General features: G+C 41.2%; 2 protein-coding genes and 1 long non-coding RNA gene across 11 annotated transcripts; 2 read left to right on the top strand and 1 right to left on the bottom strand.

Moving 5' to 3' along the window:
• Nucleotides 1-27298: 27298 nt before the first annotated feature.
• Nucleotides 27299-29870, top strand: ADO (2-aminoethanethiol dioxygenase). The gene has a single exon (XM_079136406.1). The coding sequence runs from the start codon at nucleotides 27659-27661 to the stop codon at nucleotides 28469-28471; it is 813 nt and encodes a 270-aa protein (XP_078992532.1). The 5' UTR covers nucleotides 27299-27658; the 3' UTR covers nucleotides 28472-29870.
• A 4180-nt stretch (nucleotides 29871-34050) lies between these two features.
• Nucleotides 34051-48304, bottom strand: EGR2 (early growth response 2). Of its 9 annotated transcripts, none has more exons than XM_079136393.1 (4): nucleotides 48172-48295; nucleotides 40592-40697; nucleotides 37900-38008; nucleotides 34051-36518 (listed from the first exon to the last, which is right to left on the bottom strand). In XM_079136393.1, the coding sequence occupies exons 2-4, from the start codon at nucleotides 40688-40690 to the stop codon at nucleotides 35263-35265; spliced, it is 1464 nt and encodes a 487-aa protein (XP_078992519.1). In that variant the 5' UTR covers nucleotides 40691-40697; nucleotides 48172-48295; the 3' UTR covers nucleotides 34051-35262. The 9 variants fall into 9 exon arrangements, with proteins under 9 accessions (XP_078992519.1, XP_078992517.1, XP_078992518.1 ...); XM_079136391.1 differs by lacking the exon at nucleotides 48172-48295 and adding an exon at nucleotides 41455-43381; XM_079136392.1 differs by lacking the exon at nucleotides 48172-48295 and adding an exon at nucleotides 41465-43381.
• Nucleotides 41054-65705, top strand: LOC306659100. Its single transcript, XR_013763205.1, has 2 exons — nucleotides 41054-41188; nucleotides 65451-65705. It is a non-coding gene; the product is annotated as an uncharacterized lncRNA (long non-coding RNA).
• Nucleotides 65706-72089: the final 6384 nt, after the last annotated feature.

The raw sequence follows: 72089 nt of genomic DNA, 5'->3' as shown, positions 1-72089 counted from the left end.
TTTTTTGACCATTCATATTCTTCTGTGAAGAGTCTGTTCAGTTCCTTAGCCCATTTATTGATTGGGTTATTTATTTTTTTGGTGTTTTTTGAGTTCTTTATATATCCTGGAGATTAGTGCTCTCTATCTGATGTGTGTGTGGTAAAGATTTTCTCCCAGTCTGTAGGTTCTCTCTTCATGTTATTGTTTCCTTTGCTAAGAAAAAGCCTTTTAGGTTTAATCCATCCCATTTATTGATTCTTGATTTTATTTCTTGCACTTTGGAAGTCTTGTTAAGGAAGTCTGCTCCTAAGCCAACATGATGAAGATTTGGGCCTACTTTTTCTTCTATTTGGTGCAGTGTCTCTGGTCGAATTCCTAGGTTCTTCACATACGTTGCATTGAGTTTTGTGTAGGGTGAGAGATAGAGGCTTAATTTTAGATTTCAACATATGGATTTCTAGTTTTCCCAACACCATTTGTTGAAGAGGCTATTTTTTCTCCAATCTATGTTTTTTGTGCCTTTGTCTAGTATGATAACTGTATATGGGTTTGTCTCCGTCTCTTCTATTCTGTACCATTGATCTACATGTCTATTTTGATGCTGATACCATGCCATTTTTGTTACTATAGCTCTGTAGTATAGTTTAAGGTCTGGTATTGTCATGTGTCCTGTTTCACTCTTCTTGCTAAGGATTGCTTTGGCTATTCTGGGTCTCTTATTTTTTCCAAATGAATTTCATGATAGATTTTTCTATTTCTATGAAGAATGACATTGGGATTTTAATAGGAATTGCATTAAATATATACAACACTTTTGGTGTTATATGGCCATTTTGACAATATTAATTCTTCCTATCCAAGAGCATGAGAGATCTTTCAATCTTCTAAGGTCTTCAATTTCTTTCTTTACTGTTCTGTAGTTTTCATTGTAGGGAACTTTCACCTCTTTTATTAGATTGATCCCCAAGTATTTTACTTTTTTGAGGTATTGTGAATGGGGTAGTTTTCCTAATTTCTCTTTCAGAGGATTCATCACTGATGTATAGTAATGCATTTGATTTGATTTATAGTTAAAAATGAAAAAAGAGCCAAGCATGGTGGTACAAGCCTGTAATCCCAGCAGCTTGGGAGGCTGAGGCAGAGGATCATGAGTACAATGCCAGCCTCAGCAGTTTATGGAGGCCCTAAGCAACTCAGTGAGACCCTATCTCTAAATAAAAATTTTAAAAAGACTGAGGATATAGCTCAGTGGTTAAGTGCTCCTGAGTTCTATCCCTAGTACAGAGAGAGAGAAAGAGAGAGAGAGATTCTTGTAGTCATCTCCATATAGGTGGAGGAGAAAAAGCTGAAGAGTGTCTGCATCTACTCAATGCCATTACCATTCAGTCCAAGTGTGTGGTATGATGATGAAGGGGAATAGCTGGCTTAGGTGTGCACACCTTAAGTATTAACCAGCTGGGAGACAGACCCAAGAGGCAGGCTGCTGAGCTTAAAGACTGAGAAAGCAAAGTTCTGTATTAAAGGAACTGGCATGAGAGATGGAGGAAGTAGGAGGATGTTAGCACTAAGTATCTGGATTCATACCCTGGGCGCTGAACTTTAAAATTCAGGCGAGGGGAAAGAGTCAGGTCTACCTACATTAACCCTCCAAGAGCCCATGGCTTCCTCTTTACTGCCTAGCCCTACATTTGGAGGGTATAAATTGAGTCTAACAAACAACAAATTTGTCTGTCTGGGCCATCTTTGGTTCCTACTGGGCTATAGCAACAAGAAGGGATGGAAGGTTCTTGAGACCAATCCCCTGAGATGGTAAACAGCAGAAAAATAACACCAAGAGAAGATGAATAGGAGAAAAGGTATGTGTTGAGCATACACTAAAAAAATTGTGCCCAAATCTATTCAACTTACCAAGGCTTTTCCTGCTGTAGAGGCTCCACCAGGAATATGCTGTCCAGATCCTGGCATAGTTACCACCTTGTTTTTCAGGTTCAGCTCAAATGCTACATTCACAGAGAGGATCTCTCTGATGTTCCAGACTAAAGGAGCCACCCAGTTACTATCGTGTCACTCTTACTTTCATCCCTGTACTCAGGATTTTTTGTAGTTACCTTGCTCCTTTGTTTCCTTCTACTGTCTGGCCCCTTTCTTCAAGAATGTAAATTCCTTGCAAACAAGAATCCTGTGTGAGTACCGTACCTCTTACCCATAGGTGTATCACATACCTAATACATGGAATGAGTGTTTAACACATATTTTGTTGAATGAATGAATAACCAAATCAATGATGGGAAATTCTCAATTTAAAGCTAACAGATTTTCTTGGTTTTTAATTGATTTTTTTAAGCAGATTTTCTTGTGGAGAGAATTTCATTCCCCAGTAATAGCAGGTGACTAAAACATGTGAATGGGAAAGCCAATGTCATTGAGATTCTCTAAGCAAGTTAAAACACTTTCTCCCTAGGCACATACTATTATTAGATAATGCTATTGTGTCATGAAATAAAACTGTTTCCTACCTCTTACAACCAATACAGTATTACCTTATCTTTCTTCTGCCCCCCAGAAGCTGTACACAAAGACTGTCTTTAATTTCAAAACTAATTTTTTAAAAGTCTCCTAGGCACATATCTACTGTGAGCATCTTTCCCACCCACCTCCACAGTGTAAAGTCATTTCTCTTGATAACCCACAAAGAGCTAAACAGAGTTCCAAATCCTACATCCTGAAGCACCAGAAGAGTGGAGCAGTATAAATCTATTATCCCCACAAACAGCATTTCTTGCTAGACCAATTCAATTTTAGCATGCTAAAACAGTTACCTGCTAAAATGTGAAAATTCCACCAGTAAGAAATAGCAGATATTTTTCTTTGCAGACAAATATGCAGCATGAAGTGTATTGTGTGAATTAAATAATTAGAAGGCAGATACCAAAGGACCAAGATGAAAATAGGCATATCCACTAACCCTCCTACATGCTACAGTCTGAATGGGATGCAGCTAAATGGAAAATCCCACTAGTCCTATTTATTTAAGCCAAAGATTCTATTTTAACTTCAGACTGAGTAAATTGCACTATTATCTAAAGTCCATTTTGTACACGTAAAACTCTAGGGATTTGCTGCATGTCCCTGGCTTTCAGCTACAGTGTATAGCTGTGGGCTTCAGGGGGGCAACAGAACACACACCTGGGGTGGGAGAGATCGCATACTGCTGACTGATTAGGGGATAATGAGGAGCACTCCTGTGAGAAAGTTCTGGTAACATCCCCACAAGATTGCAGAAAATTCCATGAAGTAAATCAGATTCAGTGCTTCTGTGGGTACACAAACACATGTGCAGTCAGAGACCTGGATAGTCCTCTTGTCACCTGGTAGGAAGACAGGTGAGTCTTTACTTTTTTGTAGGTGGGATAGGGATGGATAGTGGGGATTGAACCTGGGGTGCGATTGAACCTGGGGTGCTTAACCACTGAGCCATATTCCCAGTCCTTTTTATTAATATATATTTTAGTTGTTAGTGAATCTTTTATTTATTTATATGTGGTTCTGAGTAGCGAACCCATGGCTTCACACATGCCAGGTAAGCGCTCTACCACTGAGCCACAACCCCAGCCCCTCCTAATATTTTATTTAGAGTCAGGGTCTGGCTAAGTTGCTTAGGGCCTCACTAAATTACTGAGGCTGGTTTTGAACTGGCAATCCTGCTGCTTCAGCCTCTGGAGTTGCTGGATTACAGGTGTGCACTACCATGCCTGGCATGAGCCTTTACTTCTCACCTCATTTACATAACTTCGCTCCTTCTTGTGTGTAGACTTGGATCAAGCTGCACATTCTCAAAAAACTTTTTCTCACACATCTTGCCTAGTGGACTTGGATGTATCTGTGAACTCAGGTCTTTTTTAATATGGACACATCACCTGCTCTTTTCTCAGTCTAGTCTCTGTATATCCTGCCTCAAGGTAGATTATCATCTCCTCATTAGCAGGGATGTGTCTCCTATTTTTTCTCCACAGAATTTAGTACAATACTTCCATAAAACGTTCAGTAAGAGCTCAGGAATGACTTAGTCAATTATATACTCTAGGATTCATTACTGAAAAATAGGGGGTCCTTACTTGAGAATTGGAGTTTGGGGAACACTGAAATGTGTTAGAAGGAAGAAACAGTTTAAACTCATTAAAGAGACAAGAGGTGATAAATATTTGTCCCAAATGCCATTCCAGGGTGGTGTCTTCCCAAACCACACCCAGCTCTGATGATGTGTGGTAAATAAAACCTGAGTTTCCAAAGTCTTGTGGTAATTACGGTGTTCATTTCCATGATGATACTTTTTGGCACTTCACCTAATTCTCCTTTAAGGGCAGAATAAGGATTAATTAGATAATTCCCTCTAATTGCAAAGTCTCTCAGAATTCAAAGCTGTCATGGCTGTACTCAGTTCTCCCATCCACTGCTGGTCATCCTAGGAACAGCCTCCCCAGATCATATGAGAGGGACTCAAAAGAGGGCCTGGCTTCCCTGTGGCACCCCAAAACCAAAGGTACCAGCAGAAGATGTGAGACAGAGGCAGTCTCCTCCCAGAACCCTTTCCCTGCATCCAGTAAGACTCATCTCTTAGTCAGTGACACACAGAGGCAAGAATGCACTCTTTGTACACAGTTGGTGTCTGCAGACAGGGTCAGAGATGCTTCCAAGATGTGCTCTTTACCAGAGGAAGTGAAGTGCCATCAGCAATCCAGAACGCTCATATGGGCTTATTTCTCTGATAGTTCATTTTAATGCCTCATACCTGATGCTCAGGAATCTAAAATAAGAGTTTATCTTCCTACTTTTTTTTTTTTTTTTTTTTTTTTTTTTTCAATGCTGGTTTTCCAACCAAGGCCTCATGCATTCTAGGCAAGCACTCTGCAACTAGAGAATATCCCCAGCACCTCCTCTTTTTTTCTTTTTTTTTTTTTTTTAATTAGAAAGAGAAAAGAAAAGAAGAAAGCAATTCAGAATCCATTCTTCTTATCACATAAGTAAAGCACACAGGAAAGTCAGATTTCCTTTCCTCCTCTGCAGTGCTATTCTTATTTCTCCAGAACTTTCTCCAATTATCATATCTTCTAGATGCATATTCCAGAATGCATACTGGAAAAAGGACAAAAGAATTAAGTCCCATGTTCACTAATGTGTTAAGATACTCAATGGTACCATCCTGGGTTTTGTTTAAAATGCATTATATCATTAGGAAATGTGTTAAGTCAACACATGAATTTGGTATTCAAGGGTCTCTCACTCCCCACTTTCTACCCTGTCCCCAGTGGTGAGGAAATAGCCCAGGTGGCACCACCTTGAGTTCCCACACTCGGACTGAACTCTGGGGTTTCTGCTACTTTACATATTCTTCAAGTCCCAGTAAGAAACAGGAGTGGGCTTAAGGAAAACAAAGAAACTCAATATTTGAAAGCAGAACTCGATTATTTCCATAGATCCCTTTATTTTAAGATGAAAAAAAGGCTGAAACAAATTACTAAAAGTTGAAAACTGGACTGGGGTTTTGGTTCAGTGGTAGAGTGCTTGCCTAGCATATGTGAGGCACTGGGTTCAAGTGTCAGCACCACATATAAATAAATAAATATCTATCAACATATAAAAATTTATTTAAAAGAAGTTGAAAACTCATGGCCATCAGTATTGCTATATTATTGTTACTATTAACAATAAATACTATATTTATGTGACAGCTTACAGGAAAATGTGAGTTAAGAAAGATAAAAACAAAGTGCTAGGTTGGGAAAATTATGGAAAAAGGGACAACTGTGAAATGTATTAGGTATAATTTTATGACAATTCTTACATAATATGTGTAAGCCAGAACTATGAAAGAGGAACTATTTAGTCCAGTTTAAGATAAGGAACCTAAAAAAAAAAAAAAAAAGTTAATACAAAGTGTTAAACTACATACCTGAAAGTAAAGACAATAAAAAAAAGAATATTTCATTTCATTTCCATATTCAGTTGAACTTTTGAAAATAGGCTGGATTAACCATTAGAAAATATAAGATCAGTAACTGGTTAAGGAGTACATAACTTTATATATTTAGTGAAATGTTTACAAAATTCAGGTTCTGCACAGACCCTTGCAAAGAAAATGTCTGCTGTCTAAAACCAACCAGGATCTGTGGTATATTTTGGCCTCTCATTTTAGGAAGAAATCAGGAAATGAACAGGCAGGTGACACCGATGATAAAAAGAAAAATAAACAGAGTTTGGTCATAGCCTAAGTACTATGACACAGTAAAGTCCAGAAGAAAAGTCAATCAGATTAAAAAACAAGCATGGGAACTGAAATCTTATAGACTATATGGAAGGTCAGTGTAGGGAGCTACTATTTATAAAAATGACCAGGAGTCAGCTTTAGCATGCCCACCATCAGATCTCCATGTCCCTCTTTCTATATTTTAGAAAGTTCCTTTTAATGGACATTAATTTAATCATTAGGAAGTTGTGTTTTGTTTTAATCATCAGCCTGAACATCTACTTATATGAGAGGTTGTGGATTCCACAAGGAGGGAAACTCCTCATGGTATATATTGTGTGGTGCTAGAAGGACGAGGCGGCCATTGTCTAGGTCTGAAATTTCTAGTCACTAATTGTTAGACAACAACTGAGGAGAAGTAGGTCCCATAACTCTCAGACCTCCTCTGTTAACATGGATGATAAGTTTACATATCAGGTAATCTAGACAATCAATACTTCTCTAGACTTTTAGGCTTCTTTTACCCTAACTTTTCAAAAGTAATTCAGGACACCAAGTGTGGAGTGATAGTACATCTAAAGAATAACTACTATGCCGTCTACATAGTGTTCATTATCTTTTGAGCATTTTTAGGTTGACAGCACAACTGAGAAGAAGGTACAGAGATTTCCCATATCCTTCCCCTGCCACAGGCACAACTTTCCCCGTCAATATTCCCCCCACAAGAATGGTACATTTTTTTTTAACAACTTATGAGTCTACACTGACACATTATCACACAGAGTCCATACTTGACACTAGGGTTCACTCTTGGTGTTGTACGTCTATTGATTTGGACAAATACATAAGGCATGTGCCCACTGCCCTAAGAATTCTCTGGGTTCCACCTACTCATCCCTCTCACTCCCCTAAAGCATGGCAGCCATTCATCTTTTTACTGTTTTCATAGTTTGCTTTTTCCAGAATATCATTAGAGTTGGACACATAGAATATACAGTCTTTTCAGACTGAATTTTTTCACTTAGTACTATGCAATTTCCTTCAAATCTTTTGAGTCTTGATAGCATTTTGTTAAGTGTTGAAAAATATTCCTTGGTCTGGATAGACTATGGTTTATTTATTCACCTTTAAAGAATATCTCAATTGCCTCTTCACTACTTTTTGTTGTTTTGAGACAAGGTCTTGCTCTGTTGCCCAGGCTGGTCTCCAACTTCTGGAGGATCCTCTAGCTTCAGCCTCCCAGGTAGCTGGGATTATAGGTACACACCACCACACCCAGCATCTTTGTTACTTTTTTTCTCCAAAGAATAGGATGTACAGATACAAGACTAAGCAGAAAAACAAACACTTCAATGTGGCAAGAGCAACCTTAATGGGTTAACCCATTAAAGCTAGTCCCTCTAGTGTCTTCCCCCTCCCTATTGTCACTCCTTTTCTCACAAGGAATACTTGCTTCCCATTCACTCACCAGTTCCTCTTCCCACCAAACATTTTTCCTGGGTCCTGTTTTTGAATGTCTTTTAATTAGACATTAGAATCAGACATTAATTACAAAGTTAGGTATATGTTAATAATATATTAGTTTTTTAACTGAAAACTAAGGTTTGATTTTTAGATTAGAAAAATGGTTCTCTCAGACATATCTGCATTTTAATAGAAGGAAAAAATTTCACAGAGTGGAAAATTTTAGCACTATTGCAGGCCATTTGGAAAGGCCAATCAGAATTTGAGAGCAGGAACATTTTTCTAGTACCTCAGAAATCACTAGAAACTGGAGTTCACCAAGGTTCTGATTGTATTACCTCTATTAAGACTTATTAAAGACTATCTAGACTTCCAAATTCAACACACTTCAATTTTTATGTTGTAATGCTTTTAAAGGAAAAAATTTCCAAGGTCTTATTTTATATCATTGATTTTTAACCAGGGGAGATTTTCCTCCCCAGTCTCGGGACACTGCAACAAAAAGAGATATTTTTGTTTAAATAAGTATCTCCAGGGGAAGTTGGTGCTACTGTTACCTAGTAGATAAAAGTCAAGAGTGTTTTTAAACATCCTACAATGCACAAGACATACACACCCCAACAAAGAATTAGCCACCTCAAAATGGCAATAGTGGCACAGTTGAGACACCTTGCCCAATTGCTATAAAGCTGATATTTGCTTGGTATAAACATCAATGCCAGTGAAATTACTGTGCCCATCTTAAGAGTAAAAATGACCATAATTTGGAAAAGTTTTCACTATTTTCTTAACATTTATTTGTTATCTTATCTTGATTCTGAATTATTTAAATTATTTTTCAAAACAGTCAATTGAGTAAAATGAAGAAGCTTTTTATAGTTCATGTAAGCTTTTCTATTTTGGAAATGGAAGTTATGATTAAAATTGGCATTTCTGAAACTCTAATTGCTAGTTATTGCATTGCTGGTGGAAACAAAGTGAAGAAAAATATTTCCAAGACCAGCCAGATGGGAAGTCTCAAGATAAGAATTATAAGCCAATGCTCATCTTCCAATCAGAAGAAAAACTGTTTATACATTTTAAATTCTGCCTAAATAGTAAGCAATATATTTCTTTAACTCCTAAACTGCTATTAAGTGACTAATTTTCTAACATTCTATGGAATGTTTAATCTTCCAAACTCTACTAGTTTATTAATAAGTAGAACAGTTTGTATAAGAACAGTCTGTGTATGAAGGACTTTATAAATTCTAGTGGCATCAGACTGGTTTCTAATACTGCTTGTGGTATCTCTTTGTCAGTGTATAAACTGCCTATAGAAACTCAAAATGTCCATTTTTCAGAACCCATATTTCTGAAATATGATGAAGTGTTTCAATTCACACCCCTAGAACCAGAGCAACATAAATGCCTTCATGACATCAGTACTTACGAAGCCTTAGGAATGTGACCCATACTTCTTTGGCAACTCCTCTGTATTTCCACTTCTGAAAGCTCTCTCTTCTGCCTTTATCACTCCCTCTCTTTTTCCCTTTCTCCTCTGCCATTCTTCCAGGAAACACTAGACTAATGGGAAAGACTTATAGTGGAATCATGTGAGGAAGAGCAATTATGGATTCTTCTGTCATCCATAAGATTGAAAATTGTTCCCACACAGAAAACACTGGTTTTCACTTACTGAAACCCTGAAGTTTTCCAAACACAAGAATCTTCAAGCCATAAAGAAAGGCTCTTGCTTTGAGAGTCTTGCTTTTGGTAAACTTGTAGAACTGTTTTCTTTTATTCAACTCTGCTGAAAGCTACTGAGAAAGAACTGCAAATTGAGTTACATCCCTTGCTAGTTGCTTGGGTTTGACAAATAAAGCAATCATCAAAATCATGGAGTGTGCACTGCTTCTAAAAGCCCTATTTGTTTGACATAATATAGCAGCAGGATGGCTAGGCAAATAAATGGCATTACTTAACATAATCACTTAATGTTGTGCAACCAACATCAGGTCTCATTGCTTTATCGCTACCAAAGAGTTTGATGACAATAAAGTTGATTGTTAGTGTGAAGATATAAATTGTCCAGTAGTTAAGAGTTGTTAATGACAGCAAAGGAACACAAAAGAGGAAAAATAGGAGTTAGCAGTCCAAATTCATTGCTAATTGCCTGTGCATTCATTATAGGCTGACCAGGGCTAATTATCTAATTAAATGAAAGCTCTGCTGCCTTAGAGGAATTTCTAGGCACGGTGATGTTGGTTGTCAATTACCTCAGCATGTCCTGTTGAAATGTGTACTTAACTCAAGACATGTTTTGCTTTTCCCAATAGCAATACATGGCACTCTTATTGCATGATAATTTATGCTAAGAAGGAAAAGTTTTTCCTTTAAAAATTACACTATGAAAACTAAGAATAATGGCAGACATTCTAAACAAGAACTCCTGCTCATTTTACTCAATGATCTATATTCAAGAAAAGTCAATATAATCTACTTTAAGTAAAAAGGAAAAACACAGACACAAAAGAGAAATCAAATATCATTGTATGCATGTTACTGAGTGTTCTTTTCATGTGTTGTTTTTAAAAATACATTTAAAAGTGTCTTTTATGATGCCCTGCAGTAGTTCACAGTACAAAATTATATTACTTAATTTCACATAATTACAATTTTTTAAATTCATACTTTCTTAAGAAGATGGAAAGAAAGTGGTAAATCATTCAGACTAAATTATTCACTTTATAAATAAGGGAACTGAGTTTCCAAGAAGTGAAATGACTTGCCCAAAGTCACATAACTCCTTGTAGGAACAGGAGTAGCACTGGTGTCCTGTCAGGTCATTATTCTTCCCTGTTCATTCCTGTTCTTCCCCTTTCAAATTGTACAGTCACTTCTCACACATTCTCTAAAATGATATAACAGATCATTTGTTTTTGCTTATTTCTTCCATAAAATGGCTTAGAAGCATTTCACCTCTTCAAGCTACTTATTTCAAGTTAGTCAAATGCATTAGGATATATTTTAAGATAAATTCTCAAGGCAGCAAATTTTTTAAAAGGGTTTTTTTTTTTTTTTTTTTTGCCTTGTCCAACTAAAGAGGAAAAGATGATAAATTTGTAGTGGATTTTATTAATCAGAGAATTCAAAGAATTAAGTTGCATCTTACTAACTTGCTTTTAAGGAATTTGATCCTTATTCCTTATCCATGACCATAAAGCAATATTTACTAAATATCTGTTGGGAAGGGCATCTCCCAAAAAAGTATAATTTCATCCTCAAGAGTTTATTCTAATTTCCCTTCACTTCCCTTGCTCGAGCCCGGAATATGGTGTTGGTTCCCTATGAGACCACAGAACTCTGGAATCCTAGCCTGCCCCTTTCACAGTCATTTTTCAGGCAGGCACCAGCAATGAACACACAGTTCTTTTCTGGCAACTTAAGGAAGATTTTCCCTTTCACTGCCTCTTGAAGCTGAACATCAACTGTTTCACCACTTGTGTTTAAAATTCATTAATTAAAATAAATATAAAGTAAAAAAAAAATCTCTTTCAGCCAGGAGGAAAAGGACAGATGGGAAAGCGGAGGAGGTGGAGATAGCTGATGTCTTCTTGAGAGGGAAAAAAAAGGGAAAGAAAACAAGCATGATTGGGGTGGGGGGAGTTAATTAAGAGAGATAAAGTGTATTTGAATGTAATTTACAGTTCATGACTATTTTGGGTGTCATAATAATCATTGCTTAAAGGACAAAGAAAAACCTCTCCAATATCAAATCGGTGGAGGGGGTGTTATAGTCTTAATTCTACTCTAACAATGTAATACCTGGCCTTTGGCAATGCTTCAGGCTGGGCATAACAAAACCTTCTCCTCCTGAAAACTCAAGAATGCCACACACACACACACACACACACACACACACACACACACACACCTCTCTCCCTCTCTCCCCTTCTATCTCTCTTCCCACTCATGCTCCCTCTGCAAATTCTCCTAATTTTTATTTCCTTTCTCCCTTGTCTTTCATTGCCTGAAATATGACCCTGGCAAGGAAGAGGATTAAGGAAAAAATAAACAAAAAAACAAGAATCAGCTTAAGTCTATCTCCATCGCAACCTTAATGCAGTGGTTTATAGAATTACCATTAGAAAATGATGTCTATTATGTATGTCACACAATACAACCTCTGTGATGTATTAGGCATTTAGTTATAATGTCTACACTTAAAGTCTGACCTAATACTAGAAATCTCCAAGTTTAGCATATTCAACTAAATAGCCATATACCACAGTGATGTGAATTCTGACAACCACATAGGTTAAATTAGAGTAGAGAGGCAGAGATATTTTATAAGATTTTAGTGGAAATAGACTGGGTAAGGGGGTTAAGGTGTAATAACTTTAGATGAGTAAGATGAAAGAAAATAGACATGTTTTGTCTGAATCATTTTTTTTTCCAAATACTTTTTTTTATTTAATAATGTATTTTTTTATTGTAAACAAATGGGATACATATTGATTCTCTGTTTGTACATGGCATAAAGGCATACCATTTGTGTAATCATAAATTTACATACAGAAATGTTGTTTGATTGTTATTTTTCCCTTCCCCCACCCCTCCCACCCCTCTTTTCCCTCTATACAGTCCTTCCTTCCTCCATACTTGCCCCCCTCCCTAACCCTAACTCTAACCCTAAGACCAACCCTCCCCTCCCCCCATTATATGTCATCATCCACTTATTAGCGATATCACTCGTCCTTTGGCTTTTTGAGATTGGCTTATCTCACTTAGCATGATATTCTCCAATTTCTTCCATATGCCTGCAAATGCCATAATTTTATCATTCTTTATGGCTCAGTAATATTCCGTTGTATATATATACCACAGTTTCTTTATCCATTCATCAATTGAAGGACATCTAGGTTGGTTCCACAGTCTGGCTATTGTGAATTGAGCAGCTATGAACATTGATGTGGCTGGATCTCTGTAGTATGCTGATTTTAAGTCCTTTGGGTATAGGCCAAGGAGTGGGATAGCTGGGTCAAATGGTGGTTCCGTTCCAAGTTTTCGAAGGAATCTCCACACTGCTTTCCAGAGTGGTTGCACTAATTTGCATCCCCACCAGCAATGTATGAGTGTACCTTTCTCCCCACATCCTCGCCAACACCTGTTGTTGCTTGTATTCTTGATAATCGCCATTCTAATTGGGGTGAAATGGAATCTTAGGGTGGTTTTGATTTGCATTTCTCTTATTACTAGAGATGGTGAACATTTTTCCATATGTTTGTTGATTGCTTGTAGATCTTCTTCTGTGAAGTGTCTATTCATTTCCTTAGCCCATTTGTTGACTGGATTATTTGTATTCTTAGAGTAGAGTTTTTTGAGTTCTTTATATATTCTGGAGATTAGCGCTCTATCTGAAGTATGATTGGCAAAGATATTCTCCCACTCTGTAGGCTCTTTCTTCGCATTGCTGATAGTTTCCTTTGCTGAGAGAAAGCTTTTTAGTTTGAATCTATCCCAGTTATTGATTCTTGTTTTTATTTCTTGTGCTATGGGAGTCCTGTAAAGGAAGTCTGGTCCTAAGCCAACATGTTGAAGATCTGGACCTACTTTTTCTTCTATAATCTGCAGGGTCTCTGGTCTGATTCCGAGGTCCTTAATCCATTTTGAGTTTAGTTTCGTGCATGGTGAGAGATATGGATTTACTTTCATTCTGTTACATGTGGATTTCCAATTCTCCCAGCACCATTTGTTGAAGAGGCTATCTTTTCTCCATTGCATATTTTTGGCACCTTTGTCTAGTATGAGAAACTTGTATTTATTTGGGTTTGTGTCCGTGTCCTCTATTCTGTACCATTGATCTACCTTTCTATTTTGGTACCAATACCATGCCGTTTTTGTTACTATTGCTTTGTAGTAGAGTTGAAGATCTGGTATTGCAATACCCCGTTTCACTCTTCCTGCCAAGGATTGCTTTAGCTATTCTGGGTTTCTTATTCTTCCAGATGAATTTCATAATTGCTTGCTCTATTTCTGTAAGGTACGTCGTTGGGATTTTAATTGGAATTGCATTGAATTTGTATAGCACGTTAGGTAGTATGGCCATTTTGACAATATTAATTCTGCCTATCCAAGAACATGGAAGATCTTTCCATCTTCTAAGGTGTTCTTTAATTTCTTTCTTTAGTGTTCTGTAGTTCTCATTGTAGAGGTCTTTCACCTCTTTTGTGAGATTGATTCCCAAGTATTTTATTTTTTTCGAGGCTATTGTGAATGGGATAGTTTTCCTAATTTCTCTTTCTGAAGATTCATCACTTATGTATAAAAATGCATTGGATTTATGAGCATTGATCTTGTAACCTGCTACTTTACTGAACTCACTTATGAGTTCTAAGAGTTTTCTGGTGGAATTTCCAGGTTCCTCTAAATATATAATCATGTCATCAGCGAACAGGGATAGTTTGAGTTCTTCTTTTCCAATTCCTATCCCTTTAATTTCTTTGGTTTGTCTAAATGCTCTGGCTAGAGTCTCAAAAACGATGTTGAATAGAAGTGGTGAAAGAGGGCATCCCTGCCTTGTTCCAGTTTTTACGGGGAATGCTTTCAGTTTTTCACCATTTAGAATGATATTAGCCATGGGCTTAGCATAGATGGCCTTTACAATGTTAAGGAATGTTCCCACTATCCCTATTTTTTCTAGTGTTTTGAGCATGAAGGGGTGCTGTATTTTATCAAATGCTTTTTCTGCATCTATTGAAATAATCATGTGGTTCTTGACTTTAAGTCTATTGATATGGTGAATGACATTTATTGATTTCCGGATGTTGAACCAACCTTGCATCCCTGGGATGAAACTCACTTGATCATGGTGCACTATCTTTTTAATATGTTTTTGTATGCGATTTGCTAAAATTTTGTTCAGAATTTTTGCGTCGATGTTCATTAAGGATATTGGTCTGAAATTTTCTTTCCTTGATGAGTCTCTGTCTGGTTTAGGTATCAGTGTGATATTGGCTTCATAGAATGAGTTTGGGAGGGTTCCCTCCTCTTCTACTTTATGGAATACTTTAAGAAGTATTGGAATGAGCTCTTCTTTAAAGGTTTTGTAGAACTCGGCTGAGAACCCATCTGGTCCTGGACTTTTCTTTGTTGGTAGGCTTTTGATGACTTCTTCTATTTCAGTACTTGAAATTGGTCTATTTAAATTGTGTATGTCCTCCTCGTTCAATTTAGGCAATTCGTATGTCTCTAGAAACCTGTTGATGTCTTCGAAATTTTCTATTTTGTTGGAGTATAGATTTTCAAAATAGCTTCTAATTATGTTTTGTATTTCAATCCTGTCTGTTGTGATATTTCCTTGTTCATTACGAATTTTAGTGATTTGGATTTTCTCTCGTCTTCTCTTTGTTAGTGTGGCTAAAGGTTTATCAATTTTGTTTATTTTTTTGAAGAACCAACTATTTATTTTGTCAATTTTTTGTATTGTTTCTTTTGTTTCAATTTCATTGATTTCAGCTCTGAGTTTAACTATTTCCTGTCTTCTACTACTTTTGGTGCTGGTCTGTTCTTCTTTTTCTAGGGCTTTGAGCTGTAGTGTTAGGTCGTTTATTTGTTGAGTTTTACTTCTTTTATTAAATGTGCTCCATGAAATAAACTTCCCTCTAAGTACTGCTTTCACAGTGTCCCAGAGATTTTGATATGATGTTTCTTTGTTCTCATTTACCTCTAAGAATTTTTTAATTTCCTTCCTAATATCTTCTGTTATCCATTCATCATATAATAGCATATTGTTTAATCTCCAGATGTTGGAATAGTTTCTGTGTTTTACTCTTTCATTTATTTCTAACTTCAATCCATTATGATCTGATAAAATACAAGGCAGTGTCCCTATCTTCTTGTATTTGCTAACATTAGCTTTGTGGCATAATATATGGTCTATTTTAGAGAAGGATCCATGTGCTGCTGAGAAGAAAGTGTATTCGCTCGTTTGGATGGTATATTCTATAAATGTCCATTAAGTCTAAATTATTGATAGTGTTATTGAGATCTATGATTTCTTTGTTCAATTTTTGTCTGGAAGATCTGTCCAGTGGTGAGAGAGGCGTGTTAAAATCACCTAGGATTATTGTGTTATGGTCTATTTGGTTTCTGAAATTGAGAAGCATTTGTTTGACATGTTTGACATGAGTCCATGTGCATGGTATGTTTTCTCCCATCCTTTCACCTTTAGTCTATGGGTATCTTTTTCTATGAGGTGAGTCTCTTGTAGGCAACATATTGTTGGATCCTTCTTTTTAATCCAATCTGCCAGTCTATGTCTTTTGATTGATGAATTCAGGCCATTAACATTCAGGGTTATTATTGAGATATGATTTGGTTTCCCGGTCATATGGTTCATTTTTAAATTTTATTTATTTACTTATTTGACACAATTTGGTTCCTCCTTTATTTGACAATTCCTTTAGGATAATTCCTCCCTTTGCTGATTTGCTTCTTTGTTTTTCATCTCTTCCTCAGGGAATATTTTGCTGAGAATGTTCTGTAATGCTAGCTTCCTTTTTGTAAATTCTTTTAGCTTTTGTTTATCTTGGAAATATTTTATTTCATCGTCAAATTTGAAGGTAAGTTTTGCTGGGTATAAGATTCTTGGTTGGCATCCATTTTCTTTCAGGGCTTGAAAAATGTTGTTCCAGGCCCTTCTAGCTTTTAGGGTCTGGATTGAAAAATCTGCTGATATCCGTATTGGTTTCCCCCTGAATGTAATTTGGTTCTTTTCTCTCACAGCCTTTAAAATTCTGTCTTTATTTTGTCTGTTAGGTATTTTCATCATAATGTGCCTTGGTGTGGGTCTGTTGTAATTTTGTGTATTTGGAGTCCTATAAACCTCTTGAACTTGATTTTCCATTTCATTCTTCAGATTTGGGAAATTTTCTGATATTATTTCATTGAATAGATTGTTCATTCCTTTGGTTTGTTTCTCTAGGCCTTCCTCAATCCCAATAATTCTTAAATTTGGCCTTTTCATGATATCCCATAGTTCTTGTAGATTCTGTTCATGATTTCTTACCATCTTCTCTGTTTGTTCAACTTTGTTTTCAAGGTTAAATGTTTTGTCTTCAATGTCTGAGGTTCTGTCTTCCAGGTGTTCTATCCTACTGGATATGCTTTCTATGGAGTTCTTAATTTGGTTTATTGTTTCCTTCATTTCAAGGATTTGTTTGGTTTTTTTTCAATATCTCTAACTCTTTATTGAAATGATCTTTTGCTTCCTGTATTTGCTCTTTTAACTGTCGATTGGTGCGATCATTCAATGCCTGCATTTGCTCTTTCATCTCATCATTCAGTGCGTGCATTTGCTCTTTCATCTCATCGTTTGCTTCTCTGATCATTTTAATTATGTACATTCTGAACTCCTTTTCTGTCATTTCTTCTGCCATGCTGTCACTGGGTTTTATTGATGTAACATCTAGATTTGTTTGCAGCATTTTCTTTCCTTGTTTTCTCATATTATTCAGGTATCAGTGGACCGCTGAGATATTGCAGATTTCCTCTATTGACTTACAATGTCCTTGAAGATTTCTATATATATCGCCTCTTAGCCTTCAGTAGGCTGAAGTCTTGGAGGAAGTTGATAATGTGGTGCGCCACAAAGAAGCTGCCTCTCTAGGAGTGGTGGCCTTCAGGTGGGGTATATTCCCTGCTAGTGGGCAGAGGTGCCTCCACTTGTTGACCAATGGTCGTCTAAAGGGGAACTAGGCTGCAGGCTGAGGCAAGGCCTGTTTGGGCCTGTGTCTCTGGTTTTACCGTGCTTGTGGGGAAACCTCACCCGGTAGGGAAGACTCACCCGATGGGGAGGTCTCGCAGGTCAGTTCCCCTCCTAGAGGTTCCCCTCAATTTACAGCTACCACCTGGGCTGGGCTGCCTTCCTCTGTAAAGTTCCCAGGGGCCCGGCCCTACCTCCTGGGCCTGGGAGCCTCACCCTTCACAGATGAATCTCCTTAGGCTGCCCCTCCTCAGAGAATCTGCCCGCAGGCCTGGAACCTTTGCTCCGCCCTAAGCGTGTCTCTGTGCGGCTCTTCCACCAAGAAGCCTCCTACATCCTGGGACCCTATTCTGCACCTAATCGCCTGGCTATGCGGCCCCTCCTCTGAGCAGCTACCTGGGGCCCCGAACAATCGCTCTGAGTCCCAGAGACCCGCCACACGCCTTTTACTCCAGACAGCCGCCCAGTATTCCAGTGCGATCACCAGGAGTCCGAGCAACTCACTGTGTGCCTCCTCCTCCCACCAACCGCCCAAAGCCCTGGGCAATCACTCCGAGTCCAAGTGACCCTCCCTGTTCCTCCTCCTCCTCCAGGTAACCCCCCGGGTGTTCAGGAGCGGTCGCTCTGAGTGGCTCTGAATCCACGTGACCCTCTGCACGCCTCCTCTGGGCAGCCACCTGGACCTCTGGTGTGGCCACTCGAGACCAAGCAACCCACCACGCTCCTCCTCCAGGCAGCCCCCCTGTGTTCAGGAGCGGTCGCTTTAAGTCCAAACAACTCACCACTCGCCTTCTCCTCTGAACAGCCGCCTGGAGCTCCAATGCAGTCACTGCGAGTCCAAACACCCCGCCGGCTCTCCTCCTCCTCCTCCTACTCCTCCGGGCAGGCCCCGGTGTTCAGAAGTGGTCTGAGTCCAAACAGCTCGCCGTGCCGCTTCTCCTCTGGCAACCACCTGTAGCTCTGGTGCAGTCACTTCGAATCCAAGTGGCCGCGCTCCTCCTCCTCCTACTCCTCTGGGCAGGCCCCAGTGTTCAGAAGTGGTCTGAGTCCAAACAGCTCACCACGCCGCTTCTCCTCTGGCAACCGCCTGTAGCTCTGATGTAGTCACTCCGAATCCAAGCAGCCACACTCCTCCTCCTCCTCCTCCTCCTCCTCAGGGCAGGAGTGTTCAGAAGTGGTCACTCTTGAGTCCAAACAGCTCTCCTCGCCGCTCCTCTCCTGGGCAGCCGCCGGAGCCCCAGTGGTTGCTCCGAGTCCCAGCGCTGTGCTGAGCGGCCTCCTCTCCAATGCTCCCAGTTGTCCGAGTTCACTGCTCCAGCGGGGGAAGGGGCGTCTCACCGGCAGCTCTACTTCACAAAGTTCCCTGCGTTCCGGGACTACCGCCCCATCCAGGATGCCTCCCCAACGCCTCCCCAATGGGAGAGACTCACCCGGCTGCTTTGAGTTGGCGCCCAAGTCTCTCAATATCTCCTCTTTTGACTCCTGAGTCCTGGAGCAACATGAAATGCAGCCACCCTCTAGGCCGTCATCTTGAAACCACCTGAATCATTCTTATAACTGTTTCTGTCCTCCATGTTGGGCTAATGAGATGCTGGAAGGAATCTTCCAACTCATCTGTCACAACCATAAAGAAACTGGCGTCTAATAAGTTCAGTGATTTGCTCAAATAATAGTGGCAAAATCAGGACTCCAGTTTTTCTGACTTTGCAGTTATTTACTTTTCTTCCAATTTGATATTCAACATGATATGGGATGAGAAATACATGTTAACATTTTTTAAAATCTCAAAGTCATAATATGAACCCCAAATATTTCAAATATAACTAAGTGAATTAATCTAAAAACAGGAAATTTTTTTTGTCATTTTGCCATGTTGTATAATCATAGAAAAGGCATAAGAGTAAGGTGGCAAAGACTACTAAGAAAAAAACTTTTGAAACCCACTTTATATTTTATTTTTTTGGTACCTGCGATTGAACCCAGGGACACTTAACCACTGAGTCACATCCCCAGGCCTTCAGAGCTGAAATCAATGAAATTGATAAAAGAAACAATTAAAAAAATTGACAAAACAAAAACTTGGTTCTTTGAGAAAGTAAATAAAATAGAGGAACCCTTAGCCACACTAACAAAGAGAAGAAGAGAGAAGACTCAAATTACTAAAATTCGTGATGAAAAAGGAAATATCATGACAGACACCACTGAGATACAGAATATAATGAGAAGCTACTTTGAAAATCTGTATTCCAACAAAATAGAAATTACGGAAGACATTGACAAATTTCTACAGACATATACTCCTCCCAAACTGAACCAGGAGGACATACACAATTTAAACAGATCAATATCAAGCAATGAAATAGAAGAAGCCATTAAAAATCTACCATCCAAGAAAAGCCCAGGACCAGATGGATTCTCAGCCGAGTTCTACAAGACCTTCAAAGAAGAACTCATTCCAATACTTCTCAAAGTATTCCAGGAAATAGAAAAGGAGGGTACCCTACCAAACTCATTCCATGAAGCTAATATCACCCTCATACCCAAACCAGGAAAAGACACATCAAAGAAAGAAAATTTTAGACCAATATCCTTGATGAATATAGATGCAAAGATCCTAACAAAATATTGGCCGTATCCAAAAACATATTAAGGAAATTGTGCACCACGATCAAGTGGGGTTCATCCCTGGAATGCAAGGATGGTTCAACATTCGTAAATCAATAAACATAATCCATCATATCAATAGACTTAAGGATAAGAATCATATGGTTATTTCAATTGATGCAGAAAAAGCGTTCGACAAATTACAACACCGCTTCATGCTCAAAACACTAGAAAAAATAGGGATAGTAGGAACATATCTGAACATTGTAAAGGCTATTTATGCTAAGCCCATGGCCAACATCATTCTTAATGGAGAAAAACTGAAACCATTCCCTTTAAAAACGGGAACAAGACAGGGATGACATCTTTCACCACTTCTATTCAACATTGTCCTCGAAACTCTAGCCAGAGCAATTAGGCAGACTAAAGAAATTAAAGGCCTCCAGAAAACTTCTAGACCTCATCAATGAATTCAGCAAAATAGCAGGCTATAAAATCAACACGCATAAATCTAAAGCATTTTTATATGCAAGCGACGAAACAGCTGAAAGGGAAATGAGGAAAACAACTCCATTTGCAATAGCCTTAAAAAAAATAAAATACTTGGGCATCCATCTAACCAAAGAGGTAAAAGATCTCTATGATGAAAACTACAAAACATTGAAGAAAGAAATTAAGAAAGACCTTAGAAGATGGAAAGATCTTCCATGTTCTTGGATAGGAAGAATTAATATTGTCAAAATGGCCATACTACCAAAAGTGCTATAACAGATTCAATGCAATTCCAATTAAAATCCCAATGATGTACCTTACAGAAATAGAGCAAGCAGTCATGAAATTCATCTGGAAGAATAAGAAACCCAGAATAGCTAAAACAATCCTTAGCACGAAGAATGAAACAGGAGGTATTGCAGTAACAGAACTTCAACTATACTACAAAGCAATAGTAACAAAAACAGCATGGTATTGGCACCAAAATAGACAGATCAATGGTACAGAATAGAGGACACGGACACAAACCCAAATAAATACAAGTTTCTCATACTAGACAAAGATGCCAAAAATATGCAATGGAGAAAAGATAGCCTCTTCAACAAATGGTGCTGGGAAAACTGGAAATCCATATGCAACAGAATGAAACTAAACCCCTATCTCTCACCCTGCACAAAACTCAACTCACAATGGATCAAGGACCTTGAAATCAGACCAGAGACCCTGCATCTTATAGGAGAAAAAGTAGGTCCAAATCTTTACCTTGTTGGCTTAGGATCAGACTTCCTTAACAGGACTCCCATAGCACAAGAAATAAAAGCAAGAATCAATAACTGGGATAGATTCAAACTAAATAGCTTTCTCTCAGCAAAGGAAACTATCAGCAATGCGGAGAGAGAGCCTACAGAGTGGGAGACTATCTTTGCCACTCATACTTCAGATAGAGCACTAATTTCCAGAATATATAAAGAACTCAAAAAACTCTACACCAAGAATACAAATAACCCAATCAACAAATGGGCTAAGGAAATGAACAGACACTTCACCGAAGAAGATCTACAAGTAATCAACAAACATATGAAAAAATGTTCACCATCTTTAGTAGTAAGAGAAATGCAAATCTAAACTACCCTAAGATTCATCTCACCCCAATTAGAATGGCGATTATCAAGAATACAAGCAACAATAGGTGTTGGCGAGAATGTGGGGAAAAAGGTACACTCATACATTGCTGGTGGGGCTGCAAATTAGTGCAGCCACACTGGAGAGCAGTGTAGATTCCTTAGAAAACTTGGAATGGACCTACCATTTGACCCAGCTAACCTCAGCCTATACCCAAAGGACTTAAAATCAGCATACTACAGAGATACAGCCACATCAATGTTCATAGCTGCTCAATTCACAATAGCCAGACTTTGGAACCAACCTAGATGCCCTTCAATTGATGAATGGATAAAGAAACTGTGAGATATATATATATATATTACTCAGCCATAAAGAATAATAAAATTATGGCATTTGCAGGCAAATGGATGAAATTGGAGAATATCATGCTAAGTGAGATAAGCCAATCTAAAAAATCCAAAAGACAAATGATCTCACTGATAAGCGGATGATGACACGTAAACGGGGGTGGGAGGGGGGCAAGAATGGAGGAAGGAGGGATTGTATAGAGGGAAAAGAGAGGTGGGAGGGGTGGGGGGAAGGAAAAAAATAACAGAATGAATCAAACATCATTACTCTAAGTAAATGTATGAATATGCAAATGGTATGCTGTTATTCCATGTACAAACAGAAACAACATGTATCCCATTTGTTTACAATAAAAAAAGAAAGAAAATGTGATACATATACACAATGAAATATTACTCAACCATAAAGAAGAATAAAATTATGGCATTTGAAGGTAAATGAATGGGATTGTATAGAGGGAAAAGAGGGGTGGGAGGCGTGGGGGGAAGGGAAAAAATAACATCCCCAGGCCTTTCTTATATTTTATTTAGAGACAGGATCTTGCTAAGTTGCTGAGGCTGGCTTTGAACTTACAATCCTCCTGCCTCAGCTGAGCTGCTGGGATTGAAGCATGCGCCACTGTGCCTGTCCACTCAAACCCACTTTATAAACAAGAACAAAACAAAACTTCAGGCTAGGAACTCAAAGCATCCAAGAATGTCAACACCTTTGTACTCATTCAACTGGATCCCAGTGTGTCCAAAAGAGATAATCAAAATGGATTCTAAAGAAATATGTGTGTATGAGTCACGAGGTAATTTATTTTGTGAATTAAAGAAAATTAGTCCTTACAAAGTTCAGGGGTAGGAGAAGGATGAAAGACAAAAGAATAAGCCTAGTTCCCAAAGAATGAAGAGATACTATAAATGAGCAGGTGGAGTTAAACAGATATAGGCTGGCGGGGGGGTCTTCCAAATCTCCTTTCCTGATTTATTTAGCAACTGTAAAAAGAAAAAAGAATCTCAGCTTTATTCATGCTTCTGTGAGCTTCCCCCATTCCTAAATTTAATAGACGTGGGCAGGAGGTGGGATTTAAACTTTGTCAGTCTTACCTATCACCACAGAGCTGTCGACTTGTTAAAGACAAAGTGTGGAGAAAATATGTTTTGAATTAGACAGTTGAAGTAAAAGTTCATTAGCAAGCCCTGTCACTTGTACCTAACAGATTCCTAATCTTTATATTAGCTCTTTTGACTTTCCTCTGAATTACTGCTTCCAATCGGGTTTCTCTACCATTACACTTGCCCTACCACCAATTTCTTAAAAATATAAAATAGATCAAGTCACTCCCCTACAGAAAGCTCTCCAAAGGTTTCTCACAGCACTTATAATAAAATTCCAAACTCCTACCAGAGCCAACAACTCCCTATGACCCCCACCCATAGCGGGACTGTACGGCATATATAATCTGACCTTTGCCTACATCTCCAACTTCACCTCCCTGCAGGAACCCCAAAGCTCACTATCTAGTTTTAACTTCAGGGAGCTTCATTTTTCTTTCTACTGGTAGGACCAGGTTTCTTCCTAACTTACCACAACTTCTTGGGGATGTTTCTTGTTCCTGGTATGCTCAGATTTTTCCATGACTAACTCTTTGATATTCAGAAGCTGCTTTATGTTATCTTCTGGTCACTCTTGATAATTAAATTTAAAGTCACAAGCCAGGTGTAGTGGTACATGCCTATACCAATACCATATACCTGTAGCATACCATCTTATTACTCTGCTTTATTGTCTTAAATTATCTCTGACTGAAATTATGTTGCTCATTTATTTGTACTATGTAACACCCTGTCTTAGTCCATTTTATCTTTGGTACCAGGGATTAAAACCAGGGGCATTTAATCACTGAGTGACATTTTATGCTACTATAACACAATACCTGAGGCTAATTTATAAAGAACATAATTTTATTCCTTACAGTTCTGAAGACTGGAAAGTCTAAAAGCATTGTGCTAAATCTGGCAAGAGACTTCTTGTTGCATCATAACATGGCTGAAGGAATCACATGGTGGGAAACGGGAAACATGTAAACTCAGGTCTATATTCCTATTCTTATAAAGCCACTAATAAGATCATGGAGACCCTACCCTCATGACTTAATCTAATCCTAACTACCTCCCAAAGGCTTCACCCCCCACAAATACCATGAATTTATGTTTGGGATTATATTTCCAATGCATGAACTTTTGGGGAACACATTCAAACCACAGCATCTCTCCCCCCACCTCCCAATATAATCATACAACTTGCAGGCAAATTCCTCGGGAATTCAAAATTTGTCTTCTTTGTTCCTTGCCAAATCCCCAAAGCCTAGAGCAATGCCTGGCACCTGGTGGATACTCATCATTTATTAGATGATAGATCCCACCTACCCCAAACCTTTTTCTGCCATGTATTTCTCTAGCACTCACTCAAAATTACTTCTTTTCTTGTCTATTCCTTTTCTTAACTTCTTTTGGTTTCCATTCTGCTCACAGAAACACTGAGAAACACAGAATAAAGAGCATAAAAAAGAACATTAATGATAATAGAAACCTACTCAGCCCATGCTACTGGCAGTGGGGCAGAAAGCTTAGCAAAGTGCTTCTTACAGGCATAAAGCCCTCAGGGTCATATCTTTCATTAGTGCAGCTCTGCAGGATGGCATCAAAGAATTATGGAGGTGGTCTGTCTGTGGTATACAAAAGTACCACATGCTCTGTGGTCATTCAGTGTTTCCTTAAAACCCCAATATACAAAAGATTCAGATGCAGAAAATTTCAACACCATTTTGGGAATCTACACTTTGCAACATAGCCAGGAGTTTCTTACACAGGTAGTCTTTGGAAATTTGCACTCTTAAGCCAAAAGATGGATAGTAAGGACTGAAAGGAATGTATTTCTGGGTGGATAGTTTAACCAATACAAATATTCTAAAATCTCTATGCTGAAGCTGATTCTCCGGACAAGTAGAATTCCATTTTAGTATTTACCAAATAACATTTAAATCCACTGGTCTCTAAGTACCACTTTTTGCCATTTTAAAACCATAATAATAGCTACTGTAAAATGGCAGCTACTGTGTTCTAGATGGTGCCAGCAGTGACTCACACATGTATCATATTCCAATTTGTAGAGAAAAATACTATGTTTAATTTAAGTAAGTGAAGACTACTACAAACCAAGAGATTTGGAAATCAAATAGATCCGTATGTTTCTGAAGACTGTTCTATGGTGTCTATACCTCCCACTAATTATACCTTTGTACAAATAAAATCAATAAATAAAAATCTATATTTGTAAATTAATACTTCTTGGTGACAGACACCCGTAATCCTAGTAGTTTGAGAGGCTGAGACAGGAGGATTGCAAGTTCAAAGTGAGCCTCGCAATGGCAAGGTACTAAGCAACTCTGTGAGAACCTGTCTCTAAATAAAATACAAAATAAAGCTTGGGATGTGGTCAGTGGTTGAGTGTCCCTGAGTTCAATCCCAGGTACCTCCCAAAACTATATATATATATATATTTCTCACTTTAGAGATTTCATGGGACTTTCCTACATGGTGAACTTTGACAGTAGTTTTAAATAATTTAATAATGGCATGACAATCCCTGGAAAACAATCAATCTTAAGAATTATTTTATGAAGTCAATAATTAGCCTCTTCATCAGAATTACCTAACATTAAGAGTTGCTTTACTATCTACAAATGTAGCAGTAGTTCCCAAACCTAGTTGATAATCAGAATCACAAGGGGGGCATTTAAAAAAATTCTGGTCTTCTTACCAGTTCTTCTGAATCAGAATCTTTGGGGTATGACCTCCAAATTATTTTTTGTCTTATTCCTTTTTCAGCTCTATAGAAGCTTCTGGTTAATGACTAAGGTTCAGAACTACTGTTACCCTAAAAGCCAACATTCCACAAGTGAATAAATTGAAGACCCGGGTTCCTGAAAACACACAGCTTGTAAGTGGCACAGTAAGCTGGGGAAAACACACACACACACCCCAATATCCTGACTCCCATTTGGTGCTTTTTATACCGATTCAAGCTGGTTTTTTGGTAAAATTAGCCTTATTTCTGATCCGCTACTCATGCTCTGGCAACTACTTACTGAACACTATCCTTGTGCAACTTAGTCCCTTATCTGCAAGCTGGGAATAATAATAGTGCTTACTATTAAAGAGTTTCTGTGGGGATTAAATAATATAACATTCATTACATAATGCACTTAACACAGTGCCTGGAATATTGTGAGTACTCATTAGGTAGGTTATGTAACGCACTAAAAAAGCACGCCTATTTTAACTGGAAAGAATTTACAAGCCACTCCAATTGCTAAAAGTACAAGAAACCCATGTTAACTTTGGAAGTCCAAGAGGGCTATAAACTCAGAGTTAAGTTTAAAGTTATGGTATCTAGTGCCTTATTTTTCCAGTCATCATTTACTTCTGTCAAGGGTCACAGGGAATACCTCTATGAAATTAAATTCGCGAGCGCCTGCCAGATTGTTGCACAGCACTGTTTCTCCTAGGATGTCTGAGAATCACCTAGTGAACCCATTTCTCAGTGACAGTCAGACATTTATAAAAAGTCTCTCTCCCTAAACAGGTGCTTCGCAGGCAAACCAAGCTGTGAAAAACAGTGGTATACAAAATCCGTGGCCACAGACAAATGATCTCTCAAATCCCTCTCGGCAAGAAACTATCGTGCTCTGTAATCAGAAAAACAGCGTCATCAGGCTCTGATGCAAACAACAGCTGGGCCCGGCTGTGCTGAGTAACTGTGGTGGTCACCAGGGACAGACTCGACCCCCTGACCTCCTAGGAAACTTAAAAAATTTACGAAAGCGCCCTCCCGCATTCCCCGTGGTGGATGCATAGTGCCGCCTAGGCGACTCTAAGGTTGACCCAACAACCTCTTTTTGGGGGGCAAGAGAAAAGCAAGGCGACCTTGGATGGCTGACCAAAACCGGGCGACGCCACAAGGTTAACGACCCCCTTGCCGCGTTCCTTCCATTGGACAACAGCCTCCACTACTGCCCCGGCCAGCCGCCGGAAGTGAGTCACCCAACCTGCTGCGAATGCCGGGAGTTGTAGTTAAGGGGCTACTCCTTTTGCACCCCAATCAACTCTTTTCAAACACTGAAACACTGTAAAACCATGGAAAAGGTCGCTTTACTCCCACCACGTGTAATAGTCCTGCCCTTTTCCAGGCGACAAAGCAAACTCAGAGCTCAGATGGAACAGCGGACTACAATTCCCGGCATGCTCTGCAGGACTTCCGGAGCACCCGGCCGCCGTCGTAGGTGCGGGCCGCATGAATGGAGCGCCAGGCGAAAGGCAAAGCCTGGTCCAGTCGCACCGCCGATACCTGCTCCAGAGCGTGAGTGCGGGCTGCCCGCCTTGCGCGTGCGCGCTGGGAGGGCGTACGAGGCGAGCGCGCCGGGCCGTTGCGGGCGCGTGACTGACGAGGTTGGCGGCGGCCGGCGCGCCGCGCGCCGGACGGGGCGATAGTTGCGGGGCCTCCCGCCTGGCCCCGGGCTGCTAGCAACCGTGGCGGCCGCTGCGGACCGCAAGGGGCGGAGGAAAGGCGGGGGCCGGTCCCGGCAAACGGAGGAACAGTCGAGCATGCCCCGAGACAACATGGCTTCTCTGATCCAACGGATCGCCCGCCAGGCGTGCCTCACCTTCCGGGGCAGCGGAGGCGGCCGCAGCGCTTCCGACCTTGGAGCGGCGTCTGGCCCCGAGGCACCGATGCCGCCTGGCTTCCCCGAAAACCTGAGCAAGCTGAAGAGCCTGCTGACCCAGGTCCGTGCGGAGGACCTCAACATCGCCCCGCGTAAGGCCACCCTGCAACCGCTGTCGCCCAACCTGCCGCCGGTCACCTACATGCATATCTACGAGACGGACGGCTTCAGCCTCGGCGTATTCCTGCTCAAGAGCGGAACGTCCATCCCACTACACGACCACCCTGGTATGCACGGTATGCTCAAGGTGCTCTACGGCACCGTGCGCATCAGCTGCATGGACAAACTGGAGGCGGGCGGCGGACAGCGACCGCGGGTCCTACCGCCAGAGCAGCAGTTCGAGCCGCCGCTGCAGGCCCGAGAGCGGGAGGCGGTTCGGCCCGGAGTACTGCGCTCTCGGGCCGAGTACACCGAGGCCAGCGGCCCCTGCGTCCTCACGCCGCACCGGGACAACCTGCACCAGATCGACGCGGTGGACGGGCCCGCAGCCTTCCTGGACATCCTGGCCCCGCCCTACGACCCGGACGACGGCCGTGACTGCCACTATTACCGGGTGCTGGAACCTGTCAGGTCTAAGGAGGCCTCTGGCTCCGCCAGTGACCTGCCCCGAGAGGTGTGGCTCCTGGAGACCCCGCAGGCTGATGACTTCTGGTGCGAGGGAGAGCCCTATCCAGGTCCCAAGGTCTTCCCTTAAAGCAGACGGCCGCCCGGAGCGTTGGGCAGAAGAGGTGCCCTACCCTTATCAGCCTGGCTGGCTGTGACCCACAACCACAAGGGCTCTCTCTTTGTCCCCAGCCTGGGTGTTGGATTACTGGTGTGAGCAGCAGCCGCTTCCTCTGCAGCTTGGGAAGCAGGGGCAACTGGACCACAGACACCCGGCACGGTTATGGGGGCGGAGAGGGCGGGAGGCTAGATTTCTTGGTACTGTCATTACCACCAGGGCTTTGATTTGTGGGAGTGGGCAGTGGACTGAAGCGCTTCCATCCTAGAGCCATAATGAAAATATTCTTCGTCCATAACCCAGTCTATACAAAATACACTAAATGATTTTCTTAATCCCACCATTCGGTGAATAGAATTTGTTTTCCACTGCTGCCCTTGTGACCTTTTGCTCCTCATAGTTTTAACTTACTGACTGCATGACCCAGTGGTTTGAATTGTTTGTAGTTCAAATCACTGGTACAAACGAAGTACTAAGAGTTGAGCTACTTTTCAAGTGAGTTGTCTTGTCTAATTAATTCCCTGTAAAAAGTAAATCGTCTTTTCAGAATTTGGGTATCACTATCAAAACAACTATGCATGTCAAGGACAATTAATTTTCTTTCTTCCACTTGCCCAGTAACCACATCTGGTCTACTCAGGCATCATATCTCAGTGAGAGCTGGTCACTTAGGGCTCATCTTCCCCCGTGAATCTCCAGATCTGTGAGTTGAGCAGATCTCTTGTTGCAGATTTACCTTAAATGCAAAGACCATGTTATCCTCAAGTGACTTTTTTCTTGTCTCAATGTACTTTAAGAGATGGTAGTGTAATCCTGTGTTTTCTAACCGGAAGATTCAGAGAACCTGAATCTGTTATGCTTCCAAACAACTGAATGTAAAACATCTCTAGCCAACTGTTGAATTCCATACCCCTGTTTATTTTCAATATCTTCCTGTAAAAGTAGACGAATACTGTGTTGATAACTGTTTCACATACTCCCAGGAACTGTACTGTTCCAGAGGGCTGTGGTTCTAGCTGTGTTGCTGGCAGTGTTGTCTCAGCCCTTACCCTCAAATAATAGCATGAACTTGTTTCATCTGATGTGGAAGAGTTAGAAAGCATAGATGATCTACTAGCCATTTAGGGCACCAAAACTTGGGATGAAATATTTCCTGCTCCCAACTCTTGATATGAACAGTTGTGCTATCTGTAGTTTTATTTTTGTCCTTTTCGTAGGCAGAGCAACTTTACCTTATTTACAGATGTATTAACACGATTTATTTCAGGCCATGGAGCACTGTTTCCCTCTTTTTACTATTTATAGGATTCTTTTTTTCACAAAACTTTTCATAAAAACAAACTGTAGAAATAAACACATTAAAATTTGCCCAGCTGTCGTGTAAGCCCTCTTGATTGACTTGCCCATGTGGCAGTAGAGTTCTAATATTTGTAATAAAGGGATTTACTACTATTGGTGGAAAGTGTGTGTTGCCCCTATAATAGGGAAACAATATGTGCCTTTCCCACTTGATGCATACCAGTTTACAGAGACCCAGAGGAAGAAGTATTTGTTCCCAATTTTTAAAAAAGTATGAAAAAGCAAATTCTTGATAAGTGATTTTTTTTTCCCCCTTAAACAGAAAAAATGTAACACCACATGCCACTAAAAACCTGTTGTAAAACCTGACACAGATTTAATACCAAGCATTTCCTCCAGGGTTGCTAAAATTACCTTACTGTAGTTCTTGAGGTGATGTGGTTTAAAATGCCTTTAGGGCAATGTGAAGCAGCTCTTCAGGCCTTTCAGATTGAAATAAATTCTAGGTATGCAAATGATGATTTTCTTAGAAAACTTCACAAAATAGAACTTCATAGCACAGTAATGTGTGTGATTATCACATACTTTTGTGAATTACAATGTAGCAAAAACTTGATTAATATACAAGGATTGTTGATAGTAATGTATGTGTTACAGTGCAATCTGGAGTATATTAACCTGCAGAAACATCCTGGAAAAAGGACAGTAATAAAGAATCATGAAAGACTTAATTACAGAGAAAAGTGTTAAGTTCTCAATTACAAGCAGTTTGTAAGAAAAAAGCTTAAGGTGCTTTTATTCTCAAAGGAATAAGTCATTCCTGGCCAAAACAGCAGTATGATCTCTTTCTGGTTTAGTTTAACAAGAACAGTGAAACTTGGTTTACTAATACATTCTGAGTAAATTAATGGTGAAAAAATGTAACATTCCAATGAGCCACTACAGAGAGAATATGCTCCTTATAAAGTTAATGTGCAGGAAATCCTTGCACCTCTGCATAAACTGTTATTCAAGACTGACTTGGTGTGTGCTGCTACTGTATTTCCAGATAGTTCTGCAATATAGATTGTTTTAGTAGCAGCTGTGGGATAAAAATTATCTTCCCCTAGGAAAGACTAGTGAACAAATGGTATTAATTGCTTAACATTTTTTCTGTTGAATAATAAATACAATAATTCCTTCTTATGGATGAGAGATTGTGTCTGAGTACTTCTGAAGATGTAAAATTCTTAATTATGGCAATGACCAGTTATATGAATGAAGACTAGGATTTTGAGAATTTTTTACTACGATTTGATGGGTTGAATTTACACTCACTGCTGCTGATTAATGAAAATGATAGTTTTATCAGTAGGAGTTTACCACTAATAGCCCTTAACTGCTCCCAGAATGCACACCTTTTATTCCCTTTTATTGTCTCCTTGTAGGTGCCTTAGTCTTGGCATCTCAGGAGAACACTGTCATCACTCCTCTACGATTCTGAATCCTGTACTCTAGCTCTACCCAAGGAAAAGGCAATATGTCTGTAATTCAAACCTCTACCCATTGCTAGTTAACTCTATCCTGAGAGCCGTGCTACTCCTTATAACTGCAGGTATAAATTCAGAACTTAAGGTTACACATTAAAACAGCACTGGTCACATCCATTGCACTGTCAAACAAGGAAATTGTTTGCTAATGATAAGGAATCTTCAAATCCAAGGATATTTTCATTTCAAGTTAAAAATCTATTTATAGAAAATAAAGGCATGTTTTAAATTTTAGAGGTAAATCTTGATTATTGCAAAATAGAGAAGGAAAACATACATTAGATCTATCTTTTAATTACTGTTATAGGTTCACTGTCTATAAGATTATGTTGTACTAAAAACTGGTGACCTACAGATTTCAAAAGTCCAGGCAATAGTAGAAATAAAATTAGTTTATTTCCTTGAGAGTGATCTTTGACACAGGGTGACTGAAAACACATCTGAAACAGTGTCTAAACATAACTATTTTGCTGTAACAGAAAAGAACTTTTGTATTTTACCTAAGGAAAATAAGCTAGTATAAGAAAACAATTACTTTCATCTTGAAAGAATCTTAGGACTTAAATATTTTTCTTTCCTTGGGTTTTTTCCCCCCTGTGGAATTTTATGGTTATAGTTAACGACTGGCAGCATTTTTGGCACCCGTGTTGATGGTTACCATCCCCCCCAAAAAAAGATCATTTATTTAGCCATTAAAATATTACTGTAGCAGTTTTTAAATAATATGTGAAACCATTTGCCTTAATCTCATTAGCTGCTGGGCTGTTTATTAAATAACCTGGTTCATGCACTTGAGAACCTTATTTAGGTTTAAAGCCTCTGTTCATGATACGAATTGAAACATCTCAAAAGCATTACAAATCATTAAGGAGTTTCTCTCCAGAAGATTTTTTTTACTAAAAACTAATAGAAACAGCTATAATAATCTATAAAGCTTATGTAAGAGATTAGAAGGAGCTGACTTTATCTTTCCATGTCTAATATCTTAAGCAAAGTAAAAAAATGAGATGACTTTGAAAAGTGCCCTGTTAAGTAGTGGAGCAAACCTAATTAAAGATATTGGCCAAACATGTTGAAATCTAGCAATAAAAGCCAGAAGGTTGACCTGAGTAAGCACTGAGGTGTGATGTTCTTACAGTGTATGTGTTACTGCTACCTCCCCAAGCCCAAGTCAAGGTGAAAGTGACTATGAGACCAATTTAGCTACCATCAAAATGTCGTCAGTCTTTAAATGTTTAGTCTATTGCTTTGTAAACAAAGGTTATCTTGATAGAAGATGGTCTAAAATTAAAATTTGGCAAGATGATTAGATACACAAAACTTGGTTGTATCATTTTAATGAAATCTTGATAGGAAAATACTTTTTGAAACATAATTATCAAAATGTGGCAGTTTTATACTATCAAAATTGGATAAATAAGGATTATAATATACTGATTAGCAGGAAAATATAAATTTAATGGGAAATCACCAGTCACTAGAAAAAAATCTGACACTCATACTTTGAAATCCCTATTTAGTAGTTCTAAGAAGAGATATTCTACATCCTTGAAGTAGGAATTAATTACCTTCATAAATTGAATTTCACATTCTAGTGCTGTTGAGGGCAAAAGGTGGCTGTGACCGTCTGCTACTCTGAAATATAGACCATCAATTTTCAACTAATTCTTAGGGAATCTAACCATAGCAAAGGACAAGCAGGTGAAGGGATTGTCAAATGCAGCAAAACAATGACTACTCCAACATATTATATTTGTGTACCAAGTATGGGTGAACTTAAATAATATTTAGGCCTACATTTTCCAGTAAAGATGATGACTTCACAAAGACAATCGTTTGCTTTGTATGGAAGGTGAATGGAATAACAATGTTTTGGAGAACGTATCTTAAAATCACTACAAAAGGTTTCTAGTAAAATGAACCTCATGATGTGTTATTTTGTGAACAATCATCCAGTATTGGGGAACACTACATTTGCCGCTTAATTTAGATTGTCATTCTTTGAAAATTTTTAAGGCTAATGTTACCTGTCTCATGGTATTTTGAGGGCCACTTCCAGACCCACTAAACCTATGGCAGATGAATGATCTTTCTGAATAAAGGCAAACAACTGGGAAATGAAGACTGGAGAGAAATGAGTCCTGGGGTAATTCCTTTGGCAACCCATTAGTGCTATCATCAGCAGTGTCTGACAGCATTTTTGATCTGAAGAGGCGATAGTGCTTTCAAAAAGTTTTCTGTGGTCATAAGACTAATCCTGGAACCTGAAAGTCATTTCCAGCTTGACCACGCCACCACACTTTCCACAAAGCCACATCGTGTCTGAGTTCCAGGCCCTGGTCAGAGTTCTGAAAGCAACTGCAAATGTGTAGTCTCCGAGTGGGCACTTGTTTGTAAGTATTTATTTTCCGGAGCCCACTCAGGAGCAGAGAGAAGCTATAGGCTGTTAAAGAGGACGGAACAATGAGTCAAAACAACGCCTCCCCACTTTTACACTAATGCATGGGGGAAATCCCCGGAACACTAGTGTTTGATTATGAATGGAGATTGCTTTGGAGTGAGAGGGCTGGTGTCCATAGGCAAGCAAAGAAAACCTGCAGGTCCTATCTTAATCTAAACACATTAACCTGCAGGTGCTTAGTGCTATTTTTTAGTAATTTCACAGGTACTGAATGTTTAAGTCCCACCCAGTAAATATTCCATAAATGATTCCTGCAGCAAAAATATTGTTGAAAAGTATTTATTTACACTATAGTCATAAACCATCCATTATCTGAACTTCAGTTAGTGGTTCGGCGTTAGAATAGGTGATTTATTTTTCCACAACTATTAAGAGCTAATAACCAAACAAATAGGCTCCAGTAACATTATGTACATTCTTATCTGAAATTTGACTACAAAGGTAACACTTTTAAGTCACAAAACAGAGCATACAAAAATATACTTTCTAAAAAAAATTCCAAATATTAATAGGCAGATATATACAGCCATACTTAACCCAGGGAGTGATTTTATTTTCCATAGTAAGGCAACCCATTTACATGCAGACCCTGTAACATCGTCTACATCACACAAGGCACCAAGGACACTTCCAACACAATTGCATGCATCCTAGTTTCAGAGAATATATGTACATCCCCCTTTAAATAAGTTAACCTCTGACTCATTTCAAGAGATCATAAATGCTTTACATTTTTTCCCAAAGGTTCAGAACTTGGAGAACAGTGCACATCAAAAATACACAAAATCTGAGTGGATATACACTGAAAATATAGTCTTTTCATTTCTCAACTCAAAAAGGAGCAGATATTGCTATGTCCCTCCCATCACATTGCACTTCTGTTCTCTGAGTTTATAATACATATTGCTTAAAGGGTTGAGACAACTAGATAAGCTTTGATTCACTGTTCTAGGGTCACAGAATGTGGCATAAAGGCCATGCTTTACTCAATGTACAGTGTCCCCCAAATCAGTCCCAAGCCATAAAGTGCACATCAGTTTTGCTTGTCTTTTTGCTGTCCCCACTTGAAGGGATCAGCATCTCCCAACCTACTGTAGAAAAGTCTCAGATCAACTCTGACATCCTAGGTCAAAAACCTGTAATGGGTCAAAATAAAGGGAAGGAGGAACAAAACCTAGTCAAAACAACCCTTTACAGCAGGGTCAGACCTCAGCCCTCTAGACCGGGGCCCTCACCCAACCCTCTTCTGAGCTGCCCCATTGCCTTGGGGTGATAGTCAACTCACCTAAGAGAGACTAAAACGGGTATGTTTTATGAAAGACTTGCTTCTAAGAGAAATGAGGGGCGGGGCTGGACTCCACCGAGTCCCTTTGCTCAAGGAGGAGAGAGAAGCAGGGAAGAGTGGTAGTGTTTGTCGTGCAGTGGACAAAGCATCCGGGACCTTGAGAAACCGGTGTGTCATTCTCAGTCTCATCTCAAGGTGTCCGGGTTCGTGAGGAGCAAGGGGCAAGCGACCCTCCACCAATACTGCTGTTGTTACTGCTACACAGGCTGCCCCCAGCCTGCGAGCCCCCAGGGCAGGAGGCAGAGGAGGGGGCTGGCACTGAGGAGGAGGGGGCACTGCTTTTCCGCTCCTTCTGTCTCAGATGGATCTTGGTGTGGCGCTTCCTTTCATCACTCCTGGCAAACTTGCGGCCACAGTAGTCACAGGCGAAGGGCTTCTCACCCGTGTGGGTGCGGATGTGTGTGGTGAGGTGGTCACTCCTGCTGAAGTTGCGCATACAAATCCGACACTGGAAGGGCTTATGCCCGGTATGGATACGGATATGCCGTGTCAGCTCGTCAGAGCGGGAGAACCTGCGGTCGCAGCCTTCTGCTGGGCATGGGTAGGGCCTCTCATGCACCGGTGTCTTGCTAGGTCTATTGGGGTACTTTCGAGGTCTCAGAATGGGCCGCAGTGGCAGGTGGTGTGGGTTATAGGCAGCAGCAGCAGCGGCTGCTGCTGAGCCACTGCCAGGCAGCCGGGGTCCCTCGTTGCCTCCACTGGCCCCTGGTCCTGTGACCCCCGCACTGGGACCCGCCAAAGTAAAGTTACGGATGGTAGAGAGTGGAGTGAGTGGAGGGGGGACCCGCAAGGAGTCCAGGGGACAGGGAAAGGGTTTGCGATCTGGGCCAGCTGTGCCATGTAGGTCTCTCTGGCACTGAGATGGAAAAAATCCAGGATAGTCTGGGATCATGGGGAAGAGACCAGGGTCCGTGGCTGGCTTGGGGGATGGGTAAGAAGGAGGTGGTGGGTAGGCCAGAGAGGAGGAGGTGGAGGTGGTGGCTGCAGACAAGAACGCAGAAGGGTCCTGGTAGAGGTCTCCTGCACAGCCAGAGTAAGGAGGAGGAGGCGGTGGTGGAGAGTAGAGGTGATCCAGTTCAGGCTGAGTCTGGGACATGGTGCATACACCCAGGGGTCCTGTGGCCAGTGGGTTGGGGGAGGCAGATGTGACGCTGGATGAGGCTGTGGTTGAAGCTGGGGAGGTGACCCCTTGCAGGATGCCTGCACTCACAATATTGATGATGCCTTCTGGGTAGCAGCTGGCACCAGGGTACTGAGGGTCAATGGAGAACTTGCCCATGTAAGTGAAGGTCTGGTTTCTGGGCGTAGAGACGGGAGCAAAGCTGCTAGGATATGGGAGATCCAAGGACCTCTTCTCTCCAGTCATGTCAATGTTGATCATGCCATCTGGGGAGGGAAAAGGCAGAATGGAGACGGAGCAATGAGAATGCAGCCAAGAATTCCTTCTCACCCCCTCTCTCATGGGTCCATTTCCAAGACTCTGGATCCCAGCACTGCAGAGTTGGGGCAAAGCCCAACAGGTGGGGAAACTGAGGCCTAGAGACAGTACGTAGAGACTAGCTATAATCTGGGACTCAAGAACTACCTCTAGGAAAGCAGGATGAGCTCCTCCCAATCCCCCTCCAAGCCATCTGTGGTTCTAGTCCCTAATAAAAACACCCAATAATAGCAAACGACAACATTAAAAATTTCCCATCTGCCTGGAACTTCTCTCCTTTTCTTTTTCCTGAGGGTCCCACGGCTAGGTTACTACGACAGACACCAGCCAAGCACGGACCAATCCCAATTAATGCCAAGAAGGTGCCCGCGCGCAAGAGGAGCCTGAGAACCGCGCAGGGATGGGAGGGAGAATATGCGGCTGCTCCTTATCCCCAGTGCCTTCTCTCCCTCCCTCTCCCGCTGCGCTTTCGCTGAGGGCTGCTGGAGGGAATGGAGGCTGCGGAGGAAGGAGTCTATAGGTTTCCCTCACCTCCCAGTATCCTCAGGCTTGCCGGACACCCTTGCGTCCCCGCCCCAGCCCAAGACCAGTGGCCAGGCTCCGTAGAAGGCGCGGGGGCAGAGGAAGACGACTTTCTACAGCATCGCCAAGGAAACCCGCGGTGCCGGTGCCCCCGCGGGCCTCCCTCCGCAGTCCGGGGGCTGCTTCCCGCTGTTGCCCGCCCTCCTCTACCACCTCCTCCCTGCCTCCCCCGACCGGAGTGCCAGCTTTACTAACCCCCTACACTTCGCGGGCGGCGCACAGGTTGGGGTGCGCCTGGAAGGCGGCTCGAGGAGCGCGCTTCAAGATTTCCCCTGAGTATCCGCTGACCCGGAGGGAGCCGTGGACGCTTTTCCCTGGCACTTTGCTGCCCGACTGTTCAGATGCGCAGTTCTCCCCGGGAGACCCGAACTTTACCAACACTTCGTCCCTACCCCAGGAGGGAGAGGCCGAAGTACCGCGGGCCAAAGGGCCTGCGCAAGCCCCGAAGCCCTGAAAGGCGTCTTTCGCATCCTCATCACCGAGTACGCCAGGGGCCCGGCGCACCGCGGCGCACGCACGCGGGTTCGCCGGCAACCTGGTACATCTGCCTGTGCTCCCATCCTCAACGCCCTTGTCCCATTCTTTTGGGCTCCTCTTCACTCACTTCCAGTCTTCAAAGCCAGTACAGTCAGCGCAGTCCACCCGGATCCCCAATCCTCTCCTCCGAGTCCCGAAACACCCACAGCTCCCCACCCACTACCTCCAAGCCCTGCGAGTTCTGGCCTGCGGCGAGAACACGCGGCTTACCTCCGGCCACTCCGTTCATCTGGTCAAAGGGGCCTCCCAGTTCGGCATTGGGGAAGATGGTCACCGACGTGGGAGCGAGGTCCTCCACCGGGTAGATGTTGTCAGACAGCTGGTGCACAAAACCACTGAGAGTTACTGGGATTTTGTCTACGGCCTTCGTGGTCATCATTTGCTCCTCGCACAACCTGGAGACCCAACTCCCTCGCTACCTGGAGTGTCAGAGAAGCCGTTTTGGAGAGGGGTTGGACTGAGCCTGAGTTGGTATCTCCTTCTGCCCTCCACACTTAGAGACTACCACCACCAATAACAACAACAACAACAAAAAATCCAACAGAAATAAAACTAGCAAACAAGTTGCTGGCTTTTTAAAGAAATAAGAAAAAATGGCTATTTGCCACTGACTCTCTCCTGTCTGTGTTCCGGCAGTTGGGAAGCCAGGAGTTGCTGGTGTAGTGTTATTATAACAGTCAGTGTGTCCCCTCGCCGAGCTATTAATCAATTGCTGCTCTCTCAGTTAGGCGGAAAGTGTTGCTGTAAGTACTTATGGGCAGATTTTCAATGCCCGTGACGTCGCTGCCCATATATGGACTGAGGAACAGGGCTGGGCCAGGCGGCTTTTGCCGTCACATGGCTGATTTGCATACGAGCTCGGTCGCGCGGGCTCCGCTGGGCTCGCCACTACCGGTTCTCAGCCAGCGGAAACCCTCGGGGGTCCGAGGTGCGCGGCCCGACCCGAGCCTGGGTCCCGGAAGCAGGGCTTAGCAGGGATAAGGGCGCGCCGCGGACCCTGCTGCGGCCAGTGCGGGAGAAAGAGCGAGTAGGGACTGCAGCTCAGCCTCCCGGGCGGGGAGGAATTCCGGTTCTCCGAGACTTTCCAAAAAAGGCGAAGATCCGGTACTGGCGGCTCCGCCTCCCCAGCCCTTGTTTGGGAGCCATTCCGGAAAATTAAACTTCGGAAAGAAACCGAGCCTAGCCGAGACACTACAGTCAAACCCCTACTCACTTTCTTGGCAGCTCAAAACCGCAAGCAAAAGGAGGCAGTGAAGAAAAAAAGAAGAAGAAAAAAAAAAGGCTTCATGCATTCACGGAAGTTGACTGCTTTTTTCTGAATTACTTGGTGGAAAGAAGTGGCTGGTGATAAGAGTGAATGCGGTATTGCTTTTTTGGAAAGTCTGTTCTATTTATACAGGAGCGAAAACGGAACAGGTTTGGGTTGTTTGTTTGTTTAAATATTTTGAGCATCATGGGGCTGAGGCGGTGGGTAGACCCTAGGAACAGCAGAATTACTGCGGGAGTTCGAGAGAAATCCTCAGCCGGAGACACCCTCTTCCTCTGCCCGCGCGCTCCCCGCCCCCCTTCAGCTGCTGAGCGGATCGGGCTCCCTTCCCGGCTTGTCTGGGCGGTCGGCTGCGTGGGGGCGTCCAGATGGAGGCTTGGACACTCACCCTGCCCCGTCACACACACACACACACACACACACACACACACACACACACACTCCACTTCCGCTACACAACTCCCTCCTCCGCTGCCCTCTTCGCACACCCACTCACACACCTTATGCTACACACCTCCCTGTTGACAAAGTGCGCCAGCGTGCCGAGCTAGCCAACAGGGTCCCAGGGCGCCAGAGCAGACGCCGAAGCTCTCCGGAGGTTACTTTCTGCGAAAACTCTGTCCTCACCTTCGCCACCTCTCCCTGTCGCCATGAAACCCCCTGATCCCCGCAAACAGTCTCTCCAGGGGTGAGTCCTGTCCGCACCCAAGCCTTACTCCAGAATGCACACTAGGAGAAACATTCTCCCTCTACCGCGCCAAGAACCACCTCGGTGTCCTCGGCACCGACTGAGTGAAGCAAACAGTGTCCCCAACGAGTTTCGAGCCGCCATCATCCTACACGTGTTTCCCTTTGCTAGTTAAAAAGAAAACTGACCCCGGAGAAACATTCTGTTAGTTCCCAAAGCAATTTTTAAAAACTTTTTTAAAGCGGCGTGTTCTGGTTCACTGGACGCACGGCTCCTACCTCCCAGCGCGCCCCAGCCCGCACCAGAAGCGCTCCGGGCCTGACAAGGGCCCTTCGGGAAAGATGGTCCCGGAATCCCCATGCCCCGCACGCCGGCACCTGCCTAGCCGGTGGCCGTTTGTGCCCCCGCCCTTTCCCGCTCCAAAGTCGTGGAAGCCGAGGAAAAAGTGCAGAGGGCAGCCTCGCGGACCCGGCTCGTCCCTTTCCTGTCCCCGACCCTGAACCGCCCCAGTCTGAAGGGGACCCAGGCGGGCAGGAGCCACGGCGCCACGCCGTGGAGGGAGCGTAGCGCTGCAGGCGCTCTCCAGCCGCTCACCTGCCACCGCCGCCGACGCAGCGCGCCAGCTCCCGCCTGGGCTCTAGCTCAAGACGGTCAGGGACCCGGGACAGCCAGAAGTCGCCTCTGATTGTCTATCCGAGCACCGCTTCTTTCACTGCCCGCCTCAACAACTGGACTCCAGGAACCGGCCATCTCCCTGCCTTCAAACGCTCAGAGCTAATTTGGGAAAGTTTCTTGCTTGCACTGTGCGCCTTTTTCCAATTGAGGATGAAAATTAAAGGAAAAAGGAAAGAAATCTCATCGAGGTTAGCACCTTTGTAGGTACCCCAGCCCCAGGAAAATGTGTGAAGTCGCGTTTCTAAGAAAAGGAAAGAAAGCTGCGCTCTTACCACGTGCGCCAGCCCGCTGAGCCTGCGCTCCGGCCGGTCCCGCGGGCCCCTCGCTGACCACCGGCAAGACGACGCCTCGGAGGGGAAACCGACTCGCATCTCCAGCCTGAGTCCGAAAGAAAGGGGGGTAGCCGGATTATGCAAATGTGGGTCCCGGCAGAGGGGCTCGGGTTACGGCCCCCGCCAGCCCAAGAGGTGAGGCACCCACCGGTGGCAAGCGCCGGCCTGGCAACTGCTCTGGCTTCGCTCCTCTCAGTACACGTGGGCGGGCGCGCGGGCGGGCAGCCGATTTGCCGCGGCCTTCTTACTGCGGGTGCTGCTGACAACCCGGCGGGCTGCCGCCGTGCGCGGCCCCGAGGGGGAGCTCCCGGACACCCAAGTGCCAGGCGAACTAGGCTCTGAGGGCAGGGCGTCTGCTGGGGGTGGCCAGGCAAGGGGGAACCGCGCGGTCTGCCGCTGCCACCTTTCACCGAGGAGGAGGCCAATGCGGTTAAAGAGGGGGGAGGAGGCCTCACGAGGAGTATTGAAAGCATGTTAGAGTAAATGGGAGTAACAGACCCTCTGGAATTCTGAACTTTCCAAGGACTCACACATCAGGTAGGAGAGCCAGAGGTGGGGTGGGGACCCTGGCAACCAGGAACTACAGGGAGGTGGTTCAGGCTCCGGAAGGGTGCCTGGGGCCAATCCTAGGAAGCCTTTCCAGGTCCTCCGCTGAAAACCGGTCAGTAGATACTTTTTGTAACTTTTTGTTTTTAAAGAGGGTCTCTTTAATATGGATAACGTGGATAATGGAACAAAATCAAGGAGCACTCATTTCAAGCTAGCCATCCCGCAGATAAATTCAGAGAGCTAAAGTGACTTGCCTAAACTTACGCAGCTGGTGAGTGGTCGAGTTCAAACTTGCCAACGGGTCTTCTGAATCCTGGTACAGTGCACTGGTTGCTACATCATTTACTCAGGAAAACCCAATGCCAGAAAGCGAACACTTCTTTTAAGGCTTGGGAACCTGACTCAGCCCACTAAGGAAGAAACAGGTCACCTTCGTGAATTTTCATCTCCTTTCTTTGACATTTCTGAGGAAAAGGAAGCTGAAGTCAGGACTTTCTCAGGGCAAGGGAGAAGGGGTTGTTATGGACAAGTCCCTACAGTGTACAGGGAGAATTTGAGTTTGGGGACTCTCCAGATCTATGTTGTGGATACAATGACCAGGTTGATACAAAACCAGCGTTAACAATGCTGTCATAAGAAAAAGTCAACCCCACAGTCTCCTTCTTGGAGGCAAGAAGAGGTGAAAGAAGAAAGAGGGATTAATAAAAGCTCTAAAGGTGATTACTGAGCAAGATACTGGGGGTCGAGGAGGAGGAGAGGAAGGAGAGAAATGTGGGAGTTGAATATAAAGATGAACTATAGTTCCTCCTCTTAAGCCTTTGAATACTTTTGTTTTGATTTTTAAAATGATTTTTTTTAAAAAAACAGCATTGTCAAAATTACCCAAGTAAATAGGATGTATCAGGGTTATTAAGAGTAGCAAATTGCTGCCAGATTCCAATTTTGTTTGTCTGGATTCCAGACCCAGGAAACAAAATAAGAAGGAAGCAGAGAAGCCCTTTAGTAGGCTTGGTCCTGGGGTTGGATGTGAGATGGGGAGATGAGCAGGGGAGGCAGCTTGTGGATCCTGGTGCCCAAACAAATGGTTTTCAGCACCCACCCCCAGTCTCAAAGTACTTTTTCACATCGTGGTGACAGGATCACAACCAGTTATGAGGCATGTTACTAATAATTTAGCATTTGCCTTTTGATTTACTAAGAAACACGTTTGAACATTGTTATGGACTCTACCTAGTGTAGTGTCATTTTCATTCTAATATTGCTACTGGAATAGGAGACAAAGGAGTGTCAGAGTTCCCTTAATGGTGGACACACACAAGGGTGTGGATTTCCAACTCAAATGACATAGGATCTGTGCACTTCAGTGAAAATCGGGTCCTTTGCCAACTCTGCCATCCAGACAAGCCTTCTTACAGTTCCCCCCATTGCTGAGAAAACTGGTAAAATGATTCCCTACACTCAGCATCTCAGTGCTACCCTGATAATCCCAGGGGCTATAAACTTAGCCCAGGTTATGCCAATCAAAGTTGTGAAGGCTGAGAAAAGCATTGCTTTGCACCATACTAATAAGCAATTGAAATCATGTCTCATTCACATAAATAATGAAGACAAGAGGCTATACAACCCTTAGGATCTTATTTTGTAGAAGTGGCAGCACTGGTCCAGGTGGCAGATGGTCAGGGTCCCTTTAGATATTTTGAACATCTACCATATATCTAGCACTACATTAAACACTGTAGATACAGTGGTACTTAAAACCAAGTCTGCTTCATGCCCCCATAGAGCTTGCATGTTGTAGTCACACAAATATCACAATGACTACATTTGATCTCAATGAAAGCAAAGGATGAAGGATCAATAGAGTCTAGAAGGCTGAGGAAGGCTTCTTAAAACAGAAATCTGAAAGATGTGCAAGGATTGGTGGAAAATCTGTGGAAAGAGCATTCCAGGGAGAAAACATGGGTGTGGAAAGCCCCCAGGGTGGGAGAAAGCACAATGCATTTGTGGGATGGAGAAAGTCAAGTGTGGGTGGAAACCTCCAGGTCACCTTTCATGCCTAGTGCATTGTGGCTACAGGTAGCCAATACAGAGAACCTTCTTAGGAGCCCCTCTGGAGAAATTTTTAGTCTCTGGGAGTCTGCTTTTCCCCTGCTGTTACTTTTTCTGGCTAGTGATAATAGCATAAATCTTAAAGTTGAGGTTTTTCTTTTCTTACTTAGCTTCTGCAAATGAATAAGAAAATGGCAACAATGTTTCATCCAGGAGAATATATATGGAAGTGCTTATTGGCATCTGCATTGTGTCTCAGTGACATCTTAATGAAATACATTCCTTAGTTGTCTGCTTCTCAATAAGGAAATGTCAATGTGAATTTTGTCCCATTTAAAATGAACAGAGTGTGTAAGTGCAGCATTTCTAGTGGAAACACATGTCAAATATATGGATCACTATGCAATCACTGGCAAAAAATACAAGGTGAATCAATGCATCATTGCTCACAATTGTCTAAGACAAGTCAGCCTGGGGTCCAGGTTAATAAGTTTTTCTGATCATAAAAACTCAAAGATCCATTCCAAACCATCTGCTTATGCCTTTATATTTTTAATCTTTTAACTTATGCATTTTTATCTATTATCGTGTGAAAAATGAAATTCACTATAACTAGGGAACCAATGGATATTTGAGGTACATAACACTAACCTGCTAGCTTATATTACCAAATAAAATCAGACTTATAGAGGCTTTGTTTTTACATAGACAAAAGTATCAGGCAAGTCAGTACATCTGTTGTTAGAGGAGTTGTTTTATAGCACTTACGCAAAAACAAACACAAATATTTTTCTATTTCAACTGAATAATCTCAATAAGAATGGTCATCATTTCTTATAGTAAGATTATGGGTTCTAGAGGCTCACATGACCTGGGTTCAAATCCTATGGCTCTTGGTTCAAATCCTAACTCTGCCACTCCCTTCTCTGTGCCTCAGTTTTCTCATCTGTAAAAAAGACCAAATGACTATAGAGTTGTTTTGAGGATTGAATATAGTAGTACATGAAACCTGTGGCAGGGTATCAGTATATAGTAAGTGTTCAGTAATTGTTAGCTATAAATTGTTACTACGATTGAATACCTACTTTACGTTGTTCTAAGTTCATTGTTTTATTCCTCATATCCACCTTGAAAAACAGAGCCGTTTTTTTTTTTTTTTTTCCCCCAGTTTTAAGGGTAGGATAAATATCCTCAGAGAGGATACATAACTTGCCCACTTTCATACAGTAAGTTGTAGAACCAGAATATGGACTCTGCTCTCTCAGTCACTAAACTCAGGTTTCAGGTACAGCATGTGATTCATAACCCACAGCATATAAAAGCAGAGGAATAGGTCTTCTTCAAATATTCATATATAAGTTATTTGTGATGTTTTTTCCAAAAATTATGAGTTTTAGCATGTATAATAATGATAGCATTACTAGGAAGTTTCAAGTTTGAGATGCAAGGAGAAAAAGAGAACCCAGAAGGCGGTGGTTATTGGCATATAATTTAAAACAAGCTATACCTTTGTGGAAAAAGTCATTGATAAGTTGGAAAGCGAAGTTCCACATTAAAATAAAAATTAAAATAAATTAAAATAAATCTAGTTAAAGTAACATATTTTGCTGTAGAAAGCTCAAAATGCATAACAATAGTATTTTTCTTCCAAGGAAGTTTGGGAATGTGGAACAGTAATTCGAAATGTAAGAAGCATGGGTTGGGAGGTGACCTGTAAAATCTGGTGACAATGCACCCTTAAGGGGCATCCTTTGCCTCAGTGTGACAATGGAGGAGACCTGCCATGTGTGCTCTTCTCACATATTTTCTGTATCGTCACTTTTTTAACTCCATAAATCCCCTGACCTCAGCAGTGTGTTCCATTTATATTCCAGCCAGCGGAGTTCTGGACAGGAACCCAGTATTTGCCTGCCCAGCAGGGAGAATGGAGGAGGCCAAGCCCTCATCAGATAACTCCCAATTAATTCTACCCACCCCACCATATGCCATATCCAACAGTTCCTCTGGGAGGTATATTTCACCTGTATTTCTGCATCCTCTGAAAGGGTTTCTCAGCCCCTTTGGCAGTGGTTTAAATCATTTTGCTCTGAGCTGGGCCCTCTGCATTCAGCAGAGTAAGTGCTACTTTTGTGATGGCAGCCAGTAAAGAGGACCCCTGAGCAGAGGGCTGCCTGGAAGCCACATTTAGGTTGCCTCCCTTTTGCCTGACTCCAACCTAGTACTGGACTATGCAGGCAGCCTGGGGGAAGTAGAGGACACAGGGCAAGGAGCCTAATACCCGCTTCCTCTTCCTCCTCCCACTGGCTGATGGTATTACTTTGCATCGATGGTTGCTACTGGTAGGAACAAGCTGTGCTTACTACAGTCACATCACTCAAGTCTTCGGTGGCAGCCTTGAGAGACAGGCTTTTCTTTCCCTGTATCTGATGATACTTTTGAACATATGCTGCAAAGATGTAGAGACATCACATCCCCTTGTGCCTGCCAGAAACTCACTACACACCAGCCAAAAAGTCCACAATGTTTAGAAAGAGTTTGAGTCTTCACTATTTTGAGTGAGATAGATCATGAGGGCAAGGGGAAAGGATGGCGTGTGGCGGGGGAGAATTCGAGAACCCGGGGACGGGTGCAAAACTAGATAGCGGAGAAAGTACGAGAGTAAGAACTGGGCTCAATGTTGGTCTCTCTCTTAATAATGATAGTAATAATAATAATAAATTTTTGAGCACTTAAGTGTACTAAGCACTCTGCAAATTATGAAGCCTTATCTCTTAAGCCACTGACCATCCCATAAAGCATATATCATTATTCTTTCTACTTTAAAAATGAGGAAACAGAATTACCAAAGCCCAGTCCCTGAACTAATTAAGTAGAAGTGTTATGAGGTGAACCCAAGCAGTGTGACTCCATCACTTGTGCTCCCAGTAGCTACCCTCCCTAGCCTGTGTAACTAGACAAGCCACTTAAATTCTCTAGCCTCTTTCTTCATCTTTAAGATGGGCCTGGGCTTACCTGTCTTAACTGCCCTTGGCCAGAGCATTGTGGGAGATCAAAAGAAGGGGCTTAAGAACACATTCTGGAAAGCAGGATACATGCTCCAAATCTAATTGTCCCCTAGGAAGGCTGTTGGGTTGCAGGGATGAATACAGATTGGGTAGGGAAGGAGGATAAGGTTTTGATTCCAGAACCGGACAAGGCTTCATCGATTGAGTTGAGCCCGTTTGCTTGTCGACCAGTCCTGAAGCCCTTTCAGAGTGGTCTCTTTCCCTGTCCTCATATTGGAAGGTGGTACAAATCTGCATACTCCTTTTCATCTAGAGATGGGGGAGGGGGCAGCATCACCCAGAAGCCTGGGGCCTTTGGAACCAGTCCTTGGCAGCTCTGCTTCTCCTGGTGCTAATAACAGGCTAGACACATAGCCACATTTTTTTCTTGAATCCTAACAATTAACTAGAATGCATGTTTCTGCTCAAGGGCTGCTGTGCCTGAGAGACTGTTGTGGTTCCAATGTGCTCACCACTGAGTCACAGAACAATTTCAATCAATGGCCTTGTAAGCACACAATCAGTGTCTCCCCAGAAACCTGGCAACTTTCAAACTTTTTAAAATTAGAGAGTTTGCTGTTTTAAAATATGATTCTTCAGGCAACAGCCCATGAAAACTTCAGAAAGAGGAAAACTAGAACAATTTGGATCACCGCCCCCTTTTTTTCTCTCTGGATTTTATGAAAGAAGAGACACTGGAGACATGCTCAAAATGTCCATTTTAGTCCCTTTTTCTGCTACTCAGCAGTCCTAAGGATGGAAGTTGCCTTAACAGGGAACATAGTTCCTGACTTTTCCCATTTCAGTCATTTTGTCACAAAGTGCTCTCATGTAATGGCATAGCAAGTGGATGACTTACCAAAGAAATGGAAAATGGTATCAGGAAGCCCAATACATATGAATGTCAGGACAGAGCTCTGTGTCTCCAGTTCAACCTGTGTAGACTCGACTTCCTCTACCCATACAAATCCATGATGGAAAGAACTGGGACACCTTGTCCAATTCCCCTGGAAGCTACTGCTATAACAGTCTCAGCATATACGTTGCTGAGGCAGGGGCAGCAGATAAGCAAGTAGGAGAGCCAGAGTGTGAGTACAGAGGGATGGGCTTTTCTCAACTTCCAAACACCCAGACAAGCACACCGTGTTCTTTAAGCAGTCAGCGAATATTTACTAAGCACCTGCTATAAACAGGTAATATGCTAGGGGCTTAGGAAACACCAGTGAATGGAGCTCCCTGTATTCTTGGAACGGAGCTCACAAGCCGGAAATTTCTTGTGAATTTATTCTAGGGAACCAAGAAAGAGCACACGCAGGCTGTTGTGTCTACCCCTGTCTTCAGCTGGAATCACATCAAACTACCAGTGAGTGCAAATCCCTCCAAAGGCCCTGAGAGGAGGAACGCCAGACTTGCTTTAGCAACTCATTCTGGTGTTTAATACTCTCACAAGGCATTCTTCAGAGGTAGAATCCACCCCCTTTTATTATGCATTTTATTTTGTTTTCTCCTTAGGAAACCTGAAAGAACTTAGTCACAATGCTCTGAGTAATAACTAGTCATAGGCTGGAAGATGGCCCTTAGCCTTTTCTATTTAACATGGACAAAAATCTCAGTTCCTGGAGCCCATCCCCATGATTTCTGCCTTTTGATCCTTTCACTGTCCAGGCCAGTCGATGAACTTCCAAATTCCCACGCTTCCAAGTGGTTGTAAAGCCTAATGGGACACTTCAGGTGATACTCTCCCCTTTCCAGTTCCCTTTCGTTCTCATTACCTTCTTTGAGATTCACCATATAACCGGGTGATGTTGGCAAGGCCACACTCACCTTTCCCTCTCTCCAGAAAAGCCAAGTGAGTCTCAAAGAGGCCAGGTGACTTACCTAAGGTCATACAGCTAGAGAGGAGGCAGAAGCCATTCTCGGCCAGGTCTCTGGGTGCTGAACTTGAGCTCTCTCTCTGCTAATGGGAGCTTCAAGTGCTGGTTGGGAAGGCCTGGGCATGTGAATGCTTATGCAATGCCTGAGCCACTCGGATGGCTGGTGGCCAGTTATCATTTAGGTCACGTGTTTTCTTCTCCAGGTGTGTGCTGACCCTTTTCCACACCCTGTGCCGTATTACCCACCGTGGTAAGAGCTGGTAGCCTTAAGTACAGCAGCCACAGCCACCAGCCAGCCAGATCCTGGAATTCTAGGTCATTGAAGGTGATTTGTGGTCCTATTAGCCCTAAGTCCATCCCCCATAACCATCACTTGTCCCATTTCTGTGAGATTGGCACTGACTCACTGATTGCCACCTTCTGCCTTATCAGTCTGTGATGCAATCAGAAGAGATTCTCATCTGTGTGGGGTGGCTTAAGTGTGGTTGGGTCTCAACTGGGGTGACCAGCCTGACCAGGGGGAGGAGACAAATTCATGAGCTTCATCAACAGAAGGCCTTAATGGTTTTGTTTTTTCACCCTTAGTTAACCTATGTCACCGTATGCGCAGAGATGATCACTGTGTTATTTTTGATTGAAATCATTTGTGTTTGTAGCGAAAATCTGGCCTCACCATAACTTGTTTGTCGAATGGGTATCACCACTACCTCTTTCATTCTTGCCCAAAGGGTTGCAGAAGAGTCATTCATAAATGAAAGGAGCTGGTTTGCAGTCACAAGAACTAACTGGTGTCTGTGCTGGACCATATCTGACTCTATCAGAATCCTAGTCCCTGTAATCTCCATTAGAACAGTGACAACAAAGAAAATTTCCTTGTAAGAAGCTAATTTTGATGATGGAAGTGTTTACCCATTACTTCTCCTCCCCCCTGCAATACTTCTTACCATGTCCTACAAGTCTTTAAAGTCTTGTCCTATCCCTCCAATCACATCTCTTTCCTCTCTTCCTGCTGCTTACCATGCTCAGACATTCCTTAAATATTACAGGCCCCTTCCTTTCTCTAAACCCAGAAGCTGGCTCTTCCCTTTGTCTAGAATGATCCCTTCCCTCACCTTTGGTCATCTTGTGTCTACTCCTTATTCAGGTCTCAGCAAAAACTTTTCCTTCTCAGACCTCCCTGCTCTTCCCAGTTGTCCACCGCTATGCTTTATTTTCTTATATAAGATATATTCTTATTGAATATAAGCTCCATGAAGCCAAAGACCATCCTGTCTTGGCCATTACTGTATACCCTGCCCCGAGAACAGTGCTGGCCTAGAGGAGTGGGCAGTCAGCATTTGTTCACAGAATGAATAGAATGAATGAGCACTATCAGCCAGGATTGATATCCACTGCCTTAATTATGGTCCCAGTGGCTCCCAGAGTCCCAGTTTCTGCATTTGTGAAATAGGAGTATTAATATGTGTGGATTTAAAGCCCTGCACAGTTTTGTTGGTTTATTATTATCTGTCTCTATAAATATATGTACAGAAGCCAAGGGCTGTAGCTTCAACCATCATCCCACACTGGACTGGAATATTCTAAGTAAGACAACATCTCAAGTGCTGATAAAGGCAAACATATTAGGTCCATGAAAGAGACCTCCCCTCTTCTGCAAAGAAGTCAGGCTATGCTTTTCCCTAAGAAGTTTATATGATCCTGATAGGAACTGATTTGGATAAAATCTTTTTGATTGAATTCCATTCATTGTCTTGCTCATGACAAAGCCTTTTCAATGGATGAGGCAAATCAATTTTCAAATATATGCATGAATCATGCTTAGAAGACAACTTAACAGAGTCTGCAACCCCTGGGACCTCTTTTTACGTTTGTTAGTAAAGGTGATTTATCCTTTTTCAGTCTTCAGGTAAGTTCTAGGACTTTGTTAATTCTTTCAAATGGATATTCAGCTTAAAGTGACATAAAAAAATAATGAAAAGGAGATCACTAATAAGAGGCAAAGCAATTTTTTTTTTTTTTTTTTTTTTTTTTTTTTTTTTTTTTTTTTTTTTTACCTAATTAGAGCACAGAACCTCAAAGTAACTTCTATTATTCAATCTAAGGCAGTTAGGGCTACATGTTGGTTTTGAATGAATACTGCTAAATTTCAGTAAGTAAATACCATTATTATCAACGTTTGGCTTTGAATATGCTAATGGCACTCCCGTAGACTTACTTTAATTTCAATGATGTGTTTTAATCTGAGCTATTGAAAAGAAACTACAATTTATTTAATTTTTAGAAAGTCAAGAATAAGTTGATCAAGAAAAGGTTGCTTAATTAGGACTTGTTTGCTTAAAACACACATACAAATCAATAAATGATATAAAGAGAAAACAGACTTGCAAAGAAAGAAGTCAATTTTTATTGTCATGGCCCAAAAGCATTCAAACTGTCAGGTGTAAATTGTCACTGACAGTTATACAAATGTTATCTGTTAGAATTGGTGGGCTAGTGCTGTCAAAATAATTTAGGAAGTATTTTTGAGCCCTGTAGGGTACTAGGCTCTGACAGAGGTTACAGGATTGAAAGATGAATTACAGACCTCTGTCTCTTAGAATGTGAATTCTGGGACAGAGGCCAATGCACAAATAAGATGGCACAGAAGACATGAATATCTTCCAAGGTATGATCTGACATGATTCCAATGCCACTACAGGCCTGAGGAGGGGAAAAAGATGTCTGGCAGATGTAGTGGAGATAAAGCAAGGCAAAGCATGTGAAGGTCATCCATTTTTCATGTCTTCCACAGCTCAGTACACCTCCCTACACAGTATCAACTGTGGGAGATACCAGTAAACATTGACGGTTCATCAACTGATTGATTGATACTTAACAAAAGACATAGGGGATGGATCCTGAACATGCTATGGCAAACACTTGGTAGAATTAATATATCCTAGGCACTTACTTTAAGATTGACAAAGAGTTTGGCTACTATAGTTGCAGATCCAAAATCATAAATTCTGTATGTATTTATCATCTCTAGTTTTCTGGGCAAAGATTATTGAAGCCAATCAAAGGAATAGATAACATGCATTTGTATAGACTCCTCAATGAAGGAGGTTGCATCTAGCAGCAGCTTAACTTTCTTTTCCCAGCAGGATGCTTGGAGCATCACTCCACAGACACCTTACCAGAGAATGGCTACATAGCTCTGAAAGGGGAGCAAGTGGCCCTGAACTGTGCCAGCTTGGTTTGACCTAATGGATGAACTTGAAAAGTTCACAGGTTGACAGTAGAGAGGACCCCCCATGATGTGGCAGGCCCCTAAAGGGTTTCCTCAGCCACTTGGAGTCCTGGTCACTTGTCTCTCCACAGTTGCTCCCCCACCATCAAATGACGGCTTCAGTCTGCAGATTCTGTGCAGAAGCTCTCCTAGGTTCCCTGCGCTCTAGAAATGAACCATGGAGGAACAAGCAACCTGATCACTTTAGTTTGCACCTCATTTTACACCTCCATGTGGCTCCTGGATGGTATTAGAACTGAGAACACATTGGAGCTGCAGCTGGCGAGTATAGGGAGTGGGGCAACATTTTGCTTTAGGCTGAAGGACCAAAGAAATCAGGAATCTGGGAGATGAGGGGGACATAGCATCCCACTCTGCCCTGCCTCTTGTGCATATTCTGTCTCAATTAGCTCAAGGCAGATACAGATAGCAACAGAAATCTGAGATAGGGAAGAAAATCTGTTTCTGCCCCTGGCTCTCAAAGTTTCCATTTGAAGTGGATTTTCAGAATGAAAATTGATTATTTAAACATAAATGAATATTAAAAAAAAGAAAGAATGGACTTTTGTTGGTTCTGTTTCAGTGATTTTAATTAACTTTCAGAGATCTGCAGCAATAACTGTTACCTATGATGCTATTCTAGTTAAAATGTGATGGGCATAGATAGAATTAAATGTTAATTGGCATAATTACCTAGATAATATTTTAAGATTTATTATCTGTATTTGCCTTATTGTGCTTTGCAGCTCAATATGAAGCTTTAAAAAAAAAAAAACTTTCTCTTCATCTCCCACAGAGTTATTTTTCACTTTGGGTTTGCTAGTTATTAGTCAGAGATGATAATAATAATTTTTCTTAAAGTGCAGGCTGCAGCTGAGAATTTCCAAAGTGCAGTGAGTCACATCTGGAGTAGTCATTCATCCCCAAACCTCAGAGTCAGATGTTGTGCCAGGAAAGGGTCCAGAATTCCCCATCCTTGATACCAAGCATCAGTGTTAGGACCCCTTTACCACGTGGGACGGCTGTCCTTGACCAGTCAGCCTGAATTGTGGCAGTCCCCACAAGTGGACCCCTGAGAGGGTCTCTAATCTTCATGTCCCTCAGATCAGTAGCTCTCATGTTCACCCTGCATCAGAACCATTGGACACATGATGTCCCAAACCTGTCTCATTGCCAAACAATGACAATGATTTATTAATTGCACAGGACGATCTGTGCAGATTACTCTGCAGAAAGGAACCAGTGTGAGGACCTGGTCTATGTAGGAATCCAGCTTCTAGTCCTGCCACTGTTCTGCCAAGAACACTTAAACCATGGAAGCTCAGTATGGCTCAGTGCTAGGTCTCTAGAACTTCAGTACTTTTAATTTTATTTGTACCTTTATTTTAATAAATAAAAACATTTTAAGAGAAAGCCTTACATTACTATTGAGAAATGGAAACCTGTATCATTTGGTGCAAATGAAAAGAAATAATAATAGACCTTATTTTGGAGTTTTCAACATAGCACAGTGCTTGCTAAAGTTCAGCTCCTGGAAGTAAAAAAGGATTAAACATGGAGAACAGGAACTGACTCATTACTTACAACCACAGGCAAGTCCTTCACTACCACTTTATCTAATAAGTATGAGGGAGAAAAAACAAAATAGTTGCTGACCTGTAGTGTGAGCTTATGGCTTACAGGAATGTACAAAGATAGAGCCAGCCGTAAGACTAGAACCTTGACAAAGCCACCAGCTGACCAGTTGATCTGATCTGTGCATGAAATAAAAACATAAAGAGTAGAAGAAACAACTGATTGCAGATCTTAAAATGAAAAATATACTAGTTAAAATAAGTTTTAAAACATAATAAAATAATAATCTTGGTTTGAGATAGAATATTATTAAATGAAAATATATCATTGAGGAATTCACCAGAACACGGCAAAGACAAAAAAAGATGAAGAGGAAGCAGAAAAGGAGGGAGAAAAAAACAGAAGCAAAAAGGAATCTCATTTATGAGACATGATAATAAATTGAGATTCAACTTTTTGTGAGTTCCAGAAGAAAAGAAGGGAGCATGATATAAAGATATATTTTCAAAGTTTAGCAAGACAACCTGACCAGAAGTGCTCTGCAGAACACACCCAGCACCCATATCTTGGTTTCTAATATCATTCCCCAGCGGAAGGAACCAGAACTCCTTCAGGAAATAGCTGGTTCTAGGAATGGGGTAGGAAGTACACAAGATGAACCTGGAGAATTTTGTCGTCCCAGCAAGTAAGAAAATAATAGTTTTTTTAAAAAAAACATAATTATGTATGTCAAAAAGACATAGAAGCCAACTGAAACTTCTAAGGGCCAAAGCTAGAACATTTGAACAAGAAAATAAACTAGTATTAGATTATAAGATCTAGTATAAAAATAGCTATAAGTTCATATTGATATAAATAAATGATTGACTAAATATATAAGTGAGGGAAAAGGGACATATCTCCTGTGCAGAAATTCCAGATAATTAATGTAGATATGTTGTCCTTGTGTGGCACTAACTGTGGATGGAACGTAGTAACTTTCTTCCAGAGAGTACCATATGGACAGAAAGGAAAAGATGGGAGTAATTTCATAGTACAGAACCCTGGCAAACATTACCTCAAGTCATTTGATCATGGTTAATGTCAATAGTGATGTCATATGATATTATGATGTGATGAGAATGGAACTTCACCTGGGTGATCTTCCTCCAAAAAACATATTACATTGTTCTAGTCATGAGAAAAACATCAAAAAATCCTCACTGAGGTATAGTCTACAAAACACCTGACCAGTAGTCTTCAAAACTGTTGAGGTCAAAAAATCAAAGAGCCTGAGAAACTGTCACAATCAAGAGGAACCTAAGACCTGATGACCAAATGGCATATGGTGTCCCATATGGGATCTTGGAAAAGAAAAAATGACAATAGGGAAAAAATTGGAAAAATCAGGATAAAGTTTGTACTTTAAAAATAACATATTAATATCAGTTCATTATTTGGGACAAATTTGCCCTGCTAATATAAGATGTTAAAAATAGAGACACCTGGGTATAGGGTAAATAGAATTCTCTCTGTACAAAATTATTTTGCAATAATTTTGTAAATCTAGACGTGTTCTAAAATTAAAAGTTTATTTTTCAAAAAGTGCCTGCAAAGGGACCCAGTAGGTTAAGTAGACTCACTGTAACAAAACTAGAAAACATCATGGATAACAATAACATCCTAAAAGCTGTGAGAGTGAAAAAAAAAACCCACAAAAACAAATTATCTAAAACTGTGAGTTATAGTTGAGCTTGTCAATCAGCAATAGTAGAAACCAGACAACTGTGGAGATAAATCTTAAAAGTGCTGAAGGAAGATAAAATAACTTACAATTTTACACATAAATACATTATTACTAGAGAAGGCAAAATGAACCATTTCCAATGTACTATTTACCATCCACATGTCTTAATTAAAAGATGTATGTCAAGGAAGATAATTTGCAGAATCATGTAATTGGGAAATTGATACTTTCAGCTATCAAGACTTATGGTAAAGTTGTATTATGTTTAACAATGATATTGGTGCAAGGATAGGCAAATAGACTAATGGGTCATATTAGAACCTCAGGTCCACATGTAATATAGTCACCTCAATTACGACAGAGGTGCCACTGCAATACTACCGGAAAATGACCACAGTCAGTCAGTGGTGCTATAACAATTAGCTAGCTACGTGTCAAAACAGAATCTTAATCTTACCTCACACCATATACAAAAATTAATTCGAAGTGGATCCTAGACCTAAATGTGAAAGGCAATACAGAGGTATTATGAGCAAATACTTTGATGATATCAAGGTGGGTACAGAATCTATGAAGCACCTAAAAATATGAAACACACCAGAAAACATGGATGATTTAGACTCCATTAAAATGTACAAAAGATACTTCAAAAGATTTGGTTTATCAAAATATATGTTTAGAAAATGAAAATGAGGACAGAGGTATATGGGAACACAAGATAATTATTACATAAAATAAAAGGTTATGAAAAATAATGGGGAATTTTATTTAGGAATGACGTTTTGGCTACTATTTTCAAATTTTAAACAAGGATCCAAAAGTGTTTTTAAGATGTTGTTAAATTAATTTGAATACTTTTAGCTATTAAATGATCATGATTAACACAAGTTTTAATACTTGATGCCCCTGTATTTTCAACACCAAACTATCTATGTGACTTAGAGGTTCCTATCAAAGTCATAAGAAACATTCATCCTAAAGACACCTATTTTCCCACAAATTCAATAAAATCTTCAGTTGCCTAAAGAACTAAGTAAAATATTAGTAATAATAATATTACAATATTAAATGTAACAAATAATTTTACAATAAAATAATAATATATAATAATATAAAATTTATTCAGCAATTGTGCCTAATATCTTTATAAGTAGCCTGCATATATTAGCTCATTCAGTTCTCCCAACACTCCTGTGAATTGCTATCTTTGCCTCTACTTCACCAACAGGATTTTCAAGCACAGAAATGTTAAGTTTCCAAGGTAACACTGTTATTAAGAGGAGAGTCAGCATATGAACCCAGGCAGTATAGTACTAAAACCTGAGCTCCTAACTACTCTATTACGACAATGATTTATAATAGAGAAAACTTAGAAAAAATTTGAACACCCATAAATGAAGATATTCAGAAATATTTAATGATACTGGAAATGTTCATGAGAATATCAAACAAAAAGCTGAATATGATATGACATTTATTGAGTGATTACTATGTTTCAGGCTTGATTGTAAATGGTTTATGTGAATTATCTCAATTGATTAGCACACTAACTTTGAGATGGTACTGTTTTCATTCCTGTTGTGTAGTTAAGAAAAATCTTCCAGAAGTTAATTTTTTCAACATTGCAGAGCCTCTGATTCAAATGCAAGTAGTCCATAAGCAATGCTCTTAAATAATACTTTCTGCAACTTCCCCTTTTCTTGCCTATAAAATTGAATGTAAATTATGAGCATCTATGAAATCATTTATTCTAATAATATTTATTGAGCATTTAACATGCTCCAGGTATATAATAGGGATACAGCAGTGAACAAGCTGATTTAAGTCCTCATATTCTATTCTACTGGGAAACTAAGGCATCAAACTATTTGCTTTATTTACAATAAAGTTTAATGAGTACAAAGACAAGGGAAGTTCTTCAGTGCCTAGGAATTCAGTATTCTAATTAATTCCTGATATGACAAATGCCTTCTACATCCTGTTATGTTTGTATATTCTACTTCACAAGATAGTTCTGATGACCAATGAGCATTTAGCACATCCACTTTGTGAGAGACACAATCTCCAGTTGTTTCTTAACAGTGACTGTCATAACTTGCTACCTATGCCGCAGATTGGACCAGAAGCTCCCAAAGGTAGAGCTATCTTCTGCAATAATTGTCATGCCTCTGGTATTCTGAGTGAGAGCAAGCAAGAAAGAAGAGGTCGAGGACTCAATGAGGGATGCTGCAGAAAAAAATAATAAAAAAGGAAATGCACCAAAATGCTGCCTCCAGATAGCTGGATTGGTTATCTTCAGATAGAAAGACTTAGGGGATATTATTTTCTTTCGATCCCTTTGTATTTTTCCATTTTTCTACAGTGCACCACGTTTTGTATTGATGTATATTTAACTTTCAAAATGCAGACCAGGTATACAATTGCAATAAATTGTAGGAAAAAAATAAAATAACCACCTACAGAGATTTAGGATATTTTTGACTGCTGAAACCAAAATTTTATGTCCATTTGTTTGTTCATTAATTATACATAACATAAAATTTACCATTGCAATAATTTTTAAATGTACAGGTCAGAGATATTAAGTACATTCACATTGTTGCACAACCATTACCACCAGCCATCTCCAGAACTCTTTCAATCTTGCAAAACTGAAACTGTATAACAATTAAACAATAGCTCCCCATCCCCACCCCCAACCCCTGGCAATCGCTGTTCTACTTTACATCTCTGCATGTGAGTAATCTAAGTACCTCATGTAAGTGGAATGATACAGTTTTTTTGTGACTTGCTTATTACACTTAGCATAATGTCCTCAAGTTCCATCCATTGTCTTAGTCCACTAAGGCTTCTCTAACAGAATGCCATAAACTAGATGGCCTAGAAACAACAATTTATTTCCCACTGGTTACTGGAAGTCAGAGATCGGGTGTCGGCACATTTAGTTTCTGGTGAGGGGCCTTTTCCCCTCATAATTGGTTCATGAGTGGCCATCTTTAAGCTTTGTCTTTACATGTAGGTAAAGGGGCAAGAGAGCTCTGTGGGGTCACTTTCATAAGACACTAATCTCATCCATCAGAGCTCCACACTCATTACCTAAGCACCTGCCAGAGACACCACTTCCTAGTACCACCACACTTTGAGTTAGGATTTAAACATAAGAATTGAGAGGGAGGACACATTCAGTGTCTAATATTGTGTTGTAGCATAGGTCAAAATTTCCTTCCTTCTTAAGACTGAATAATATTCTCTTGTATGTATATACTGGACTTTTTTATCCATTCATTTGTTGATGGACACATGAATTGTTCCTGACCATTGTTAAATAATATTCCTATGAACACATATGTACAGATAGCTCTTTGAATCTCAACTTTCAGTTCTTTTGAGTAAATTCCCAGAAGTGTGATTTTGGGCTCATATTGTAATTCTACGTTTAATGTTTTGAGGAATTGCTGTACCATTTTCCATAGCAGCTGTACCTTTTTACATTCCCACCAAAAGTGGTGGGAATGTTCCAATTTCTCCATAACTTACCAGCATTTGTTATTTTTTATTTTTTGATAATGTTCATCCTAATGAGTATGAACAATATCTCATGGGGGTTTTGATTTGCACTTCCCAAATGATTAGTGATGTTGAGCACATTTTCATATACTGACTGGCAATTTGCATCTATTCTTTGGAGAAATGTCTATTTGAGTCTTTCGCCCATTGGTTTGTTTTACTACCGTTGAGTTGTAGGAATTCTTCATGTATTCTGGATATTAATCTCTTATCAGAAGTATTACTTCCAAGTATTTCCCTCTATTCTATGGCTTGCATTTCATTTTGTTGATTATGTGACATCCCATTTTAAATTAGATATTTCTATGAAGGGTAATTTTTTTCCCCCAAATCCATTGTTTATGCTGGGAAAGCCCTAATGAATATAGCCAACCTTCAGATGTCTAAATCCAATGCTTGTGGCTTTTGGTATGAGAGACTCCGATAGACAGAAAATGATATTGACTAAATTGTATTGTCATATTTTGTACCATGTACGAATATGTAGCAATGAATCCCATTACTGTGTGTATCATTTAATACACTAATTAAAATATGGAAAAAGAAATATATGTATATATCCTATTTGTGTTCTTTGATTAAAAATAACAGAAGTGGGGGGTTCTCACACCGTCCTTGGCATGTCTCTTCCTGGACCCCACATCTGAACAACTTGCCAAACCCTCGCAACTCTTCCTTCTCCGGAGTGGTTGCATCCAGCATTGCTCTCCATTGTTCTGCTTCCACCTCATTCACACTTCTGTGATTCTACTTGCGACAGATATCCAAAGTGCTTGCTGCCATTCAGACTGACATTGGAAAAAGCACAGACTGCAAACCAAATATTCCAGGTTCAAAGAAATTTGAGAAATGCTGGGTTAATAAAAATAAAACACATTTTTATTGCAGGACTTCTCAGAACCTATACTATGCTGGAGAGTGACGTAAAATCCAAGGGTTTTCTAAGGCCATTTAGCTGCTGAACACTCTTAAGGAGGCTGGTGGGAGAAGCACTGTTAACTCTGAATAGTACCTACCAGAATCTAAAATAGGGCAATAGCTTCCTAAATGGTCTCTCTGCATCCAGTCCTATTGTTTCATAAGGTGCCACCTAGAGATACTTCCTATCGACTGCCAAAGGAATCAAAGGCTACTTGAACTCTGGACCCAACTTACCCTTCTAGACTTTTTCTTATTTCTCTATACAAACCCTACTCTTCCAACAACTAAACCACATTAACTACCCAGAAAAGATACAGCCTTCCTGCAGAAGTTCTTTCTTGCCATCCCTGATCAGACCCTGCCACCCACTGGGATCCACCTCCTGAACACTCCTCTCTCCAGGCAGTCAGCCTCTCCGTCCTCTGGATTCCCCAGCACTCTGTATTGGGTCATGCCTTCATTATCCAAGCCATGCATTATTTCTTATAATGGGTATTTTTCTTTTTCAGAGAAGGGAGACTATGTCTTCCCCATCTTTGAGTTCTTGGTCTTTCCTAATATTTGCCTGGGGTTTATTTTCTGTCTTCTTTAAAACATTTAAAAATCGAACAAACAAGTAATAAATGAATACTTGCTTGTGAAAATCCAAACCACAGAAGTATGTAGAAGGAAAAAAAGAATTCTCTATTCTTACTCTCCTCTATCTAATTCTAATAGCAGGAACTTCTATTAAAAGTTGGTCGTGCATCTTTTACATCTTTATTGACATTTATGAATTTTGTATGTTACGTGTATACATATCTATATATACACACATGCATATATATGTATAAAATATACTTTTTTATTTTAACTTTGTTAGGACACAGATGAGATTCCAGTACACCTAATTTTTTATTTCTTTTTTTAATTTACCTTGAAGAACATTCTGTGTCATTACTTATAGACCTAACTCATTAGTTTTAATGGTTTCATGATATTCCATTTATGGAGGCATGTACTGTATTTAACCATTCCCTTGGAAGCTTAGTTTGCTTCTGATTTCTCATAATTAAAATTAGAGCTGCAATTAGTATCCTTGTACATATATCTCTCTGTTCATTGTATGGATGATCCAATGACCTGATCTATAAAATAAGGGCAAAATGCTGAGCAAGGCTTGCAACACTGACAAACTGCTCACTAGAAAGCCAGTACTAATAATAAGTATGTGTTGATTGAATAAGTTTAAAATTATTTATTCTCTAAAGGATTTGCTGTTTAGTAACAATAATCACAAGTTTTATAAACTATCAGTTGAATACAGGTTGGGTTAATAGTTTGTGTGGAAGAAATCTAAGGGTCTTAGCTGACTATAAGCTTAAAACAAGACAAGATAAAGCAGCATCTTAGAAGCAAACACAACTCTGGTTACATAAATGAAGGATAATTTCCAGATCACAAGACCCAATAATCAATTCAGTTCAACACACATATACTCCATGAACTCATACAAATCAGATTACACATTTTTCTGAGGACAGTGGTCATAAGGAAGTCACTAACAACCTGGGGGTTACTCAGAATAAGAAAAGTTCTGATACCTTGTCACATGAGGCAGAGTAGAAAATGAAGTATTTGGCCTAGAGAAGAGAAAACATAGGGAACCCGTGATAGCCATCTTTAAGCAACTTGAAAGGCTGACATGGGGAAGAGGAAGCAGACATGCTCTTTGAACCAGCACTAATGGATGGACTTGTCAAGCAGAGAGATTTCAACCCAGGGTGAGCGGACCACTCTCTAACCACTTAGGTCATTCAACAATGAAATGAGCTGTCTCATGAGGTAATGAAGTTCTCAGTCCTAAAGAGGTTGCAGAAGAGGTGTATGGGTTTTTAAGGTTCTTACAAAGGCTACTGTGAAGGTTAAGACTTCTCTAAGTGTCCCCTGAGCATGGACAGAAACCAGCTTCCTAAGGGCAAAGGAATGCCCTCAACCTCTGAGCAATTATTCCAGTACCTCAGACTGTAAACAGTTCTCTCCTCCTAACATCCTGATCCCTGGTGGGAAAGAAAGCCAGTATGACAGAATCCAAAGACAAAGGAAGCTCTGAGAAACTGAAGGGAACATTACAAAGAAGAAAAAAAAATTACCAAAAATAATCTCTATCTGTGCTGGTTCTCGGCCTCTTACCAGCCTTCATGGTCACCCACAAATCTCCCTACCACCCTTTCTGAGGACTTTCCTATCCAAAGAGAAAGTGTCTGGTAATTGACCCTAAGCTGTCGGTGAGAAATATAGTCATTCTCAAGAGCTAATGCCAATCAATTGGTGATGCCTGCCTAGGGCCCTGAATTGAGGGGGTTTCTGATGATGAAAGAGCATGGCAATTGATTAGCATTGCCTGTCCTGAGCTCCATGGTAGGGAGTGGTTGAGCACATGCCACAGATCTGATGAGTTTGCACCAAAGTGCACTAAGAAGTTATTTCTTGCAAAACCCCAGAGAGCAATGGAAAAAATAATTTTACAAAAGATCTATGGAAAAGGGTAATGCTTAACCCAAAGAAGAATCTTAATAATAGCAGAGATTTAAAGCATTATGGCATTTTAGATGAGGATGCATCTGAAGGCAAAGAAGTGCCTCCTAATGTCCCTGTAAACCTGTCACAGAGGTCACCTCCTTTCCCGCAACTGTCCAGCAATTTCTTGTCCAGCAATTTCTGGGGGCAGAAGAAAAGGTGGATGTCAACATCTGCTGCACCAACTGTTTCAGACGAGGGTCCAGTGATACAGACAAATGGAATTTTGCCTAGAGATGACCATGCTCATGTCTCCCTCTCATCCTGTATGCCAAGACTTGAACTAGGAACTGACTGGAGAAATTATTCCCAAACTCTATACACTTTCCTGCTGTCTTTGGATGCATGACTGCTTGACCCTGATCCTGTGAGGGTCCGTGAGCCTCTTTCAAGTGTCCCTGTGGCTCCTGGGCCAGACTCAGGCCCTCCGTCCCTTCACCAGGTAACTCTGCCCACTCCCTGAGGCTCCCACCCACCTCTCAGAGGCTGGTTCCAAGCACTATGATGATGTCAGCGGCTTCTGGCTCCCAGCCTGCAGCCCACGCTTTCCTCCACAACAAAAATGCCTCAGTTCTTTTGCCCCCATGGCTTTCAAGTTGTGTGTCCCCAGCCTGCCACAAAAGCCTCTGTTCTCCTTTCGGTGTCTCTTCAGCACAGACTCAAGACTGCCCCAGGGCAAAGAGTCGGGTGGGTTGGAGTGGGTGGGGAGATGCTCCTCTCACATACCCTTTTCACTGCTCGTGGAGGAAACTGAGGCCCAAAGAGGAAGAGGGACTTGTTCAAGGAAGTACTGAGTTGGTGGTGGAGGTGAGGCTGGGCCACACCATGTCCAGTCTTTTCCCTTGTGAGTTTCTGAGCTGCTCAGCCTGGTTGTGCTTAATTTGGTTATTACTTTTATACCCTTTCAAAAAAAAAGCTACTTCACCTTCTCCCTCCCCTTCTCCTTTTACTCCTCCTTTTCAACTTTTTTCCCGTCTGTCTGGCTCTTCTAACATCTTTTCTATGCCCCATCTCCATCTCTATTTTTCTGTCCAACCTCTTCTTTCTCCCTTTCTTCTCTCTCTCTCTCTCTCTCTCTCTCTCTCTCTCTCTCTCTCTCTCTCTCTCTCTCTCTCTCTCTCTTTCTGACAAAGGATGAAGAAGGGCTGCTTTCCCTTGCAAACTTGGAGTTCTCCATAGTCTGCAGAGGACGGTACAGAGCAGGGGCAGAGGAAGAGAGGACTGGGGAGAGCCCCTTGGAATTAACTAACTGACTCACGATCCTCTGGGCTCCTTTCTCTGACCCCCGCCGTCTAGAAAATCCATTTAATTTCTTTTACGGAAGTTTTGTTTTCCTTTATTTTCCCCCTGATTAGATATCAAAACAGTAATACTGAGTAAAGTTGGGGTGCTTTGCTGCTAGTCAAAGTGTCCCCCCATTGAACATTTTGGGGGGTACAGAGAGAGGGAACAGAGAGGGAGGGTGGAAGCCACCTGGAAAGGTAGCACTCTCCAAAATGCCGACGTTATCTGATGAAGCAGGTCAGTGTGTTCTGCTTCAAACACTGTTCACAGTGAGAGAGGAGTAGGAGTGCAGGTTTTGCAACCAGATACCTGTATAATGTGTAATAAATAAGGAACACAGATGAGATGGCCTTTTATTATTTTTCTAATCTATGCTGTCAGGTTTCACTTATGAAATGGGGGAGAGACGAGGCAGACATGTGTGCATTTGGGGGGTCCTCAGCATGTGGCCTCCAGTGAGTTCACAATTTAGACTATGCTGGACCACGGGGGTGTGGACAGATAATCTTCCCTAAACCCATAAGTATTGATCTCATAGAAAGAATACCACACAAGGAACGAAGAAACAGATTCCTCTTCCCAGGACAGCCTCACACATTCTGTTTTCCAGAACAAGCCATTTATTCTCCACTGCCCACATTTTCTCCCTCTCTGGGATGAAGAATTCAAACTAGATGAGTGTTTCTCAAATAATATCCCATGCCCACCAAGGGCTCACTACATGTTTTAGGAGCTCTTTAAGCAGAAAAAGAATGTCTGTGAGACAATGAAGGTTGAAACTCCAGAGAAACCTGCCTGTTGCTTTTATTGTTTAACATGTTAAAGTTCCAGGTAAGATTTAATTTGCAAAAAGAGCCACCTAAAGTATGATAACCATTGAAATACGGGATTGTTTTCCTTATACTGGGACTAGAGGGAGGTGCCCCAAATCTAGTATATAATATTGCCCTCTGAAAATAAAAAGATGAGTAGTCTGAAATGGTTATTGTAATCATCTCAAGCACCTAACACGGAAAAGATTGGTCAGATGAAAGATCTATCTCATGTGGAAGCACTAAAAAAGGATGCTGGTGGTTGCCAAATAAACATTGCCCAGAGTGCCTGAGCCTCCAGTCCTAACGTGTGTGTGTGTGTGTGTGTGAGTGCGCGCGCGCGTGTGTGTGCTTTCTTAGGGATGGCTCAATCAGCACAATATCCCTTTTTCCTATGCCTGTGCCCATGGCAGATATCACTAATCAACCATTGCTTCCCCTCCAAACCTAAATGTGGCCTTAAAGCTCTCAACACTTGACATTCCTTAACAATCAATAAGTGATTTTATGAAATGAAACCTATCTTTCATCCATGCATTTAAACATTTGAATCACACAAGTAACTCCTTTTGTTTAGATCTCTGACTCATCAAGCAACCTTCTGATTATAACATACTTTCCCATGGACTTTTCAAAAGACAAGAGTTTTGAGTCCTCTCAATAGTTACAGTTTTCACTCTACATTGGTCTCATGAATTCAGCGATTGGAAATCCTGATAACTAAAGGTCTGAAGACCAAATGGTGGACTCTGGCAGGTCGACCAGGATAATCCTCCTGAGTAGAGAGCTATTTGGACTGCCAGCTTTCCCCAGATAACTTACCATTTCCATACTTTGTAAGTTTCAAATTTCTGTAATGACTACTAATAACTCCACATAGACGATTCTCGGACTTAAGAGATACTTGCCATTCTCAGAGCAGTTAGGGTGGAAGAACAACAGTGTCTAGTATTCATGAGAACATGTCCAACTAGCTTAATGGGAAAAAGGTCAGGGGATGGAAGTCTAGAAGCAAGTCCTCCTGGCTCCTACAACCCTTGTCAATCATACCATGCTCAAACTCCAAACCAAGCTTCCATGTTAGCAATCACAAGGGTGTCTAACCATGGAATGTCTTCTTTCATGGCCTGGTTTTTGTGATTATCTTAAGGTCATAAATAGAAAAGAAGATTCTTACCATGTGAGGAAACATTTATCCTTCCATCAGTGTTCCCACTTGGTGGTGTTGAGTCAGGTAGAGCATCACATGAAGACCAACGCTGGTTCCAACCCCCCATGGAAATGAATTTCATAGCCACAGTGTGCTCCTAAGAAGCTTCAATGGAAGGTTATACTATGCCATTCTTTCTCTTGGAAAACTAACTCAGACCAAGTCCTGCCTATAGGAAGTTTCATATTTTGTATCAAAAGTCAGCTCCAAAGCAAAAAAGTTGTCCTTGTGAAAATGCCTAAGTACTTTTAAGATATCAGTTTTATTCTTGAATAATGAGACTATCCTGTTATAGGTTGAATTCATATAGTGAAGTCCTCATCCATAATACGTCAGAATGTGATTATATTTTTAAATACAGGTGACTAGATAAAATGGAACCATGTGGGGGCCCTAATTCAGTGTAAAAGATATTCTTAGAAGAAGAGAAAATTTGGACACAGAGAGACACCGGGGATACTTTTTCATGAAGGAAAGACCATGTGAGGAAACAACCAGAGGGTGGCCATAAGTAAGCCAAGGAGAGATGCCCAGGAGAAACCAGCCTGCCAACACCTTGATCTTGGACTTCTAACTTCCAGAGTTTTGAGAAAATAAATTCCTGTTGCTGAAACCATCCCGTCTGTGGCCTATGTTTTGATAGTCCCAACAAACTAATACACCATCTGCTTCTCCTTTTTGTTAAGCTGGGTTATACCAAAAACACAAAAGTTGTTAGCTCCCCAAGTCCTCAGGTATACCTGTAGAATGTGTTTATTTATCACTGCACAGAACTCTATGACTTGACCTCACTCTTTGAATTTAGAAGCAATTGATAAAGAGCCTCAAGTTTTCTAATTTCTATAAGTAACAATAAATGTTGGTGAGGATGTGGGGAAAAAAGTACATTAATTCATTGCTGGTGGGACTGGGATTGCAAATTGGTGCAACCACTCTAGAAAGCAGTATGGAGATTCCTCAGAGAACTTGGAATGCAACGACCATTTGACCCATTTATCCCACTCCTCAGTATATACCCAAGGGACTTAAAATCAGCATACCACAATGACACAGCCACATCAATGTTTATAGCAGCTCAATTCACAATAGTTAAGCTATGGAACCAACATAGATCCCCCTCAACAGATGAATGGATTAACAAAATGGTATATATGTACATAATGGAATATTACTCAGCTTTAAAGAAGAATGAAATTATGGCATTTGCTGGTAAATGGATGGAACTGGAGACTATCATGCTAAGTGAAATAAGCCAATTCTCAAAAAACAAAAGCTGAATGTTCTCTCTGATATATGGAGATTAACACACAATAAAAAATAGAATTTCACTGGATTAGACAAAGGGGGATGAATGGAAGGGAGGAGGATTGGAAATAGCAAAGACAGCAGACTAAATCAAACATAACTTCCCTATGTTCATAGATGAATACATGACCAGTGAAATTCCATATCATGTACAACCACAAGAACAGGAGTCTAATTAGAATAAGCTGTATTCCATGTATGTATAATATGTCAAAGTATATCTACTATCATGCATATCCAAGAAGAACAAATATGTTTTTTAAAAAATTCTATTCTCACATACCACCATTTTCTACATCTTCTATAGCTACACATCCCTTTTAGAGGATGATGGATTGCGAATACAGCACTTGATAGAAATGATGAAGTCCACCTGCTCATCACACCAAGGAAGGACCATGCTACCTACCAACGTAGGACATAATTTGAATTCTTACACAGATTTCTTACTTTAAAAAAAAAAGCACATACCTGACATATATCATAGAGTTAGATTATTTTGGATTAAAAATCTAAATTTTCTCTCTAAAAACCACAGAAAAGGACAGAAATCATGCCCCCATCTTTGTATTCTTAACTCTCAGACTCTAAATAGCCTAGAGCTTTGCATACAGAAGGTAGCTTTTAATATGAATTTTAATTTGTGGATGAAGGAGAATAACGACTGAGTCTGGAAGAAGGAAGGTGTCTGTTACAAATACAGGTCTCATGGCTACTTTATGGCAGCACACCGGAGTGACATGCCCAAAGTAGAATCCAAATGCTTTCTTCAAACGTGGTATCTTGTGATTCTTCTTGGAGAAGTATCCTTTTACCAGGTTTTGCCTGATCAAATTTACCCATACAGCCTCAGATTGTGTATAACATTGTTCTCACCATGGAGGTCTAAGTGATCCCTTTAAAACATATGCAAAACAGTATCACATCTTTATGTAAATCTCTGCAAGGGCTTCCCAAGTTATTCAGAGTAAAAGTAACCACCCACCCTCCCCCACCAACCTTCTTCCCTCTATCTTCTATTTCTTGCCCACTGGCTCACTTCACTTCAGCCTCACTGGACTCATTGTTTCTCAAAAAAGTCTGGCACATGCCCACCTTAAGATGTTTGCACTCGTTATTTCCTCTATCTAGAACACTCTTCTAGATGTCTCCTTGGATAACTTCCTAACCTCCTTTGAGTCTTCACTATCATTATCTCAGCATGGAACATCCTGAGCACCCATTGCCACCTTTAACCCCATCCCATCCATGTCCATTCACCTTGCCATCCTTTATCTTTTTTCCCACAGCACTTGCTGCTTTCTAACTTATTGGATAATTTACTTACCATGTGCCTTGTTTACTGCCTGCCTTCTTTCCAGGTTGAATGCAAGCCTCATGAAAACAAAGTTCTTTGTTTCTTTCTCTGATGTAACCCAAGCACCTATCATAGTCCTCAGTACATAGTAAGTGCTTAGTAACTACTTTTTGAAAGAATGAATTGTGTCTTGTATGAACTACATTTTTGTATTTTTCCAGGATGAGATTAAAATGACTAAAGCTCAAGTCATGAAAAATACAGTAAAATCTCTCAAGGCCTTATTCTAATCCTGTGTTGAAAGCTACTTGAGATGGCTAACTTCTAGGTCTGACAACCTAAAGATTCCAAGTTCAAGATTCTATCAGAACACTTCATGGTAAACAGTCCCCTAGTGGACAGACTGTGCAAATGCACCTCATGATATCTGTGGTACCCCTAAATCATCACACCAAAGCCACCAACCACTGCAGTCACACTTTAGCCAAATCAAGGCTAAACCTTCAACCAAATAGGTTGCTTGGTATCATTTTTACAAATGCAGATTGACAGCATTTACCAAATAATGTCAGTTAGGGGATAGTGTGAGGGTTGGCCACCAAGAGCAAGAAAACCAGAACTTTTAGAGACTTTTGAGATCCTAGAAGATTTCATGAGCTGATAACTTGTCAACACCTAGGACAGGACACTTTCTGACCATCAGGCCATCTGGAGACAGACTTTCAGAAGTGATAATATCCTAATTTTCCTGGGTGTACATTTCTTGGATAATCTCATGGCATCTAATTCCCAGACCAGACTGCTCTTCCAAGGCAAGGCTGAGACTCCTATCCCAGGGAAGAAGCAATTCAGTATGTAGCAATTCCTTTATTCCTTTATCTCTGGGGAAGTGTAGGACTGCTTCTCTCAGAGCAAATTAACCCATGGGTGTCTGATGAAGTGATTACCCCCTACCCAAATCTCTTGATCTCCTAGTGAACAGTTCTGCACACCCAAAGTCAAGTTCCTGTAGAGGAGTCAGGTATGGGGGAAGAACAGAAAACAAAACATGCAGTAGTGCTTTGCCATAGTTGCTTTCTGCTTATTCACTGTCAAAGATGCTCACACATTTTCTATGAAGTATGTCATTCGCCCTCAGAATACGCATACAGAGAGATCATTGCATGTGCTTGGCAAACAGAAAATTCCTCCCTCCCTCCTTGCCTGCTCAGTCCCTTCCTTCCTTCCTCCTTCTTAAAGAGAACTCATCCATTTGGTTGCTGTTCTAGGCAGAGATATGCAAAAACCAGGTCCCTGACCCCCAGAGGTTCCCCTTCTGGCAGATAGGAGTAACCCTACTGTAAGGTGACAGATGCTAGGGAAAGAGCAGGGTGCAGAGCACCTGAGAAGCTCAAAGGATGACACAAATTCTACCCAAAGAGGCATCCCTGAAAAATGCTTCCCAGAGGAAGTGCTAATTGAGCTGTGCTTTAAAGTTAGGAGGCCAAGTTTGCTAGGCAGAAAAGAAATGAAAGCCACTTGATTTAAGTAGTTTATGCAGAAAGAGGTTGTTGAAATGGAGTTTTCCACAGGTTAAGCCCATAGAGCATCAAAACAACTGGTTCATAAGGAGGAAAGTCTGCCAAAATGATAATTTGACCTTGGGCAGACCAAAAAGGAAAAGCGTTGGACTGATTTTTTTCACATATGTTGACAGGTGGAGTCAAGTCAAATGGAAAAGTGATCTGGAAAATGAAGCCAAACTCGAATGATTCTCTTGGCCCTCCCAACAGTAATATCAGTGGGATGCACCTCCCCCTGGCTTCCGTTTCCTATATGACTTGTCTCCAGGGAGATGACAGCTGAAAGATAAACTCCAGGAACTTGGGGACTTTGCACCTGACACTATGTGCAGGGATTCAGAGAGTCTGGAGATGCTAGGACTTCATTGCTTTCTCTGAGAAGCAAATTTCAAGAGCCAGGAGGGAGGGGCCTGCAGGCAAGCAGTGTTTCTCCACCCCAACTGAGAGCTCAAGAAGGAAGACACTGTTGTTCAGTCTGGTTCTAAGAGGTCCACAGAATCAGAAGCAGAAGTGACCTCAAATGTCATTCTTAGCAGGATTTTCGTTTTACTCTGAGAAATCTGGAGTTCCAGAGACTTGAACAAGGCCCCACAACGTCAGTGACAGAGTTGAGACTATTTGGGTTGAGGTTATTTTTAGTTCTGAGGCATCGCTCTATTCAGGGAACTTCTCTTTCTGCCTTCTACCTCCTCCTGGCTTTATTGTGTCTCCATTTTAATGGAGAAGAAGCAGCAAGTAGGCGTGAATGAAGATGAAACACCAGTAAGTAAAGATGGTATTCCAGAGGAGTTAGGATATATGGCAAAAACATTGCTGGGTCAGATGTATCCTTAGAAATATCTCAGTCAGACACAAGACTGAATGTGCAGAGGTCCCTTCTAAGTCCCCCATAACCAGTGTTTCCATCCAAGATTGGAAAGATAGGCTGCTGCTTTACCTGAATGCAGACAGATAAAATATTTGGCTTATGTCTAGGGACTGTGCTGGATGAAAATTACATATCTCTTCAAATCACACTAGGGTGGGCTGACTCAGCTGTAGCAGGACTGGAAGCTGCAACCCCAGTTCCTCTAACCACACCGGAAACACATCACCCTCCTGCCCCTCTAGACAGTTCCACTTTTGCCCCAGTCAAATTTCACCTTTGCAAGATTTCCTGCAGAACCTCCCCAGAGTCAGCCTTTCCCCTCTCTGTGGCTCATTACTCACAGTTTTAGATTCTGTTTTAGTGCTTCTTCACCAAAGTATTTAAAAAATATTTCCATATAATCAGAGCCCTTGTGATGATATAGGTTTCTTTCCTTTTTGGTCAAATATAGCTCTTTATTTTTTTCCAGCTTTATTGTGGTATAATTGAGACAAAATTATATAAATTTAAGGTTTGCAACGTGATGTTTTGATATAGATTGTGAAACGACTACCACAATCAAGTTAATTACCATATCTGTTGTCTCACATAATTACCCTGGTGTGTGTGCATGTGTGTGTATGTTGAGAGCCCTTTAAGCAAAGCTACTCTCTTAGAAAATTTCAGGCATCTAATACAGTATTATTAGTTACAGTCACCAGGCTGTGCATTAGATCTCCAGAACTTGTTCAGGGTCATTTGTACGTCCAAAACAGCATGTGAAATGGGAAACGTAAATGTAAAAGAAAGAACACTGGTCATGAGTAGAACACTTGTAGTCAAGCAGATGGCATATTCTGTGGAGACTGTCAGTGGAAAAGGAACTGTGAAACCAAGACATGGGCAGGATTTCGGAAAGTCAGTGAAGTTTGATGAAGCCCCACGGAACCAGCGACAGCTGGAAGCCTTACCATTTTAGGTCTGAAGAGACAAAGGGATGAGATGATTACTAGGATTGGAGAACCCAACCAACAGGAGCTGTGGCCTTGGGTTGAAAAACGCAAGCCCTGCCATATCATAGCCCTGTATGGAGGTGGGTCAGGAATTAATGCCCAGCCTTGTCTTGCTCTCTTTGTCCAACCTGCTATCCTTGCCTCACACTCAAAAGGTGAAAGAACTTGATCTATGTAGTCAGCAGGGCAGAAAAGGAGGGAAGGTGAATCTTTTATATTTATTTATTTATTTATTTATTTATTTATTTTTGGTACCAGGGATTGAACCCAGGTGTATGTAACCACTGAGCCACATCCCCAATTCCACTAAGTTGCTTAGGGCCTTGCTAAATTGCTGAGGTTGGTTTTGAACTTGTGATTCTCCTGCCTAAGCCTCCCAAGCCACTGGGATTACAGGTATATGCACCACTATACCCAGTGGGATGGTGAATCTTGAGGGGCAAATGAAGATTATCCAACAAAAGATAATTCAGTTCAATCACTTCAGACAAGCCTCTTTGCTCTCCGCTTCTCAGGATCTCTACTAGTAAAAATGAGTGGGTGGATCACTAGACAGTCTCTGTGCTGCCTTCCTGTCTAACACTCATCATGCCAAGACTCTAGATAAGGTAATGCACGCTGAGATTTCCAGAGGCAGATATTCTTAATAGACCCAGATGTAGCTGCTGCTATTAAAGTATTTCTTGAAAGAGAGTATGTAGAATTAGAAGCTCATGCCTTATAACATAATTTAATGCTTAACACGTTTCTAAGAAAAACAAGTTAATGACTATTCATCATTTCTTAGTTTTAAAAACATTATATTTTGTAGCCATGTTTATGTAACATCCTAATGTATGTCCTAAAAATTATTCAGTTCTCTTTTATGGTGAGACCTGTTTGGTTCCTTGGTCTCTAAATGATTCAGTCACCTTATCTGACCTCTGTGGACTTATTTTAATGATTTGTAAAGTGAAAAAAAAGACATGATTTAACT

The sequence above is a fragment of the Sciurus vulgaris genome, assembly GCF_902686455.1.
Source record: "Sciurus vulgaris genome assembly, chromosome: 4".
Classification (NCBI taxonomy): Eukaryota; Metazoa; Chordata; class Mammalia; order Rodentia; family Sciuridae; genus Sciurus; species Sciurus vulgaris.
This window is presented reverse-complemented; position numbering and strand designations above follow the sequence as displayed.

Coding starts and splice junctions, on each gene's coding strand:
- ADO (XM_079136406.1), top strand. CDS start 27,659: ATGCCCCGAGACAACATGGCTTCTCTGATCCAACGGATCGCCCGCCAG.
- EGR2 (XM_079136393.1), bottom strand. CDS start 40,690: ATGCGAGTCGGTTTCCCCTCCGAGGCGTCGTCTTGCCGGTGGTCAGCG. Junction 38,009..40,591: donor TCAGCGGGCTGGCGCACGTG/GTAAGAGCGCAG, acceptor TTTGTGCACCAG/CTGTCTGACAACATCTACCC. Junction 36,519..37,899: donor GATGAACGGAGTGGCCGGAG/GTAAGCCGCGTG, acceptor TTCCCTCCCCAG/ATGGCATGATCAACATTGAC.